Source organism: Cupressus sempervirens, chromosome 6, assembly GCF_028749045.1.
Source record: "Cupressus sempervirens isolate cs-2001-9-10 chromosome 6, ASM2874904v1, whole genome shotgun sequence".
NCBI lineage: Eukaryota > Viridiplantae > Streptophyta > Pinopsida > Cupressales > Cupressaceae > Cupressus > Cupressus sempervirens.
The window spans coordinates 585803594-585875682 of record NC_143123.1 but is presented as its reverse complement, the minus strand read 5'-3'; positions in this window follow the sequence as shown (position 1 = coordinate 585875682).

Below are 72089 nucleotides of genomic sequence, written 5' to 3'. Positions count from 1 at the left end.
TTACCAATTAAATTAATAAAGACACTCTTTTTTTTTTTTTGGACTATTGACTTTATAAGAAATTAATTTAATCAATTTCTCCTTATTTCTCCACTTAGCCTTTGGAGAATGTAAAGGCTAAGAACTCCACTGATATGCTAAAAAGATGAGGACATTACATGTTATTATCACTTTGATGTTTTACTGTTTAGAACATTCACATTCGAGCCAATTCTTCAAAAATAAATGAAACCAGAAAATCGTCTAAAACAGGATTTTCCATTTACAGTGGAAGTTCATCAAGATTAACATCACAAAACTTTATTAGTTGGAAGCTGTTAATAGATGGCTTAAAGCAAAGTTTTGTGGTGAGCTTGACCAGGTTGATTTTATGCCAAAAAATCTGTAGAAAAACTAGATTTTCTGATTTGCAATTCAAAACACCATCAAGGACATCTGTAATGTCCCCATTTTAGCAGTTGACCAAGTGTGTGTGCGTTAGCCTTGTTCTACATGGTCCCGAGGGCTAACGAAGGGTTTAATGGGATCTTGGAGTGTTTTGGCCTAGTCATTTCTAGTTTGGGCCAAAACGAAGTTGATTTACTCAGTTTCAGGCATACTTACTAGTTTTAATAAGTTGACAGGACACAGTGTAGGTCAATTTTGGTGATTGGATTCGATACTCCTCGGTGAGAGCTTTCCGATGAGCTATCACTCGCATTATTCGAAGTTCGATTGCTAATACATTTTAATGCCTGAAGTTTTATTAAAGTAACGTCTAATTTAATTGTAAAATATTAAAGTGTTACTTTAATATTTATTTTATGGTGATGTGTACCCAAGGGAGACATAAGGGGTATTTTAATATATGTTTTATATTACACATCTTTATCCCACATTGCCCATATGAGTTGAACGGACCCGTGGGAATAGAATAAAAGGAAGCATTTGTAGCTTCATTAGATAGGTTGAATATGAGAAGAAATTGGTATGTGAGTTGCAGCTCTGTTCTTGGCATTTGAGGACGTCTATCCTCTCTTGTAACATTCTAGACGTCATTCCCTTGGGGTTTGGCCTTTGGAATTCTTTCTTATTGGCTTCATTAATAGGCAGCTTAGTTGCATTTCCGGCTACAGGCAGATTTGATATTTTGCTCATATCTTCTTCACTACTTGTCCGACGCTTATGTCGCTTGGAGGGAATGGTATTATGAAGGTAGTGGACTGATTGGAGGACAAAGTATTGTAGCAGCAAGTTCGTAAGCATGGGCTGGAGTATTATGACAATATTGCTGAAGTAATTAGTGAGTTGATAAATCTGCCATGTATTTGGTTTTATGAATTCTGAAAATAACATTTTATTAGCAGCAGTTCATTTCCACTTTGCATATTATTGTAGTTTCTTTCTTGTTTATGTTGTATGATACCAATTCCATGCATGAAACACAACAAACAAATAAACATTTGATTTCCGGAGTTATAAGGGGTTTTAAGAAGTTGAATTCAAACTGTTTGACATAATTTCTTTCAGCAATTTGGTTTAGTTTTTTGGGACATCCAAGGGTTTCCATTACAATGGTATCAGAGCTTCCTTGCAAAGTCTTTCATAAAGTTATAACCGGTGGGTGCCCATTATAGTGGTATCAGAGCTATAAGTCCTGCCATCCTGTGGAGGTCTTATAGGGAATTTGGAACAGCCAGATAGAGGGAAAAAGTAAGTAAAAAACACAGGCTAAGCATTTATGTTTGAGCATGCAATAGGGGTCTTATAATTTCCGCGATACTAGAGCAAGACAAAATAGGATTTCAGACTTGCAAAGCAAACAGTCTAGTACATCCGTGCAGGGGGACATTGAATTCAACCATACAGACACAGAGGAGATATTCTGTGATCAAGACAATAATATGGGTGATCGAGATGACAGGAATACAGGATTAGGCGGAGGCAGAAATGCTAGTCCAGATCAGGGGGAGGTACTGTTCCGACAGTTACTGGATACATTAGAGCAGGGGCAGCGTATGCAGCAGGAGCAGAATAGGCGAATGGACATAATGTTGCAGCTCATGGCTAGACAGATGGGTGTCAATATTAATCCAAATGATGCCAACAATAGAAACAATAACAACAAGAGAAACAATAACAACGGGGGAAACAATAACCATGAAGGCCAAGGCAACAAAAATGGTCCTGAGAATAACATTAATGGTAATATGGACACGGCAACAATGGGAATGAGGCTGATAACTTTAGACATGTTGCACGCCCAGCACGGACTACGAGCTCAAGACCTCTTCTACCCACGTTTCCACCCAAAGATCCAGTTCAACCAGTAAACGAACCGCAGATTACTGAGTTACAGGATCAGTTCAGGAGGGACTGGGAGGCTAGTGGACCAGAGTTTTAGGCGGATATTTCTCTTAGAGATTATATGGACTTGAGGATGAGACACATGCCTAAAGCAGGAGGGAGGAATCAAAACTTTGAGCTGAGGAAGAAAGTTGGAAAACTTTCTTTACCTTATTATGATGCTTCAGGGAAGATGACTGCACGAGCTTGGGTGCAGAAGGTAGATACATACTTGCAGCTAAATCCTATGCCTGAGGAGGAGGCTATCAAGTATGCGGCTATGCACTTGGATGGCGTTGCACATGAATGGTGGCATCATGGCATGGTGACTTTGGGGCATAATCAGATTACATCCTATGAGGAATTCACCGAAACATTGATTGGGAGATTTGACACTAAGGATCCCGAGTTACATTTCAAGGAGCTAACACAGTTAAAACAGTCAGGTTCTGTGGATGCTTACATTGCCGAGTTTCAACGCTTGTCTGTACTTGTTACTGATATCTCTCCTAGGAGATTGGTGGTGTTATTTTGTGATGGTCTTGCTGATCCATTACGAGGTTGGGTGAAGGGACATGATCCACTCACGTTAGCTGAAGCAACTAAAAAGGCACGAGATTTAGCCCCTTCAGTATACAAAGGAAAAAATCATTCAACAGATTCTTCCTACCGCAAGGACAAAGACAAGAAATCATTTCAGAAAGAGTATAGCAAACCCAAAGAAGGATCAAAAGGACTAGACAATGAAACCTTGAATGAACTTCAAAAGAAGAAGCTGTGCTTCCATTGTAGAGAGCCTTGGGACTTATCTCATAAATGTTCTCTCAAGGCTAAGGCAAATCAAATGGAGTATTTTTCAGCAAAAGAGTCAGAGTCAGAAGGGGAGGATCAGCACTCCGATTCAGATGAGGGTAACACTATAGAGGAGAGCAACATTCCAAAGGATGATAGATCGTTGGCATGCTTGATAGGGGCCCAAAAGGCAATCACATTTAAGGTCAGGGGTACTATCCAAGGGCAGAAAGTGATATCTCTTATTGACACTGGAGCTACACATAACTTCATAGATGCATAGTTGGTAGCCAGGAGAGGGTTACAGACAGAGGAGCATGATGGGTTTAGAGTCATGGTGGCTAACGGTGATAAGTTATTATGCACTCGGAAGATATCTAATCTTCGCATCAGGTTTGGAGATGGCTACGAGTTGGAGGATGAGTTCTATGTTGTGGACATGGGAGATTATGATGTCATCCTCAACATGACATGGATGGCTTCACTAGTTGAGTTCACACTCAATCTAGTGAAATTGGAGATGAGATTCCAGCATGAGGGCAGAACTGTGGTACTTAGAGGGCTTTCAGATGGAGGTTGCAGAGTAGTGTCCTTGAGGAGAATGCAGAGACTTTTTCGTCATGATGACATAGAGTGGGCGGCAGAGTGCCACATTATGCCAACTTCACCAGAGCCACAAGAAAAGAGTCATCCACTAGATGTCCATAAGATACTTGATAGACACGCTAAAGTATTTAGCGATATTCCTCATGGGGTTCCTCCTGACAGAGGGATGGAACATGTTATTGAGCTCGAGGAGGGAGGCAATTCAGTTATGATTACTCCCTATCGTCATCCTAAGAAACACGGATGAGATAGAGAAGGCGATTAAGGATTTGTTGGAGATGGGGCATATCAGGCCTAATAAGAGCCCTTTTGCTTCAGCAGTAGTATTGGTAAAGAAGAAGGATGGGACGATGCGCATGTGCATCGATTACAGGGCACTGAATAAGAAAATAATTAAAAACAGGTATCCCATTCCTAGGATTGATGAGTTGATTGATGAGTTGCATGGGGCATGCTTCTTCACCAAAATTGATTTGCGATCCGGATACCATCAGATCAGGATGAGAGCAAAGGACATTGAGAAAACAGCCTTCCGATGTCACTATGGCCACTTTGAGTTCATAGTTATGCCATTTGGTCTAACCAATGCACCTGCTACATTTCAAAGTTGTATGAACCAGGTATTCAGGAAGCTGCTGAGGAGATTTGTCTTGATCTTCTTTGATGACATCTTGGTCTTCAGTAAGACCTGGGAGGAGCACTTACATCATCTAGAGGAGGTGTTATCTATTCTGGAGAGAGAGTCATTGTATGCCAAGGAATCTAAATGTGAGTTTGGCATGACTGAGCTCCTTTACTTGGGGCATATCATTAGTGCAGATGGCGTTCGGGTTGATCCCGAAAAGATTAGAGCTATTGCAGAATGGCCTACTCCCACAAACCTTACACAACTTAAGGGATTCTTTGGTTTATGTGGTTTTTATAGGAGGTTTGTTAAGGGATTCTCATACATTGCTACACCCTTGATAGATCTTACCAGGAAAGGAGCCTTCGTGTGGACAGGGGCAGCACAGAGGTGTTTTGAGCATTTCAAGCAGGTAATGTCTTCATGTCCAGTTCTAGCTCTACCGGATTTCACGAAGCCTTTTGAGCTTCATTGTGATGCATCAGGTGATGGGATTGGAGCAGTATTGATGTAGGAGAAGCATCCCATTGCATTCGAGAGTAGGAAGCTCCTAGGAGTTGAGAAAAGTTATTCTGTCTATGACCAGGAGATGTTGGCCATAATGCATGCATTGGCCAAATTTCGATCATATTTGGTAGGTGGACGTTTTGTGATCAAGACTGATCACAACAGTATTAAATACTTCATGAGCCAGCGTGATCTTAATGACCGGCAACAAAAATGGGTGACTAAATTGCAGGCTTATGACTTTGACATAGAGTTTGTCAAAGGTAAGAAAAATGTGGTGGCTGATGCCTTATCTCGAAGACCTCACTTATGTTCTCTGGCAGAGATTTCAGGAGATTGGAGAGATCGGATTATAGAAGAGTATGTCGGAGATGCTTGGGCTTCTGGATTGATTTGAGGTACCATACAAGATGATCGCTATGAGGTGATAGATGGATTGATCAGAGTTCAGGACAGGGTTTATTTGATTCCGTCATCACATTTGAGAGAGGCGATACTGAAGGCATTTCATGATGCACCCACAGCTGGACATCCGGGGGTCTTCAAGACCTACAGGCAGATCCGAGAGCGATTTTCATGGAAAGGGCTCAAGGATGATGTTCAGAGGTATGTCAGGGAGTGTGTGGTTTGTCAACAGAATAAGGCAGAACACACATTTCCTGCAGGTTTATTACAGCCCTTGCCCATTCCTGATAGGAAATGGGAAAGTATTTCGATGGACTTCATCACTGGTTTACCATGAGTGCAAGGAAGGGATTGCATCTATGTGGTGGTGGACCGCTTGACGAAGTTTGCTCACTTCATTGCTATTCCATCCACTTACACAGTAGCACAGGTGGCAGATCTTTTCTTTAAAGAGATATTCAAGTTACATGGGTTGCCCAGATTTATTGTCAGCGACCGGGATAGTAAGTTTATGAGTGTTTTTTGGCAAGAGTTGTTTAGGTTGTGTGGTATAGATCTTACACCTAGCACTAGTTATCATCCGCAAACAAATGGGCAAATAGAGATTGTGAATAAATGGGTGGAAGGATATTTGAGGAACTATGTAACTACACAACAAAAGGCTTGGATCAAATGGTTGCATATGGGAGAGTATTGTTATAACACCACTAATCATATGTCCATCAAGATGACTCCTTTCATGGCACTCTATGGTTATGAAGCACCTAGCTTCATGGATTTAGTTTTGGGGGACAGTAGAGTGCCCAAAGCCAAAAACTTATTGCAGGATAGTCAGGACATCCTGAAAGTGCTCAAAGAGAATATACAACAGGCCCAAAATCAACAGAAATTGTATGCTGATCAGCACTGAATAGAGCGTAGTTTCGAGGTAGGGGATATGGTTTACTTGAGGCTACAACCATATAGACAGTCATCACTCAAGAAGAGTGGAGCTGAAAAGTTGAAACCTAGATTTTATGGTCCCTACAGGGTGATTCGCAAAGTGGGCAAAGTCGCCTATGAGCTTGAGCTTCCAGAGGGCAATCGAGTGCACAATGTGTTTCATGTGTCTAGGCTTAAGAAAGCCATTGGTCAGAGTGTAGTGCCTTTTGCAGTTTTACCCCCTTTGGATGAGGAGGGGAAGCTTGTGTTAGTACCTGAGGCTATTCTGGATACCAGAGAGAGGAAGCTTAGAAATAGGATAGTGAAGGAGTATTTGGTCAGATGGAAAGATCTGTCGGAGGAAGATTCTACATGGGAGAGTGAGCAGGTTATTCAGCAGGCTGGACTGAGATTGCTTGAGGACAAGCAATTTCAAGGGGGGCGGACTGTAATGTCCCCATTTTAGCAGTTGACCAAGTGTGTGTGCGTTAGCCTTGTTCTACATGGTCCCGAGGGCTAACGAAGGGTTTAATGGGATCTTGGAGTGTTTTGGCCTATTTATTTCCAGTTTGGGCCAAAATGAAGTTGATTTACTTAGTTTCAGGCATACTTACTATTTTTAGTAAGTCGGCAGGACACAGTGCAGGTCAATTTTGGTGATTGGATTCGATACTCCTCGGTGAGAGCTTTCCGATGAGCTATCACTCGCATTATTCGGAGTCTGATTGCTAATACATTTTAATGCCTGAAGTTTTATTAAAGTAACGTCTAATTTAATTGTAAAATATTAAAGTGTTACTTTAATATTTATTTTATGGTGATGTGTACCCAAGGGAGACATAAGGGGTATTTTAATATATGTTTTATATTACACATCTTTATCCCACATTGCCCATATGAGTTGAACAGACCCGTGGGAATAGAATAAAAGGAAGAATTTGTAGCTTCATTAGACAGGTTGAATATGAGAAGAAATTGGTATGTGAGTTGCAGCTCTGTTCTTGGCATTTGAGGACGTCTATCCTCTCTTGTAACATTCTAGATGTCATTCCCTTGGGGTTTGGCCTTTGGAATTCTTTCTTATTGGCTTCATTAATAGGCAGTTTAGTTGCATTTCCGGCTACAGGCAGATTTGATATTTTGCTCATATCTTCTTCACTACTTGTCCGACGCTTATGCCGCTTGGAGGGAATGGTATTATGAAGGTAGTGGACTGATTGGAGGACAAAGTATTGTAGCAGCAAGTTCGTAAGCATGGGCTGGAGTATTATGACAATATTGCTGAAGTAATTAGTGAGTTGATAAATCTGCCATGTATTTGGTTTTATGAATTCTGAAAATAACATTTTATTAGCAACAGTTCATTTCCACTTTGCATATTATTGTAGTTTCTTTCTTGTTTATTTTTTATGATACAATTCCATGCATGAAACACAACAAACAAATAAATGTTTGATTTCCGGAGTTATAAGGGGTTTTAAGAAGTTGAATGCAAGCTGTTTGACATAATTCCTTTCAGCAATTTGGTTTAGTTTTTTGGGACATCCAAGGGTGTCCATTACAACATCTATCTAAAGTTCAATTCCTCTCACTATAGACTTCAATGAACAGGTTGTTCTGTAACTCGTAGCTGAAACCCAATTGGAAAAATTGCTTATAATTGAATGAACTTGAGATAAATAATAAACCAAACAAATTGCTGAGGATTTAAAAATTTGAAGGAGCTGTCGCTACTAAACCAAGGCTGAAAATAGTGATGTGTGTGTTAATACTTATTGTTCAAGGTTTTTAATATTTTTTTGATTGATTGTAAGTTAGGCTTCTGCCAAAACCCCACAGAAATTAGAAAACTTTGCAGGCTTCTGTTAAAATTTGTCAGTTGATTCAAATAAATTGGAAAAGCTTACTTCTACTAGTTATGCTAAGGTCATTGTCTCTCAACTATTCATGGCAAAATGTTATTTTCTGCAACTTGCTGGACAATCTTAAAATACACCAGCTACTCAAAAAAGACTCGGTATTTATCAATGTTGTACTGACAAGACAATCAGTGCTCAAACCCTAATGCTACAACAGGCCGAAATACTTTCTAAAAATTTAAATTAAGATATCTCCAAGATAATGTCCCATTTATTTTGCATGGTTCCAATGATACATAGGTGAGACCTATCAAAATCCCTTTTCTTTACCTTCAATTTTGAGGTGGTGGTTAATGATACACTCTAAAAGGGTGATTATTGCATAGATAGATACAATTATTCCTATTTCAAATTTTTAACAAAATCCATGGTGATTAATAAGCCATGTTGAGTCTTTGTGATCTTAAGAAAGCGTCCAGCTTATCCCAAAACTCCATTGCAACAATTTTATCCTGGTGTCACTTGTATTTAGCAGTGTTACTAATGTTCCTTTTTTGGATTGCCCTAATTTTTGCCCTAGAATAAAAAATTTCTTTAAAATAAGAATTGCAACATGGTTGGAGGTATGACTTCACCAATTAAATTTTTCGAGTGTTCAATTGTCAAGAAATGTCTCCTATTCCCACATCCACTTCTGCTCTTGCCTACACTACTCTTGTCGCACTTCAATCTTCAATTTCTCTCGCCCATTCTTCTCTGGCAGTTAATGGGGATGATGTTCACTCTCCATCTGCGATAGTGGATGCTCTCTGTCCCTCTGCTGCAGTTAGGGTTGCCGTAGTTGCTGCTTCTGCGGCTCTTGCTATTGAGGCTCACCATTCCCTCGATGCTCAGTCTTGAGTTGTTGTGCAGAGATTTTCTATCTCTTATGTTGATGTGGCTGCCTTTGACGCAGGTATTGGGGGTCTTGCTGTGAAGTCAAGGCTCTTTTTGATTGTGCCTGTCTCTGTATGTAACTCGCTTGTGCTTCATCTAGATTCAAAAATTGTTGTTGAGATTTCCACATGTGAAGGACTACCCTTCTTCAGTTGCTATTTTTTCATTTTAGGGGATCTTGGCCCTCTTTGTCAGATCTGCATGCTTGGATTTCAAAATATTAGGAACCTATCATTTTAGATTTAGTTTAGATTTACCCTGTGGCAAGGGGCTTTCTTATTGTGAAATTTGCAAATGCTAAAGATAGAAATTCCATCATGTGTCATGGTTTCTCTTTGGAGGAGAGGTTCCCTTTGATGGCCAAACCTTGGTATAAAGATTTTGACCTGACGTCTAAGTCCTTTAATAAGATTCCTCTTTGGCTAAGATTGTCGAATCTTCCCCTTCACTTTTGGCTGGATTCAGTCCTGGAAGTTGTGGGGGAAGGCCCTTGGGGACTTCTTGTTGGTTGATTCAATGTCTTCCAATGTGTATAGGACAACGTATGCTCACATTCTAATGGACATTGATGTCTCCAAAGGGCTCCTTGAAATGATTAAGTTGGCCTCTCCAAGTGGTTCTTGGATTCAACTTCTTGATTATGAGGGTATTTCCTTCAGATGTAAGAAATGTCATAGGATCGACCATCTCGCTGCACAATGCTCCTTTGATAAGGTTAGATCAAAGAAATCACCTTCTTGGTAGATGGGGGTTTCAGATGATCACTACATGGTTTAGAAAGTATCCACTATTGTGGATGGGTTGGACAGCTCTGCTCAAAATGATCTTTCTTTGGTGGAGGATTCTGTTGCTATCTTTGATGATTCAAATGCTATCCCTATGGTGGTGACCAAGAATGTTGTAGTTGTCCCTTAATCTGCTATTGAAAATATTGATTCAAATGTTGTCCCTCTAGCGGCTCTATTTTAGAATGATGCTGTTGTCCCTTCTTTCATTGTTGTCCAGAGCATAGGTGTTGGTGTTGTTTCAGTTGTTTTATCTCCTGCAATGAGGGTGTTGGGGGTTGGTTGTGGGGTTGAATGCCCTGATTGGCAGAAGGCTACTAGGAAGGTGAAGGATGGATGGACATCAGTAAAAGGAAAAAAAGTCAAAGTCCTCCAATCCTTCGTTTGATATGTTCTTACATTCTCAAAAAATGGGACTGAAATGTAAATCTTGATGGTTGGTATTGTATAAGGTTTCGAGTCCTTTTGAAACCTGTTTCTCGCTTGCTCTTTTAGAGGTTGTCCCATTTTGTATGGCTCTCCTAGCCTTCTTTGGCCCATTATTTCTTTGTTTTTTGGTTTGGTTCAAGACTTAATGTTTATTTCTTTTGTAAACCAATGGGTTTTAGGAACTTGTTAAAAATTGTTTTACTTAATCAAAAACTCCACCGATTAAATTGTCATTTTACAAGATAATTTTTTATTTAGGGCCTACAACGCCAAAAAAGGAAATGAGCACATATAGAACAAATGTATTATTAACATGATATGATCTATCATACACACTTATAGCCTGATAATGAGAGTTCCAATCACCTAAAAATATTCATAAACAACAATGAGAAAAGTAGAATAACATTGCGCAAAAGATATAATTATCATGGGAAAACCCTTCCACTTAAAGGTAAAAACCCAGCCACACCCAAAAAAATCTCTTTTATTGATAATAAATGATCAAGTACAATGTTTTTAATGTAATACAATTGTGTCTGCACACAAAGCAATCTCATGTATTATATAGAATTGAGAGACTCTTCATATCACAATTGAAGGTCCCTACAATTGTCAAACACATCTCTTCACATGACACATCTCTCGTCGCATGACACTCGTCTATTAATATTATCTCAAATATTCAAGTGTACAATGCCCATGGCTTGAAATGATATATATAGCATAAAAAGAGACTCTTCATAATGCACATACTAACAAAAGGTCTCTACAATGTCCAAAACACAACTCTCTTTTTCAAAGACAACTTTTCATATTTCCATGCCTCAACACATGTCATTATATTTAGTATTGCAATTTATCATAAATGTCCTTTTCAGCTGAAGATGACCATAATGATAATAACATCCACATTTCTAGAGATAAAGATCTCTATCACAACTATAATCTCCAACACTCCCTCTTAGTGAAAGAAATCTTTAGTTGAGCAATCACACACAAGGCTGCAACCAAAATGTTAGTGATAACATCTTATCATATAGATCCTTATAAAGTTCATGGAATTACTCAACATGATAGACCTATAACAATTACTCATAATAATGGAATCACTCAACATGAAAACCTCTAACAATTAGTCATATCAATGGAGTCACTCATTATGAAAAACCTACTAAAATCACATTCAACTTTCATCATAGACTCACTCAACGTGATGTAGACATGAAATCTTTCAACATGACAAACCTACAAGAATTGCATTCAATTTTCATCATAGTCTCTCTCAACGCGATGTTGTCATGCAATCTTTCAACATGATAAATTAGTAAGGTTTACAACCAACATTTTATCAAGGAATCTCTCAACATGATACAATCATGGACTCTTTCAACATGACTTCCAATTCCCATCACAGAATCTCCCAATGCAATGTCGTCATGGATTCTCTCAACATGATGTTCACTTCTAGAATGAAAGAGTTTTCAAGTTAATTTTATAACTATCATAAATAAGAACTTATAATCAACAAGAAATGCAATCATATCTAAGACTCATTTCCTTCAAGAGTCTCAGGAACCAATTATAAATGAAAATCATAGTTGAAACTCTTTTCCAATATGAATCTCAAAATCTATAATACCAAAATATAAAAATAATGGGAATTTCATATAACCTCCCTATTTACAACAATAGCTTTGGTCACCATAGATAGATTACATAAGATCTCTCCCTCTGAGGCTAAACATCTCCCTCTATATCTCAAGCTCCCTCTGAAAGCAAATATGTAACATCAATTCAATTTAGTGAGAAACATCTTGTAGTCAAGAGGGATAACTATCAAGTAATAATTATGATCATAAGTACTTATCTTATAATTTTCAAAGCATAAACTAAATAAAAATTATAGTCTTCCTTCTGGTGATGACAAACAAATAGTTTACACCAATTCACTCCATGTTTGTTTAGAAGCCCTCATGCAAACTCCAACAAAACCTTGGATGTCATTTTCCTTCCTTGCAGGATTAGAAGAATCTGTGCATAAGATGATGAAAAATAAAATCCGATAGTCTTCTAAGCCTGTCTTCAATAGAGCTTTGAATATTTCAACAACTTGATTTGTCTATAATTTTAGATGTTTTCATCTTCAACAAATATTTTTCCAAACAATCATATTACTTGAGACAATATGTCAAAGTCACAGGACCATATTCTATATGACATCAAAGAATGTCGAATATGGAAATTTCCTCCCCTACAACAACGTGCAGTCTCGAGTGGAAAAGATGGTGATGGAGAAGATTATAGTCAACTCTGAATGGTCACCAATAAACAATATTGCCATCAAAGATTAAACACATGCATAATTCTTAATGGTAGCCAAGAAAGAATAACTTAGATGGATACCATATTGGAATAGGCCCAAAATAACATGATAAACAACAATAAGGAAAACATAAAACAAATAGAAAAATACACCAGAATATATCTTGGGAAAACCCTTCTAGAAAGAAGGGAAAAGCCCGACCACCAATAAAAGATCTATTTTATTGATAAATTATATATATATATATATATATATATATATATATATAAAACATAAAGAGAGACTCTTCACGTACCAACATAAGGTCTCTACAATTTCCAAAACATAACTCTTATTTTCAAATACAACTCTTCATATTTCCATGTCTCAATGGATGTTGTGAGACACATGTTATTATATATAATATTATAATTAATCACAAATGTCCTTTTCAACTAAAGGTGATCATAACGATAATAACACCCATATTTCTAGAGTTTAAGAGCTCTATTGCAGCTACAGTCTCCAACACTCCCTCTTAGAGAGAGAGAGAGATATATCTTTAGTTGAACAATCACACACAAGGTTGTAACCAAAATGTCAATGATAACATCTAATCACATAGATCCTTATAAAGTTCATGGAATCAATCACCATGATAGACTAGTAACAAGTACTCATAATCATGGATTCACTCAACATGACAAACCTACAAAAATCACATTCAACTTTCATCATGGACTCAGTCAACATGATACTATCATGGAATCTCTAAACATGAAAAACCTGCAAGAATCACAATCAATTTTCCTCATGGACTCTCTCAACGTGATGCTATCATGGAATTTCTCAACATGATAAATTAGTAAGGTTTACAAACAACATTTTATCATGGAATCTTTCAATGTGATGACATCATGGACTCTCTCAACATGATGCTCACTCCCAGAGTGAGAGTTATTAGAGTGACCTTATAACTATCATGAATATGAACTCATAATCAATAAGAAATCCAATCACTTCTAAGACTCATTTCCATTAGGAATCTAAAAATCTATAATACCAAAATTAAAATAAATAGGGATTTCATAAACACTTCCTCTTAACAACAATAGATTTGATCATCATATTAAGATAGATTACATAACCTCTCCCTCTGATGCTAAACATCTCCCTTTAAATCTCAAGTTCCCTTTGAATGCAAATATGTAACATCAATTCAATTTAGTGAGCTACATCTTGCAGTCAAGAGGGGTATTAATAAAATTAACTATCAATTAACATTCATGATCATAAATACTTCTCTTATAATTTTCAAAGCATAAACTAAATAAAAATTATAGTGTTCCTTTTGGTGATGACACAATTAGTTTACACCAATTCAAACTCTTCACTCAATGTTTATTTAGAAGTCATCATGCATACTCTAGTCAAACCTTGGATGTCGCTTTCCTTCCTTGCAGAATTAGAAGAATTCATGCATTAGCTAATGACAAAAAACATCCAATGGTCTCTCCTAAACCTGTCTTCAATAGAGCTTTGAATATTTCAACAAAAACTTCATTTGTCAATAATTTCAGATGTTTTGTTCTTCTACAAAGATTTTTCTAGACAATCGTATGCTTATAGACATTGGGTCAAAGTTCGATGAGCACATTCTCTATGACATCAAAGACTGTCAAATGTAAGGAATGCAACAGCGTGCACTCTCAGTGGAAAAGATGATTACAGAGAAGACTATTTTCAACTCTAAAAGGTAACCACCATAAACAATATTGCCATCAAAGATTAAACACATACATAATTCTTAATGGTAGCCAAGAAATAACATCTAAGATGGATGGTTTTCCTTCACTCAAGGGAAGCTAAGAACTCATCGAAGATGCAAGAAAATGGTTCTCCACATAGATATGATAAGTATCGAAGTGTAGATAACAAAAAAACTATTGCTTTAAGAAAATAACTCTTCACATAGATATTCTTTTGATCTCCTCTAGATGTTCAGAATTGGTAGCCCTGAGGGTATCATAATGCTCTTGGATTCACTCTTTGCATGGGCATATAGAGTTTTTGTTCATAGAACAACAAGGTTATTAGCTCCATTACTAAACACATCTTGACAAGCATATACACAAAATGATGCAAGTCATAATCCTTGTTCACAATGTGCACGACAATGAAGGTGAGAGGTAGCTGACAATCGTCAAACCAAATTTGACTATGCCAAAGTAAAGATATCCATGGTGCAACATCGCACAATTTATAAACACTTCAAAGTGCTCACTTTACACTAAAACACAGTTCTTTGCAACTTGCTAACTTTATATCAATGCAGACAAGAGTATACTCTCAAAAGATACTGGAAGACAATGGCGAATAAGTTGCCCAGCTATTCCACTATAGAGTCATGACAAAATATCCATGCATAGATGCCATAAGAAAATTATGCCTTCAATCTTAAATACACTACAATATTCAAATGTATAAGTAAAATAATTTTTTTATCTATCCATTGTGGCATTGAAGATAAGGACACGTCAGGAAAAATGAGGTTGGGTATGAGAAAAAGACAAAGTTGCAGAACAATATCAATCAACACATGCATACTCAACAATTATTTGTATATATTGTAACTCTCCATGAACACGACTAGATGACAAAAGCTATAGACTAATGTTGTGCAACTTCTTGATCATGGTTCAAACTCTAGGGTATGATCCAAACACCTATTTCCAATTCCACGTATAATTCATGCCAATTTTTGCCTACCAAGTCACCAGTTCAATCCACAATGGAGAACCAAATCCATGCCTGGACGCCATTATAAAATTATGCCTCCAATCTGACATACACTATAATATTCAAAAGTATATGTAAAATAAATTATTTTTATCTCTACATTGTGGCACTAAAGATAAGGACACAATAAGAAGAAACGAGATTGCGTATGAGAAAAAGACAAATCTGCAAAGCAATTATAATCAACACATGTATCCTTAATGGTTATTCGTATATATCATCACTCTTCATGAACATGACCATATGACGAAAGTTATAGATTCACACTATGCAACTTCTTGATCTTGCTTCAAACTCTAGGGTATGATCCAAACACCTATTTCCAAGTCCACATATAATTCACACCAATTTTTGCCTACCAGGTCACTAGTTCAATCCACAATGGAGAACCAAACTATAAATAAGTGTTCATGAAAATCACACAAGCGAAAAGTAATTCCATCACAAAGCTGTGACCTAAGCAATATAATAGAATTTCATTGTCTACACACAAATTCATCTCTCACAGTTGTCTTGACCATTACACCTTACTAAAAATGCCTAGCTGACCATTTATTCACCTTTGTAATCAACTAGGCTTTGATACAAAAAGTGTCTACAATTTCCAATACATAACTCTTATTTTCAAATACAACTCTTCTTATTTTCATGCCTCAACTCATGTTGCAAGACACATGTCATTATATTTAATATTACAATTTATCATAAATGTCCTTTTTAGCTAAAGGTGACCATAACTATAATAACATACATATTTCTAGAGATAAAGATCTCTAGCACAACTATAGTCTCCAACAATCTCAGCATGCCTCATTACTGAGGGTGGAATGCGGGCTTTCACCTCAGACTTCTCCCTAAGAGGAATGCATTTTCACCATGCCTCATCAAAAAGGGTGGAACAAGCATATTCACCTCATACTTTGCACTGAGAAGAATGAATTTTGACCACACCTCATTGCAGAGGGTGGAACGAGTGATTTCACTTCAATTTTTTTCACTGATAAAAAATCATTTGCTTATCATGCTGTAGTTAGTGAGACAGGGAGCTTGCATAGGAGTCAGGGGTTATAGAGGTATCATGGGACTTGTCAGTTGAAGGTGAGTAATAGTGACATTTCTTAAACTTTTGACCATTATGATGCTATCCGCCAAATGCTAGCTACATCTAGTTGGGGTGCTCCTGTGTTAGATGAGCACGATGATAGTAGTTTTTCCCTAATAGAGGTTCATGTGCCTCGAGAGGCTATAAGGAGATTGTAGCATAGTTACTCTCAGTTAATTATTAATAGGGATTACCTTATGGAGTAGGGTAGCACCTGTTATTAGATATTATTAGGGAAAGAGGAGGTAGTTGAGCTTACCCAGGAGCTTGAGGTGATTGTGGACTCTCTTTAGTATACTTAGTTGGCTCTTTAGGAGTCATAGTCACAGTTGGACGAGGTTTATATGGAGTTAGAGTGAGTATAGTTGACACCTACCCTAGACCTTGTTTAGTTACATATTGTGGTTGGTGGTGACTTTTCTTCCATGTTTGGGAATGAGGGGTGATGATGTGGTCGACACATCTAGTAAGAGTATTAGTGGAGTCAAACTCTCATGATAATTTTCTTCTTTCTGCTGGAAGTGAATCTATTTATTGATCTCATACAACAGAGAGCATTGGACAGTTGGCGGTGCCACATTTTTAGAGGGATCAGTTGTGCATTGTAGGTTGCTGCTTCCAAATATAATTTCTACTGCACAGAGTCTTTCATGTAGTATCTTTTGGAGAGTTCATATGTGTAGGAGGATTCATACAAAATATCTGAGGGTACTCTCATTCGAGGTTCTCATGATTTTCAGAGGTTGCTGGGAAATATTGTAGAGACTTTGTCTATTATGCTTCCTCATAGGGATTTCAAGGTGGGGTTTGTTGAGAGGATTGCCTAAGATCCTACCCAACTAGTAGTTCAGAGTCAAAGATTGGAGCCATATCCTAATTCCCAGTTTGATATCAATGAGCCCTTAATAGTGATTGGGAGTTTTTATTAGTATTACACTGTGAGGAGCACTCGTCACTTTTCTTTTGACCCACAGGTAGAGGATTTGGTTTCACATTGGTGTGGGTTGGCTCTAGATCCATACCATCTATTATGAGATGGGTTAGCACCATCTTTTGCAGATGGGATTGATAGCTACAAGTTTGATCCCTTCTAGTCTCTATACACCCAAGATAGTTTGGCAAAGGTTGGAGTTGGTGGTAGTCCTTCAGGTACCTATGGTTGTTACCACCTCCACTATGCAATTGGGTGTGAGTGTCAATTTGATAGGGACTCAGGTGTGGATAGAGTTGGTATTTCAATTGGGCTGAGTTCTAATGAGTTGTTTCCTTCATCAACACCTAGGGTTAGTTTTCAAATGATTCTGATGTTGATTTTTTTTATTTGGTTTTTGGTGTTACAGGAGTTGCTTGTACACAGCAGGGATAGTACACAATTCTACCTACAGGATCCAGGTGGCTTGTGATGTTAATTTTGTTCCAGGATTCTTAGGGAGGGAGGATTGTAATGTCCCCATTTTATGTAGTTGGACACATATGTTCACCATCATGACCCTCGTGAGCTAAAAATGGGATTTAAGGGTCTCAGTTGTGTGGTTATAGGCTTTCCAACAACCCTTGGTGTATTTGGCTTTGTTTGAGAGACTTACTATTTATAGTAAGTCAATTTGTTGGTTCTAATGAGCTCAGTTGAGTTAGAAGAGTTGGGTGATACTCTTAGTTTTCATTTCACGCTTCCATTTTGAGCTCAAAGAATCTTGGAGGGAGTGTCTATTAATAGCAAATCACTCTATCAGGTTCATTCATCATCTTTCATCATCAGGATCACTTTGGTGTTGTTAGATTTCAATTATGATGCCTCTTCAGTTGTTTTTGCAAGATAGGTGAACTATTATTATTATTCATCTAAATACGCTAAGGTTGCTATTTTTGTCAGTGTTCTTGGTTGGTCACCTCAGTATTATAGCTCGTTGGAGCTGGGGTGAAAATTTTTGAATCATGGGAGCACAAAACAGTGGCCTCACGTGTCAAAATATCAAGTTATGGTGTAAAAGGTCATTTTTGGAGCCAAAAGCAATTAATAAATTATATAAATGACACTTTATTATATTTTAATGTTGTATAAGTGGATTTCTTTTGGGAAATTGGTGTCATTGGAGATTATAAACATGAGGACATTTGATGAGAGAAGCATCCAATTATTTGATTATCTTATCTTTCTTTGTTGTCTTTGTGACACTTATGAAGTTCTAAAATTTTGTGCCCTTGTTGAAGTATAAGGGTTTGGCATCTACAATCGAAGTATTATAGATTCAATTCTAAGATTTCTTGAAAAATTGTGCCGAGGTATACAAATTGTCATTTCTCATACTGTATTAACTGTTGCTAAGGAGAAGTTTAATTTTTCTTGCTGTTGGAGGTTGTTCGCAAATTTGTGAAGGGAATCATTGGAATTGTTATACCAAATTGTGTGCTAATTAATTTGGAGTTGGTTTAGTGCCAATTTATATCTATTGCTAGGTGTTATTTTATATCTGCACTTTGGAAGTAGCGTTTTCCAAATCTGCAGTTGCATTTGTTTGTCAAAGAATTCTTTTGTTGTTGCCAGTCTTCATTTGAGAGGGTTTCAAGGCATGTCTTACCTATAAGTTCATGGATTGCAACTTCTAATTTTTCTAAGTATTGTTGATTTAGATAATAGGAGATATTTTATTAACTGAGTTGTTGGTATTTTGTGGAAATACTTAGTATCTAAGTTGATATTAAAATCTAGAATTTTCAGCTGTATATTTCCTATGTAATATCCAAATATTTGAGTTGAAATTATTATTGAAATATCTTCCATTTTGTTGCTATATTTTTGTTTCAAAAATTGCAAAACCTGAAAAAAGAAAAAAGAAATAAATTCTTACAATGGTATCCGAGCTTGATTGCAAAGTGTTTGATGAAATGTCAAACAATTTAATTATAAAAGAATTTGGTGCTTGTCAGAGTTATAACTAGTTAGGGGTTATTAAACAGTTGATTATATCAGACTATCTCACAAAGAAGATACAATCGTGACCATAGCTTGAACGACACATGGGAAATTAATAAAAAATAGCAACAACAACATAGCCATCTGTTGAAGGCCACAACTAAAGGAGTCATAGCCAAAAATTTCCATGAATGAGCAAAAGATCAATCTCGTAGATCTAATGACAAGCTCCTACCAAAATTTATACATTCTTCTTTATTTTTATTATCAGAACTTGGCTCTTATACCATGTTAAGGATTTTCCCAAAAATAATGATAAACAACAATAAGAGAACTACAATTGTTCAAAAGTCACAAGAGGCCTATCTTGGGAAAACCTTTCAACTCGAAGTGTAAAACTCAACCACACCAAAAAAAATCTCTTTTCTTGATAATAAATAATCAAGTAAAAGGATTTCTATTTAATACAATTTTGCCTACACATAAAGCAATCTCATGAATATATAGAATTGAGACTTCATATCACAACTGAAGATCCCTTCAATTTCCAAATGCACGTCTCTTTGCATGACACTTGTCTAGTAATGTTATCTCAAATATTATCATTATTATCTTATCTAATTGCAAACACAATACATAGGTATTATCTCAATTTCAATATATAGAAAAATTCTATCACAGCTACAATCTTCAACATATACAATATGTATGTAGTATTTTTATTTCCTAAAGATGGATGAAAAGTTTACAAAAGGGAGTCCTTGACCAACCCTAGGCCCAAGGGCATAATTGTGTCCCTGTTGGCCCCATGTTTTGTGGGGTTGGTGCACCTAGTGAGATTCACCATTCCCCTTTATTGTAACTTCCTCCACCAATGTGGATTCTCTCTTGCAAAATGATGTCTTTGTCTGATGTAAGCTTATGCCCATTCCATCATAGAAATTTCCTAGTGCCTTTGCATGATGTAGCTTTTGCCCATTCCAAGACAGGCCTTACCTAGTGCCTTTGTATTATGTAGCACAACCCATTTCACCACATGCTTTATCTTGTGAAGTAATAATCCTAATGCAATCAGGGTATAGATGCACATAGTCACTTATTTGTGTAACCTATTCTAATCTAGTCAATCATGGCAGACACTTACAAGAATATATCGCAATTGGGATCCCAAGAATCAACATTTATGTTTATCACCATGATATCTAAAACATTATTCTCTATCATTGGAATACCATGAAGTTCATATATATCATTTACAAAAACTTGTAATTAATATATTTCTCATGCACCCATATACACACACATTCTCACCATATAATTCCACATATTTTATACATACCTGTGCTAGTGTGTAACCTGTACAGGTGCTAATGGGGGTTGTATGAATTCTAGAGTACGTACCGGTGTGACTATGTTTAGCCTTTGTTTAATGATTACTCTGGGTGTGCTTATTCCCACTTCCTGGGAATTTATTTGTTTCCTCTCCTATCCGCTGATTTTCAAAATATATCTTCTTCGATGCTCTCTATTTCCTCTGTTTGCTACTGATTTTATTTATTGCTTCCCTAATGTCTTTCATCTCTCTTGCCCTCTTCATTTTATATCCTACCATCACTTTGAGGGAATGTGATTCTTGTGTAGAGTCACACTTCTTATTTCAATGTTAATTAACTAATTGTCTTCATTTCTTGATCTCACCTCATTAGTTTAATTAACATGATTCATTTCTGTTAGTTACCATTTCATTTTGTTAGTATGACCACTGACATAATTACTTATTTGTCATACTACATGATCAATGACATTGATTTTCTTGTCATGGATTTTTAATCCATGGTCAAAATCTTTTCATATTAAATCACTGTATTTTATTTTTCACTTCATTGTAATATTTTCATGTGCTTAATTTTGTATGCCACATTCTTTTATTCACTGATATGTCAATTGTATAATCCTCTATGTTTTGCAATTCATCTATAGCTTCTATTTTGTTCTAAGATTGTGGATACCTGCATCAAGGGCTTTTGAACATTTCTACAGCCTTAAATGTTTTTAATTTTATAATCATCTTTTTATCAATAAACAACCTAAGCCTTGTATATTATATTAATTAAAATAGAAAAAAACAATATATATCTCTATTTAAATGGACATTGGTAGGAAAGAACGGAGAAGAAAACCTCTAGTCTGGCTCGGGACCATAGTTCTTTATTATTACATGTTTAAAAGGGGCATACCCCAATCTCAAATTTTTTATCATTTTCTTTATTTTTATATACATTTTAATTGATAAGATTTCATATCTGAATGTTGCCAAAAATATAGATCTTTGTAAAAGACACCTTTGCATTTCAAAGGCTCGGGAGAAAATGTGAAACACGATTTGATCTTCATTTCCTTGTAACCACTATTGTACTACAATCCTAGATAATGAGATCAAACCTTCCTTTCTTGTTGATAGATAATGAAACTCAAATATAATGTTAGTTCCATAAAATAAAAACCTCAAATTAGTTTTGATTAAAGTAAAAAAAGGTTTTGAAAGAACCTGAAACCTTTTACAAAGGACAAGAAAGATATAACAATGAGGATCTTAAACCAACTATGGAAAACCACCCGACAAAATAGAGGGACACACTAGAGTTCCTAACAAAAGGGAAAACAACCCAAGAAGCCATAGTCCATCAAGATTTACATTTTGGTCTAGTCTTTTGTGAACTTAAAGACATGTCAAATGAAGGTTTGGAGGATTTTCCTTTTGTTTTTCCTTCAACCGATGTCCAACCATCCTCCACCTTTCCAACAACCTTCTACCAATCCCCACTAACCCCCTGTTAGTGAACATATTGTCCTCCAATAAAATATGTATAAAATAACTCTAAATGCCCAGGCAAGAAGACTAATCAGCACTAATAGTTGGGTCACTTCACTACTGACTGAGTGTAAGCGCCCTCTGAATTTATCCGAGTACAGCTCCTCATATATGATTTACAATGAATTTGAATATGGATGCTTTTAACCAGAAAGCACGAAAGGATTACAAACATCTACCTGTAAACATGGAGTAGATGCAAAAAAACTAAATGACTACAAGAAAATAAACAGAAAATGACACAAAGTCCATTTACCCTGACACATTACAAGGGACAAAATCAAGAAACATATTTTCCATCTTCTTAAGAAAGTGTAGAAAAAAAGCTATGAAGATATCTTGCAATCAAAATGTATACAAGAAACAGTGACGGTAAAAGCACATTTTAGACAAAATTAAAAGTGATGCAAAAATCACGATTAGTGGAAAGAGGACTACTCAAACTCTAGATTTTGATATACAGTCGACTTTCAAGTCTCCCTTCCCTAAAACATAAAAGATGCAAAGACCTTATTACACATCTGCAATTAAAGTCACCATTAAAGAAAGATGTAACTCCTTCTTTGTAATACATAAACAAATAAAAATTTGCTTGTTTCTCACACACAATTCAAAAGAGGAGAATGAACACTTGGCCTCACAAGAAAATGGAATAAATCTAGAAAATCTCTCCTCTTGCTATAGCCCACAGTCTATAATCTCAAAGAGAGAAGATGAAACCCCCCAGTGGTTTGAAAATACCTCCATAAATAGCCAATTGATGTGTATTTTTAGTTTGCATAACTGATTCTTGGATTCACGTAACTCTTATTTGACTACCCCCTTTGCTCTTCTTATGTTCTCTCATTTATACTTTGATAACCTTATAAAACATTGATGTAAACATTTTATAAGAATAACTTGACATATTAAATGAGACTTGGACAAGTGACACATTTAAACAGTTGTCACTTGCTAGTTGTAAAGTGTTGTCATTGTTTCATGACAGTCATATGCAATTTTGATAGCACTGCACTCATCTGAACATAACTTTTGAATTAGAATGAATCTCGCAATACCCTTCAGAGAGGATTTTTAAAACTAGCATTTATAACACATCCAAAATTCAGATCAATCCAATGGTTGGATTGTGAGATACATCCCTTGCAACATGATTGTTTTATTGTGCTACATTTTGTGACTATCCTGGGTAATTTTGATAGACCTGCACACATTTATCCATATCTCACAAAAAAGATTGAATTTTGAAATTTTCTCTAGTGAGAATTTAGATAACCAGGATATGGCCAACATATTTCAATTTTAGGGAGATCCAACAATGGAGCTAAGATTAATGACACCCGCACCAAGACTAATTTTTCTGTCATCTGCATGTGTGATTATCATTGTTGATCTGATAGTGGTGCAAACAATCATATGTATCTCACACAGTCATAAACATTTGGAAGATTTCTCAAGTCAGAAGTTAGAAAATTAGGATTACTCACACATATCCAAAATTGAGCTTGATCCAATAGTTGAATTGTGAGATACGACTCATGAAACATGACTATTTTTTTGTCATCAGAGAATCTATGCTTGCAAGTTGTATTAAATGTTATCCATATCAAGATGAAGACATGACTTTTCCAGATGAACACCCCTGCCTTAAATGTGTGTTTCATCAAGAATATCACTGACTATCTTGTATGGTGTATGTTCATTCCTTAAATACATGATCTAATGATAGTTGTGATCTATATTAAACTTTCTCCATGAAGTGCAGAATGTACTGGCTTTGTAGATAATGAAATGTAATATCTTTAAAAGTGTTCATGAAGTTTATGTATATCATTAGTTCATGTAGGTATCTCATTATTAAGATAACATTATCACATAAATTGCTTCTTCCCCCTAATCCTAGAGACCAAGCATTGATAGAAATGGAAATTCTGACTTTGGGGTGTTGCAGATTTTTAACTATTTAAAGTATCCAAAATAATGAACTCAACACACCAAATTTGATTATTTGGACCAATTTTGCATCACTGATCTTGTTGAGCCTTTGAAATGAATTCCAAATCTCTAAAACTCTCAACTTGAACCATTGAATTCTAAACTTTTCTAAATCAATGAATCTGCATTTTGAACCATGAATGCAAAATTTGCTTGAACTGAACCTACAAGATGCCCATTTGAACCATCAAACCACTTTGAACTACTTTGAACTATCAAACCACTTTGAACCAAGTTTGAAGTTGTTCAAAGAGGTTCAAAACCTAAAAATGAAAGTTTAAAATCTAGGTCCATATGTGTACTAACACCCCCAAAACCCTTGCAGCAAGAGAAGCACCAACAACAATGTTCTAGAAAGAGTCAATAACAAAAAAAGGTATAGCATCAACATTCTAACTCAAAGCTGCCAAAGAAACAACAATCGAATCAACATAAATAACAGTAGGCGATAGGTTAGAAACAACATCTGTTTCAAATCTATCTTAGGGACAACATTCAAACCATCAAAAACATCAACATAATCCTTAGCCACAGTGTTAGTATGAGAAGAGGTATCTAACCCATCCACATCCGTGGATACTTTATGAACCGTATAGTGATCATCCGAAACCCCCAACCACCAAGAAGGTGATTTCTTTGATCTAACCTTGTTAGAGGAGCATCACATAATGAGATGGTTGGTCTAATGGAATTTCCTACATTTGAAAGGAATACCCTCATAATCAAGAAGCTGAATCCAAGAACCATTTGGAGAAGCCAACTTCAACAATGATAGGAGCTCCTTGGAGACATCCATCTCCACAAGGATGCGAGCATACATTATCCTATAGACATTGGAAGAAACCACATCAACCAATATGAAATCCCCAATGACATCCCCCAAAGCCTCCAAGACAGATTTCTGCCAAAAGTAGAGGGGAAGATTCGACAACCACACCCAAAGAGACATCTTACTAAAGGTTTTAGTAATCGAATTAAATGTCAGGTACTAGGGTTTGGCCATTAGGGGAAACCTTTCCTCCCAAGAAAAACCATGACATGGATGGCATTTCTGTCATCAGCATTAGCAAATTTCACAATTAAAAAAACCCCTTTCCACAGGGTAAATCTGCACTGCATCCAAAATGATTAGTTCCCAATATTTGGAAATCCAAGCATGCAAATCTGAAAGAGGGCCAAAAACCCCTAAAAATAAAAAATAACAATTGTAAAAGAGTAATCCACCACATATGTATTGATCTCATCAACAATATCTTGTTCAAGATGAAGCACAAGCTGATTACTTACAGGAATAGGCTCAAGCGATCAATTAATAGAAGGCATAGCCAAATGGAGCCCCTTCCTTATAGGAGCAATAATATTTGGCTCATTTGTAGCCACATCTACATATGAGAGAGAAAACTAAATAGGAGAAGCAATAGGTGCAAGACCAACAATTTGAGCCACACTAGTTGCAACTAGAGGGCGGAAGCCTAAGTAGTGATGATAGGAGAAACTAGGGCATGAGCAAGCAATAGTCTAAACAAGAGGATTCTAAGCCAAAGTAGAAAACACTGAAGCTTGAGAAAAAGTCTTCATAGGAGGAGCGGGAGTCTTCATTTCAAATTAAAAAAACTCAAATTAGTTAACCCTAGTTTCCTAATTGGATTTCCTTATATCTAATAATGGTAGGTTTATGATATAGATTTTTGATAAATTATAAAGTTGTAAGTATTTAAAAACCTAATTAACATTTCTCATATGATCCACCAATACTTAATATTTTGTCTCCCAAACTATTTAGATTAATGTTTAACACACTATCTAATTTTTTTCATCCCTTATTAATCAGTGGAGATTAGAAAAAATATTCTTAAAACTAAATGGAATAATGCAAAGGACATCAAAACAAGACTGGGCTTGAAAAGAGAAGATAATTGCTACAATTGCCTCTGATCTTGAAATATATGACAAATTTATTTGTTAAAGCCTTTTCACATTTTACTTTGAATTTGTCTCCTTGCTTAAATTTTGTTTGATAGATTCAATACTTAACATTAGATGTTTATTTTGATACTTATACTTGATATAACCAAATCATAGTGATTGAATCTTACATGATTAATTCAGTTTATGATTCTCAAAACTATACAGGGGTTCATTAGATATATCTAAATTACCATTACCAATACAACTCATATATAAACAAAAACAAACCATGAATAGTAAAATTGAATCAACCAAAGAGTTTACTATATTGATATATAGGAAAAAATATACAATCCTTCATGGATTACAAATGACAAAAACTATATAGGGAGATTAATCAGCTAGGAAAACACAAAAATCTACCCAACCTACAACACATTCTACAATGGAAGGATCCTAACTACTACTTAACAGTTTCAACCTTGAAATAACTACAGAACCCTAGGCGACAAGACAAAAGGGAGGACAATAAAACAAGAAAGAAAAAACCCTATTGGTGTATATACATATTTACTATTTACACTTAAGTTTACTTAGGTTAATGCATTATTTTATTATTTTATTTTGTGAGACACTTAGGAGTTTGCGCACCTTTTTGAGTTGTCATGTTGACAACACAGAAGTATGCAACTCTATTTTAGCACATGGCATCTAAAATATTAGAGTTTGCATCATTCACTGAGTTGTCATGTAGAAAATACAGTTATTCACACTCCCTTTTTAGCACATGTTGTCTACAACACTGATTTGCGTGTTACTCCCTTGTAGGCTTATCCTCTCATCATCGCACTCACTTTCGTGCTTAATGGAGGATAACCCATATCTGTGGGACATGTGCTTGGTTTTATGACTTATCATGTAGCTGATTATGAGGCATTCTAGATGTATCTCAAAGGCATTTATATATAGGCACTCCTAGTGTACTTTTACATGGCATATTGAATGAATATATCATCATTCTGATCATACTTTCTCTTTTTGGTCTACAATTGTGCTTGTGTTTGAGTTTTGGGTTCTTGAGTGAATTTTTCCCTAAGAAAAATTCTTACATGGTATCAGAGCTTAGAGATTTTCTCATCACATAGCCATTCAAGACCATTGTTGATTTAACACCTCAACCTAAATCTAGAGTATTGCAGAAATTGGGAGCGTCTAGAGCTAGATCTGACCTCACCATTGATTCAGAATGTTGATTTAGTGAATATCGGCTATAAACTTGGCTCCCCTAGGACAAAATCGACCATGACGCAAAAAAATTTTGCAAGTCAACTCTCGAAGGCCCTGATTTGCAGTTCGGGTATGGTCATTTTTTGTAGATCTAATTGATCTATAATTTATTTTCTCTTTGCATTTTTTCATACATTTTTCCTAGCACAGAATTTTTTTTTTGCAAAACTCAATTGTCAGATCCCAACGCTACACAAAGGAATATTCCTCTATTATTTCAATGGGCTTCACACAGTGAACACTCCATATTTCCTGTGAATATTCTATTTCATTTTAGTGGCCACCGTTCACAAATTTTGTCAATCACAGAATTAAATCCGGGCCACATGGAAGGTTTCGGCACTGGACTGTAGATTTCGACACCCTGCATCCTTTTTTCTAGAAAATGTGTCGTTCAATGCGCTTTTTTCTCTCGGTGACTGCTCAGTGAACACGCCCTGTACCACGCAACATTCACCAAAAAAACTTACCCTTGGTCCAATTCATAGTTGACACATGGATCTCTACATGGCCACACATCCTGTCAAGCCACCCATCAGCCTGTTCTACGCTTGCAGACCCAATACACATGGAGGAAACTCATGCACCCAGACACGTGGACACCGAATAATAGGCCCCCACCACATAAGCAGTTGCTCTGTCTGCAGCCTATCATGTCCTACCATGTGTACACCAGTAGAGCCTGCACATGTGCAACCACATTTTTTCCACCCAAGCAACTAGCTATACACACTGTACCTGACACATCAGTAGGAATCCTTGTCAATGACACGTCACCACCTACACAATGCCACATCAGTGGATAACTACCTGCCATGTGTCCTCTTGGCATGTAGACAAATTTTCCAACTCAACGCCTATGTCAGTGCCATGTGTCATCTATATGCACTGTACCTTGTTGCCATGTCATCAACTGTACATCCTAGTCAGCCTGACATGTCATCCCAAGTAGACTTTTTTCGTTGACATTAGCTGATCACTTGGTTAAATTTGATGATCGTCTGACCATGAAAACTAGGACATTTTCAATTGCTGAAATAATTGTTTGACCGTCAAATTTAAGATAGTAGCTTTCCTGCAAAACCCCTCTGTAGATTGCTTTTTGATTTGGTAGCCTGACTTTGCGAGCTCATAACTTGGTCATCCAGACTCTGATTCAGGTGCAATTTTTTTGAAATTGGGTAGAATTTCCTGAACTTTCTAGTGGTGGTGCTCTTTTTTGGTTTTGGTACAAATATTTTTCAAAAATTGCATTTTTTGGTGATTGTACCTACATAATCCTGCATTTTGTAACTTCAAACGCTCCATACAAGCTCATCTGGTCACCTTTTTAGAATTGTTGTACATTTGAGCTATAGTGCTTAGTGACAGATTTTGGCCTCAAAAGGAAGTTGTAAAAGAAAAATTAGAAAGTCCACTTTGTTCATTTTGACAAGTGGCCCCATTGTACACACACTACTTATAAAGTGCCAAAAGCATCTTTTTTGGGGGGGGTCTTTTGATTGAGTGAAAAGGGGGGGGGTGTGTATTGTGTTCTTGTGTCTCTCTTTTGTGCTCTTTTCATTTTTGCATCATGGGCTCATTTAAATGTCCACCTCTAACATCACACAATTATTCTACCCTAAAAGATATTGCATAGAGTAGATTAATGGAAAAAGGTTATAGTCTTTATGTTGATGGTACAATTACCAAACCTACTGATGCTAAAGAACTCATTGAATGGAAAAATCAAGATCAACAAGCTTTAGGAATTATGAAGAGTTTTGTACATAGAGATCTCTTCTTTCACATTGCTAGTTGTATAGAATCCAAACCAGCTTGGGATAAACTTGAATCATTGTATGGTAAGGTGGATGAAGGAAAGAGATTGAGGATTGAGGATGATCTACTTCTCTTGGATCCAAAGAACTTTGACACAATTCAATATTACATCAACAAAGCCAATGAGTATAGGACACTTCTTAAAGATTGTGGAAATCCCATGAAGGATGAAAAGTTGATTCATCACATCCTGAAGAGGCTACCTTCAGAGTATACTTCCTTTGTTCCGAGTTTTAATACTCATAGGTTGACCATGGGAAGTGCTTACCAGAAGCCTACATTTGATGCATTTGTAGATATGTTGATTGTTGACAATCTCACTTGATGGATTTGGGACTTCTCAAGTCATCAAAGACCAAAGCGTTGGTGGCCAGTGATGAGCACCAATCAAAGCAAGGAGGGAAAAGTTCTAGCAACAAGAAGATGAAGCAATGGAAGCAGAAATCACAACAATCCTCCTCATGTAGCAAGGCAATTCTTCTTCCAAAAAGAAAGGAAGTAGTGAAAAGAAGGACAAACTTTTTTGTACATACTGCAAAAAGCCAAATCATGATGAGCATCATTGCAAGACTAAAAGAATTGATGAGTTGGAAAATCTACTCTGGAAGAACAAGATTCAAGTGCCAGGTACTTCCAAGGATTGAACTCCAACCTCTTCAAAGGGAAAAGGGAAAGCACTTATGGAAAACATAAGTTCTTCTTCGGAATGGATACTTGACTCAGGTGCCTCCTACCGTATGGGTTCTTCAAAGGAAGACTTTTCTTCATTGAAGTAGTCAAAGGTATTGCACATCTTCTTTGGTGATGATACTAAAATGGAAGTTGAAGGAAAAGGACATGTGGAAATGGACAATGGGGAATTCAAAGATGTTCTCTACGTTCCAAACCTTAGCTCCAATCTCCTATTAGTTTACCAAATCACTCACCTTGGAGATGGTCATAAAGTTGAGTTCCTTCTAGATTTAGTAATGGTGCATAGTCTCAGAGATGATTCATTGCTTGTAGTGGGGAAGTCAATGATGAAAAAAGGCTTTATTCCTTCTCCCACTTTGTGCCTAAGTCTCCTTCTCAAGCCTTGTTGACTCACTCTAATTCACAAACAACATTATAGCATGAGTGGTTTGGTCATCTTGACTCCTGCTCTCTTTAGCAACTTTGCTCAAAACACATGGTCAAAGGTCTACCTAACATCAAATTTTCTAAGGGTGAGTGTTCATCATGTTTAGTGGATATGCATCTCGAGGAGAAGTATGATAAAGGGAAGTCTTCATGAGCACCAGTTGTTCTCTAGTTGGTTCACATGGTTTTAGCAAGACCCTTTGTAGTGACTTCAGTTAGCCAAGGCCGCTACATCCTTACTTTTGTTGATGACTTCTCAAGATTCACATGGGTCTACTTCCTTCATCATAGGAGTGAACTGGGTCATAAGCTTCAAGCCTTCAAGACTCATGTTGAACACAAGTCAAGGAAATACATCAAGGTTCTATGGGTGGACAATGAGAACAAATATGTGAACATAAGACTTAGGGACTTTTGCAAACATGAGGGGATTGATCTTTAGAATCCACTAGCATTCAATCCACACAAGACAGATGTTGTAACACTGAGGATTAGGACTCTCAAATCCATGGCAAGTTGCATGATAAAAGCAAAGTCTCTTGATCCTACATTAGAAGTTGAAACCATTAGCAGTGCTACTCACATACATAACAGGTCTCCTCATAATGCCCTAGATTGGAAGACACCTTTTGAGGCATGGTTGTGAGTCACCTCAGAGTCTTCAGTTGTCCAGCATGGGCAAACCTATCTTCCAAGGGATGCAAGGCACCAACACCTAGGTCTTGTACTTTCATAGGATATGAAGACAATGTTAAGGCTTACGGACTTATGGATTCACAGGCATGAGATTTTTGTGGAGAAGGATGCTCACTTTGAGGAAAAATCACCCAACTTTTCCTCTACTCCTCTCTACACTTCATACACATGGGAAACTGATAGTGCTTCAACAAATTCAGACACGTGGGTTCTATCGACAGTTGTAGTGAGAGGTCACAACATCAGTCCAGTCCACATGCTTACATTGTCACAGTGAAAGGTCTAGGACAACATGGTACATTTTTTCTTCCAACTCTAGCTTCAGTTGATGACTGCGTGGCAGAAATTATAAGTTTGTTCATGGAGTCACACACCGTAGACTTGGGAGACAACCTTAAGGACTTACATCTTTTCATTGATGAAGATGATCCTTCTACAGTTGTTGTGAGGGCTCACGTTGAACCTCATGTCCATTCTCTACATGATCAATCTTTATAGGTTGGAGTGATTGTGGATCCTTATGAACAATAGTTGTTGGAGGTCTCTTTGTCATTTGAGGAGATAGATGGTTCATTGTAACATGTTCAATAGACATCCTTGCCAAATCTGCATTCATTCTTTTCAGCACAGTTGGAACGGGTGACCATCAACATCAACACATGGATACTTGAGTAGGTTTCAGGACTAGTATACATCTTTAGGATTCTACCTTTGCCATTATTTCCTCCAAAGGGGAGGAAAATCATTCTGCACTCTTCGACTAGCCTCTCCCTTGGATCAGCTTTCACTAACAGACATTTTTCATTTTGGGGGGGGGGGGGGGGTGTGGACTTTTTCCTCTTATGAGGTCTTGTTCTTCTCATTGTTCACTTATGTATATACTAGATGTATGTCATAATGGGGGGGTCTTGAGTACTCCATCCATCCATGCATCCCTTTTATCTCTCTTTTTGGGGGAGGGTTTTTTCCATGAGGTTTTGCCTCTTTCTCCACTTTATGAGAGATTGCATTTTCATTATGTACATGGGTACCTAACATGGCCTAGTAGCTGGGATCCATTCTGCATTTCATCTTAGTTTTCGTAAGCTTAAGGGCATTCCCCTAAGTTGTACTTAAGGGGGGGTGTTGGTGTAAATATGTATTTACTATTTACACTTACTTAAGTTTACTTAGGTTAATGCATTATTTTATTATTTTATTTCGTGAGACACATAGGAGTTTGTGCACCTTTTTAAGTTTTCATGTTGACAACATAGAAGTACGCAAATCTATTTCAACATATGGTGTCTACAACACTAGAGTTTACATCATTCACTGAGTTTTCATGTAGACAACATAGTTATTCACACTCCCTTTTTAGCACATGTTATCTACAACACTGATTTGCATGTTACACCCTTGTAGGCTTATCCTCTCATCATCGCACTCACTTTCGTGCTTAATGGAGGATAACCCATATCTAGTGGACATGTGCCTAGTTGTATAACTTATCATGTAGCTATTTCTGTAATGTAGGAGCATCCTGGGTTGCCTTGTTATCCTGCTCATTTTTTCTCATTTTTCAGTTGGTGCCGAGTTACTGTAGCACTCTTCAGGTGCCGAGCTCCTATCGCACTCTTCAGGTGCCAAGTTACTAAAGCCCTCTTCAAGTGTCAAGTTCCTGTCACACTCTTTAGGTGCCGAGCTACTCTTCAGGTGCCAAGCTCCTGTCACACTCTTTAGGTGCCGAGTTACTGAAGTCCTCTTTAGGTGCCGAGTTCCTGGCACACTCTTTAGGTGCTGAGTTACTCTTTAGGTGCCAAGCTCTTGTCACACTCTTTAGGTGTCGAGTTACTGTAGCCCTCTTTAGGTGCCAAGTTACTCTTCAGGTGCCGAGTTACTGTAGCACTCTTCAGGTGCTAAGTTACTCTAGCATTCCTTCAGGTGCCGAGTCACCCAGTGTATGCCGAGTGCCAGTATTTGGATGTGATTTTTGCGAGCCGACTTGTGGAAATTATTTCATTTGCAATATTTAATTGAAGATATTTTCTTGGGATGAGTCCAGACCATTGTTGGGTTGGCCCTCCTCTTATGTAATGTTCTAGAATATTCTGTAAGCCATTTTGGAAAGTATAAATAGAGAGTTTAGGCTTAGAGCTAGGAAATTTTTAGTAGAGAAGAAGTTTTAGAAGAAGAAATTTTTTGAGGGAGCAGAACTAAAAGTGTGAATTTGCTATTGGATCTTTGAATGTGAATGCATTGTAATTGGTTGTAACCTAGAAGGCCTCACAACTAGGCATGTATGAAGATATTTTGATGAATCAATAGAAGTATTTCCCTCTTCTCCTCCTTTGATTGTTGTCCACTTGTGTTTGCTTCCATTGTGTTAACTCTTGTAGTGTGGTTTGGATAGCTGGGTGAGCCTTTGGCCCTAGTTATTCAGCTTTGCCTGCGTCAGACGGAGCAGAACTTAAAGTGTGAATTTGCTGTTGGATCTTTGAATGTGAATGCATTGTAATTGGCTATAACCCAAAAGGCCTCACAGCTGGGCATGTATGAAGATATTTTGATGAATCAATAGAAGTATTTCTCTCTTCTCCTCCTTTGATTGTTGTCCACTTGTGTTTGCTTCCATTGTGTTAACTCTTGCAGGGTGGTTTGGATAGCTGGGTAAGCCTTTGGCCCTAGTTATTCAGCTTTCCCTATGTCAGATGGTATCAGAGCGTGAAGATCATCCTTGTGAAGATTGGATCATGTAGAACCCTGATTTGGATTTGGTTGTAGGGTGGCAGATCTGTGGATTTGACCTATAACTTGCAGAGGGTTACGATCTTGCAGGAACCTGATTTGTAAAGATGGTTCATGGTAGAGGAAATAATGTTGATAATGCTATATTGGATTAGTTGAGACAAATTGCGGCCAGATTAGATGCTATGGAGACAGCCTAGGGGAGAGGAGCACATCTTGATGATGTAAGTGATGATGAAGCAGTAGCACCAAACCATAATCTTGAACCTGAAGAAGACCAAGATGAAGCAAGATTGTTGAGAGTATTGTCTAGAGCGAATTCAAAGCCTGCTATAGAAGTTGTTCCTTATGATGGAAAATTGGACACCAATGCTGTACTAGATTGGATCTCTGATATGGAGAAGTTCTTTGAGTATAAAAACACTCTTGAAAATAGAAAGGTGAAGATTGCAGTCGCTAGGTTGAAAGGTCATGCATCATTATGGTGGGAACACTTGCAAATTGATAGACAAAGGAGAGGAAAGGAGAAGATTAGAACTTGGCCAAAGATGGTCAACAAGGTAAAGAACAAATTCCTTCTTGTTGATTACCAAGTTAGCTTGTTGAGAAAGATGCAAAATTTGAAACAAAGGGACATGACTGTGAAAGAATATACCGAGGAATTCTATAGATTGGACATTAGATCTGGACATGTGGATGATAATGTTGAGAAAATTTCAAGGTACATTAATGAATTGAGATATGGAATACAAGATGAAATAAGTTTTGTGAAGCTAGAAAGTGTAGAAGAAGCATATCAATATGCCTTGAAGGCTGAGGAGATCTTGACAAAGAAGCATGAACAAAGACAGAGAGGTAGAGGTGGTAGATTCCAGAGAGGCAGAGGTAGATCTTATGGAGAAAGTGGCAAATCTGACAGTTCTATGCAAGATAAAGGAAAATCTGAATGGAAGAATGATGACAAAGGAAAGACTAAATGGAAAAGTGGTAATTCTTATCGAGGAGGCACTAATTCTTACCGAGGAAGAGGTAATTCTTATTCTAGAGGTGGATTTCATGGTAATTGTTTTAGATGTGGCAAAGAAGGGCATAGATCCTTTGAATGTAGATCTTCTGAAGGTGGGCAGAATAATAGAAATGTTCTGATTCAAGAAGAGGATGAGGGTTCACCAAGTGGACCTGAGGCTAGAGAAAATTTGATGGTGAGAAGAACCTTATGCAATAAGAGAAGTGATGAGGAACCTATTTTAAGGAGAATTCTTTTCAAGACAAGATGTAAGATGGCTGAAAAATGTTGTAAAGTGATCATTGACAGTGGAAGTTCTACAAATCTGGCATCAGAAGAGCTGGTTACAAAGTTGCAGTTGCAGAGGCTGAAACATCCCAAACTTTATCATGTTTCATGGATCAAAGATGAGCATAAGATATTGGTAAGTGAGCAATGCCTTGTGAAGTTCAAAATTGGACATTACTTTGATGAAGTTTTGTGTGATATTATGCCCATGGATTGTTGTCATATTTTGTTGGGTAGACCTTGGTAATATGATAGATATGCTGTACATGATGGAAGATTGAATCAATATACTCTTTGGGTAAATGGGAAGAAACAAACATTGTTGCCTTTGATTGAAGTTCTAGATAAGGTTAATTGTACTGCTATAAAAATTTGGATGGTTAATGGGAAACAATTTGAAAAAGAAGTGAAAAAGAATCAAGTTTGTTTTGCTATAATTCCAAGAAAACCGAGTTTTGTCAATGGAGACCAAGTGCCAGTTAGTGGTGACAGAGTGACAAATGGTAGTATTGACCAAGTGCCAGGAGAAATTACAGAGTTGCTGAATGAGTATAAAGACATTATTGCTGAAGATATTCCTGATGGTTTACCTCTAGTAAGAAGTATTAGTCATTGTATGGACCTGATCCCTGGAGCTAGTTTTCCAAACAAAGCACCATATAGATTGACACCTGCAGAGAATGAAGAACTTAATAGACAAGTGCATGAACTATTGCAGAAAGGTTTGATCAGAGAAAGCTTGAGTCTATGTGTTGTACCTACTGTATTAGCACCTAAAAAGAATGGAGAATGGAGAATGTGTACAGATTCTAGAGCCATTAACAAGATAACAGTGAAATATAGGTTTCCTATGCCAAGAATGGATGACATAATGGATTGTTTGAGTGGAGCAAAGTATTTTACCAAGATTGATTTGAAGAGTGGCTATCATCAAATTAGAATCAGAGAAGGTGATGAATGGAAGACTACTTTCAAGACAAAAGATGGTTTGTATGAATGGTTGGTTATGCCTTTTGGTCTGACTAATGCACCTAGTACTTTCATGAGGTTGATGAATGAAGTTCTGAAAAGATTCTTGGGTAAGTTTGTGATTTTTTATTTGGATGATATTTTGATATCCAGCAAGACTAAGGAAGAACATCTTGAGCACATTAGGCAAGTATTGCAGAGGTTGAAAGAGGAAAAGCTATTGATTAATCTGAAAAAGCATTCTTTTATGCAAGAAGAGATTGTGTATTTGGGGTTTGTAATTTCAACTGATGGTTTGAAGATGGATCCTGAAAAGGTTGAAGCAATTTTGGAATGGCCTACACCTGAGAATGTAAGTGAGTAAGATCATTTCATGGTTTGGCTAGTTTTTGCAGAAAGTTTATAAAGAATTTTAGTGTTGTTTGTAATGCTATGACTAAAACAATGAGGGGAGATAAAAAGGAATTCAAGTGGATGCATGGAGCCGATAAGAGTTTTGAGACTTTGAAACAAAAGGTTGCTGAATTACCTATATTGGCTTTACCTAATTTCAACAAAGTATTTCAAGTTGAATGTGATGCAAGTGGTAATGCAATAGGAGCTGTATTAAGTCAAGAAGGTAAGCCTGTTGCTTTCTTTAGTGAAAAGTTGAATGATGCTAAAAGGAACTATTCTGTGTATGATCAAGAATTCTATTCCATTGTTCAAGCATTGAAGAAATGGAAACATTATTTAATGCCTAAGGAGTTAGAGTTGTATACTGATCATAAAGCTTTACAATACTTGGGAAGTCAACATAAATTGAATCAAAGACATATGAAGTGGGTTGAGTATTTGTAGAGTTTTACATTTGTGATCAAGCATAAGAGTGGAGTTACTAACAAAGTTTCTGATGCATTGAGTAGAAGACGTTCTTTGTTGAATGAAATGAAGGTTGAAGTTCTTGGTTTTGATGAGATGAAAGAGTTATATGATGCTGATCCTAATTTTTCTGAGGCGTGGAGAGAGTGCAAAGCACCAAATCTGATAGATCACATAAGTAAGTATGATGAGTATTTCATTCAAGAAGGTATGTTATTCAAAGGTATTTAGTTATGTATTCCTAGAATCCCTATGAGGTTGAATTTGATTAAGGAAAAGCATAGTGGTGGATTAGCTGGACATTTTGGAATTGATAAAACATTGAGTTTGCTGAAAGAGAAATATTGTTGGCCACAAATGTATAAGGATGTTCAAAAATTTTTAAAGAGCTGTGGAGTTTGTCAAGTTACAAAGGGAGTGAGTCAAAATACTAGTTTGTATACACCTATTACTATTCCTAAGAAACCTTGGACTGATATCAGTATGGATTTTGTTCTTGGATTGCCTAAAACAGTGAAAGGGTATGATTCCATATTTGTTGTAGTGGATAGATTTTCTAAGATGGCTCATTTCATACCATGTAAGAAGACATCAGATGTAGAGCATGTTGCTGAACTTTTCTTTAAAAAGATTGTGAGATTGCATGGATTACCAAGAAGCATTATTTCAGATAGAGACAGTAAGTTCGTTGGTTATTTTTGGAAGATTTTGTGGAATAAGATGGGTACTGAATTGAAGTTTAGTTCTACATTCCATCCACAAAAAGATGGAGAGACAGAGGTTGTGAATAGAAGCTTGGGTAATTTGTTGAGGTGTTTAGTTGGGAATAAGCCGAGTAATTGAGAGATGGTATTAGCACAAGCTGAATTTGCATATAATAATTCTGTGAATAGGAGTATAGGGAAAACACCTTTTGAGATTGTTACTGGAATGCATCCTAGAGGTATATTAGATTTGAGAGATGTTGTTGGTGAAGAAAAGAAAAGCGTTGCAGGGGAAGAATTTACTAACTTTATGGAATCCTTGCATAAAGAAGTGAAGTTGAGGTGGGAACAAAGCAATCAGAAGTATAAGGAGAATGCTGATCAGTCTAGAAGACACCATGATTTTCAGGTTGGTGATGAGGTGATGGTTCATCTAAAGAAAGGAAGATTCCCAGTTGGAACATATAGCAATTTGAAGATGAAAAAATTTGGACCTTGTAAGATCTTGAAGAAGTTTGATAGTGGTAATGCTTATGAAGTTGAGTTACCTGATGACATGGATATATCTCCTATATTTAACATTGCTGATTTGTATGAGTATCATGAGTTAGAGGATGAAGTTTTTATACCAGATGATTATCCTAAGAAACAGATTGAGGAATTTGAACAGATATTGGATCAGAGAGTTGGCAAGAGTACAAGAGGAAAAGATTACTATGAATATTTGGTGAAGTGGAAGAATAGACCTATTGAAGATGCTTCATGGATCTCTCAATTTGAGTTGGATTCAGCTTAGGTTGGGACATCTCAATGATTCAGGAGAATCATTTCTTCCAACCTTGGTTGTCTGATGCAGGAGCATCCTGGGTTGCCTTGTTATCCTGCTCATTTTTGCTCATTTTGTAGTTGGTGCTGAGTTACTGTAGCACTCTTCAGGTGTCGAGCTCCTGTCGCACTCTTTAAGTGCCGAGTTACTCTTCAAGTGCTGAGCTCCTGTCGCACTCTTTAGGTGCCAAGTTACTAAAGCCCTCTTCAGGTGTTGAGTTCCTGTCGCACTCTTTAGGTGCCGAGTTACTCTTCAGGTGCCGAGCTCCTGTCACACTCTTCAGGTGCTAAGTTACTGAAGTCCTCTTTAGGTGCTGAGTTTATGTCGCACTCTTTAGGTGCTGAATTACTCTTTAGGTGTCGAGCTCCTATCGCACTCTTCAGGTGCCAAGTTACTATAGCCCTCTTTAGGTTCCGAGTTACTCTTCAAGTGCCGAGTTACTGTAGCACTCTTCTGGTGCTGAGTTACTGTAGCATTCCTTCAGGTGCCGAGTCACCCAGTGTATGTCGAGTGCCAGTATTTGGATGTGATTTCTACGAGCTGACTTGTGAGAATTATTTCATTTGCAACATTTAATTTAAGATCTTTTCTTGGGATGAGTTCAGACTGTTGTTGGGTAGCCCTCCTCTTATCTAATGTTCTAGAATGTTCTGTAAGCCATTTTGGAAAGTATAAATAAAGAGTTTAGGCTTAGAGCTAGGTAAGTTTTAGTAGAGAAGAAGTTTTAGAAGAAGAAAAGTTTTGAGGGAAGCAAAACTGAAAGTGCAAATTTGTTGTTGGATCTTTGAATGTGAATGCATTGTAATTGGCTGTAACCCATAAGGCCTCACAGTTGGGCATGTATGAAGATATTTTGATGAATCAATAGAAGTATTTCCCTCTTCTCCTCCTTTGATTGTTGTCCACTTGGGTTTGCGTTTGTTGTGTTAACTCTTGCAAGGTGGTTTGGATAGCTGGGTGAGCCTTTGGCCCTAGTTATTCAGCTTTTCTTACGTCATTCTGAGGCATTCTAGATGTATCTCAAAGGCCTTTATATACAAGCACTCCTAGTATACTTTTACATGGCATATTGAATGAATATATCATCATTTTGATCATACTGTCTCTTTCTGGTCTATAGTTGTGCTTGTGTTTGAGTTCTTAGTTCTTGAGTGAATTTTTCCCTAAGGAAAATTCTTACAAACCCCTTATGCCTAGGGAGCTATTAAAAAACCTGCAGGCTACTTAACCAAAAAGATCCTTCTATGCTACACGCAATTTCCTAATGATCCTAGAAAAATTAAAGGGGGATCAGTCAAAATAAGATCTACTCCTCCCAGCACAATTTAAAACTAGAAAACATAGAAGTCACGATCTGTATAAAACCTACTGCCAAAATAACACTAATCCTCATTCTCCTTCTTCAGACATACGATAATGATTTTTGAAGCTTCCTTTAAATTGGTAACCTAGTTGCCTGGAGGAAAAATATATGTGGTCCATTCTTTGCTTGACTTGAAAAGATTTGGAAGGATGGACTCTACATTATCCAAACCCACCCCAGGTTCAATGTATACCAAGTACAATTTAGATAATTCTAAAGCCATTCTAAATTCTATTCCTCCACGATCCCTCTCCAACGTAGAAGGAAGAAGATGTTGGTTTCCATCTTTGGCCATGCCTAAAAAAAAAAAACATTATCCCTAATAAACTAGATATGACTTAAAAACATTTGCTAACCCTAAACTTCTTGGAGCATGATTCACGTAGACCTCAGGAAGGGGAATCCTCAACTAATGGCTTATGCTGAAAATTTTTTCCAAACCCTTCAACCATGTAGAGTCAAAAATGCTACGACAAGGATTGATAATATTAGTATGATCAATATTTACCCTCACCAAATATGCAATGAAGGACCCAATGACCCAACTATTAGTACGCTGGATGAAGTCATAATTGAAGATATGCTCACCTAAAACACTACTAACCACTACCCTAGACAAATCATCCATAGGATTAAGGATCCTATTCCACCTTTCAGGTTTAACATTATCCCTAAATGCCATGTTTCGGGTTTCTAGGGCATGAAAAACAAGTACAATTGTCTCCATTTGACATAGAGAGAAAGCACGACCAATAGGGGATGTAAGTAGCAGAATGAGAACAATTGAAAAATAAAAAAAAGCAACAAATTGCAAGCTAAAGACTAAAAATAAAAGCATGAGTATACCTCTTTTATAGATCCCCTTCTTCTAACCATGTCTCTCTTGATTTTTGATTCCAGAAAATCTCTATTTTTGCCAATATTTCCTCCTGCTTTGTTAGTAGTTCTTTTTCTTTTAAATATTTTTCAGTATACATTTCTTCCTTTATAACATCATTGTTTAATGTTTTTAGGTTTTCTTCATTATCTAAATTTTCTTTGAATATATTATTGAGATATGTTTTATTCCACTTTAGAAATTTTTTTTTTTTGATCATTTTCATCTTAGAGATGAAACAATACATTTTTTATCCTTAAAAGTTTCCCTCTATCCACCATTGTTTTATGTTTTCCATGAAATTAGTATCTAAAAACCACATTTTTTCATATTTAAAGAGATTTCTAGATGGCCTAATAGGTTCAAATATTTTGATTCTTACTAGATAGTGATCTGACCCTGCTATGGGCAAGATAGTTAACTAGAGTACCATATCTATGTTTCTTAATTCTCCTTTGAATAAGAATCTATCCAATTTTTCTGCAATGTAGGTGAAGTCTTTCCTTCTATTGTTCCAAGTATAAGTTCCATTATTGTTTGGAATATCTAGAAGCTTATTTTTCTCTATCCACCTTTTAAAGTCTATTGTTGCATGTGTGATGTGTTGCATTCCCCCACTTTTTTCATTCAAATTTAAAATAACATTAAAATCCCCACCTATAAGTATATTTTCCTTGCGATAGTCTCGCATGAACATACTAATTTATCCCCATAAATGATTCTTATCTGTTGTCTATGTTGGCCCATATACATTGATTAGGATAATTTGGAGATGGTTCTCGATACTCTTTATTTTACAACCCATCTAGTTTTGATTTGAGATTATCATATCTAAGATTATTCTCCTCAGATTCCATATCATTCCTATCCAATTTGATGCTCCTCTTGATTCTTGTAAGACTATTTCTCAACTTCCAAGTTTCTTTCCTAATTTGATTCCTTCTTTGTTAAGTTTAGTTTCTTTGTATTAATATAATTTTATATTTGAAAAGAGATATATTTCACTTTAATAAGAATTTTTTGCTAGAGGGATTAAGGCCTCTAGCATTCCATGTTGTAATCCTCATATTGACATGGGAAGGCTCTTCCCCTTTGCAAATTTTAGAATTTGGACAAGTTTTTTCTATTTTTAGCTTGACCATCTACCTCTCATAGTTCTTTGAGTGATTTCCTCCCTCGTTTTGACTTTTGTATGCTACATTTTAGTGTCTTGATGCCTTCTTGATTAACTGCAATACTCAAGATTTTCATATTCCGTTGAGCATTGTTGATGCTTACTATATTTGTTTCTTCTTCTTCATTTTCCTTTTTTCCTTCTAGTTCTACTAAGTCCATTTGATTCTCGTCTTGTTTTGTATTTTCCTTAATCTGTATTCCCCCTTCTTTAGATTCTTCTTTTTCAATGTTTTTTTCTAAATCCATCATAATTCCATATTCTTCCTAATTCTGCTAAAATCCTTTCTTACTATATTCTTCTTGATCATATCTAGTGCTTTGCTTTTGGATGTTTGGAGTTTTTAAGAATGCTTCTCCTTCAGTTGGAGATGAAATTTTAGGTTCTTCATCCTTCTACATTTCCTCTCTGGCTCTTACTTCAAAAGGATCTATTACATTGGTAGGAGTTTCCCAGAATTTGTAGCTTCATTTTCTAGCTCTTTTTCTAATAGTAATATTACACCATTGAGTTGTTGATGCTAGTGGAATTGTGTCTACTATTTCCTTTTCTACTTTCTTTGTGCTTGGAGAGTTCCTTTTTTTAAAAAACCATTCACTTTCAACATCTTCAATAGCTTTGGTACTTTCCTCATTCTAAAGAAGGAAATCTGCATTCTTGTTCTAAAAAATTGGGTTGTCCTTCTCCATGTGCTGATTCTTTTCGAACTGCTATTTTTTGTCTTCTTTGTTTTCCTTTTGAAGTTCTTTGATTTTTGACTTTGACTTTTCATTTATATTTTCCTATTCCTTTCCTTGTTGAAGGATATCTATTTGATCTATGGTGTCATTAATTTTGAGTGTGACTTCTTCATTGAGTTCTTTAATACTCTAAATATTTTTCTCAATTTCTAGCAATTCTATTTTTGAATGTAATGTTTCTTCTTTTAGGCTTGCCACTTTTGTACTTAGTGCATTTAGTAGGTTGACTCCTTCCTTATATTTTTGCTTTGTAATCAAATTGATGTCTACTCCCTCTTTTTTTTCTAGATTTCTTTTCAATACTTATGAGTACACTTTGAAGGACCTCTAGTTCTATTATCTCACCTTCTTCAATCTCACTATTTGTGTGTATAAGAAAGCTATATGTTATTTTTGTTGTCTGATCGCTCCTCTATTTTGATAAGTATGTTGTTCTTTTGCATCCAACTCTAGGTGTTGTTCCTCTATACTGGTATCCACACAAAAAATCTAAATTGTTTGTTGCCACCCTTGTCCTATCTTTGAGATATTTCATGTGTATGATCTTCCCTTGATAGATAGAAAAGTTAATCTTATACATTGATCTATTTGTGATAATTTTGATGAATTCTTGGTTGTAGAGTTCTATTTTTAGAGTAACTAAGAGTTTTACTTACGTAGATTTTATATGGTGAGGTTCATACCCCTTAATCCCTTCTAATAACTCTCCAATTTGAGTGAAAATCCAAATGTCACATAGTTGAATTCGGATGTTATGTAATGTTATCCAAACTAGAAGATTTAGGGAGCTCACTGGGATATCATTAAAATTGGGTTTCCATTTTAGAATGTTTAAACTATATCCATTAATGAAATAGAGAGAATGTTTAAGCAAAGATGTCCTAATACATAAATCTTTGCAATGCAAAAAGACTAAAGATTATTAGAGAAAAGTTATACTTAACTATTTGGGGTCCATTAAATTGAACCATTTAATCATTTTTTACCTTTTTTCATTTGGCCCAGTCCATACTACATATAGACCCCTTTCGTCATAGTCAAACCATCTCTCTTCACTAATCTTGTTGTTGATGATGAAGGTAGAGACTACCTCTACGTTTGTTTCCTGGTAGATTTGTGACTATATATTTATATGCCAGGATTATAAGAGGTGAATTGACCAAATTGAAACAAGGGTTTATTTTAATGGAGTCTTAGAGTCTGCAATAGATAGGTTATGTATTTGGTTGGTCAGTTAATATTTATATGATATTTTAATCTTATTTTATTAATTGTACGAGTATTATGATTTGTTAATAAATAGTATATATTAAATAACTTTAATTTATTAAGTCAAACTTATTTAATTGTAAATCTTGTGAATTGTCTTATATGTAATATTTAATTATTATTTATTCATTTATTCTCAAGTGAATTATTGTTGTTATTTAGTTATTAATATTACAAGTTGTTTATTAAATCTTCTTTCAGTGACAGGGCCCATTATAGTTCACCCTTCTCAAAATTGGTTGCCCTCGAGAAATGAATAATTCTAGTTGTAGTCCACTCTCTATAGCTAGGATGTATCTTTCTTTAATTTATATGTTAGATTTCTTTATGGCAATATCTAAATTTAAATTAAAGCCAAACAAGGAGTATACACTTGGAACACAAACTATACACATGAATGCACAAAGACATAGAACATATATTAATTATAACCTAAATTTATGAAGACACAAAGCATGCACCCAATACAAACTTTATTAGTTTCCTTGATTAAACCTTACAAGTTATTATTTGCAATAAGAAATGTTAGGGAAATGTTTTACAAAATCTTCTTCAATGTATTCTCCTGTATATCCCTTTCAGTGTTTAATATTTCTCTACATGCTTTGTCATGAGAAAACCTATATTTTTTCATTTATCTAGTTCTATTATATTATAATTTATTAATATTATTATAATATTATTATTATTAAAATTTCTTCTTTAGAGCCAAGAAGAATTTGAGGCTAAGATGAATTAATTGAAGATGAGAATGGAGGAAACAATACTAGGATGGAATTTTTTTTGCTTCAAATCACTATCACATCATCTTGATGGTGATAGAAACCAACACTCAAAGTATTGTGGTATTGTGATGGACTACATTATGGAGCATCATTCAAAGTTTGAGCCTTTCTTTTCTCAAGAAGATGAAATGACTATAAGAATACTATGAAAAAATATTAGAAGACAAAACATCGACAGACCATTGTGAGTTGTATGCAACCTCAATGGAAACTCACAACGACATTCATGTACACCACTTGAAGGACCCAGTAGCCTAGATATACAATTTTTCTAACAAAGATACTCTTAGACTTTATCAATTTGTGCTCAGAATTACTCTTGATTGAACCAATTCTTTGCCTTTCAACATGATTGATATGAGGCATGTCATTTGGATTTTGCAGTTTACAAATCCAAATGGTAAATCAAGGATAATAACAAGAGATTAGAAAGGCGATGAGAGCAATACTTTTCATCTCTAGCATCTTGAAGAATTCAATAAAATCATAGTTTATCAAAGATACATGTAGGTTTATCCAAATGTGGTGATGATGGGCATGTTTCAAGCTAATGACAAGGTGTGTCTACTTTTGGACGATGGGGGTTTATTGTGTTTCTCACTAGTTGAAAGTTGTAGCATCAAACTCAACCAAAATCCTATCCAACTAGAAGCAGTCTCTCAGCTTGAGCCAATTTGGAATGTTTGAAATAGAGCATGGAGAGCCATCAAACAATAATTAAAAATGATCTTTCATTAGATGTGTCCATTACAAATTCCTTCAAAGATTTTGTCTTCTAAAAATGGAAAAATATATAAGGCATAAAAGTTGTTTGACAATTTGATTCATTGAGACAATGTCTTGTGGAATACATTAATCAGTGGACAAGCACAAAATGGGACTTGCTAAAATGACCCTAGAAATGGAAGACCAATACATCCTACTCATTCTAGACTATTCTTCACCTTAATAAAGAAGTGTTGATGTTTATTGTAATGTGTAATACCTTCATATGTAAACTTTGATTCTAGAGTAGTTGTAAAAGAAGTGGAACCACTATTAACTTGTAAGAAACCCTAGCTCTAACATTACAATATGTATTCACCGAGGATACTTCATAATATCAAAGTAATTAGTGTTTTCTAATATAATGGTAAAAACCATTCAAGAATAAAACAAACATGAAACAACATTCTTGAGTGGTGTCTAATATAGTTCATGAGTTTCAAATTTGCCTATCACAAGTGTTGCAAATGAAGGTCCCTTACATCCTGCAAACAACCCAAACATGTAACATTAGTGAGCATGAGATAAATGGTGACCAAAGGAAGTGCACGATGAAGAGGAAGCAAACATGCATAAGCACTTTTCAAACACCACTAAAGACTGTGGATCATAAATGACCTTGTGATCCCATCATGACAACAAGGAGACCCATATATAGTTTTCCATAGAGGTGCATCTAAACTATGTGACAAGAATGTTTGTAGGGGTTAGCTCGATGGATACTGTGGCATCTCTCCTAATGATGGCAAATAGTTTCATTGTCAAAAACACCACCTTCGTCTTGAAACAATCCAAACCCACTTTGCAAATGATGTTAGAAAATTAGGTTCATTATAATGTTCATCTTACTATATCATTATAACTCTTTACCTCTTCCTATCTATCTTCCATTGTTAATGTTCATCTCTCTCTCCACCCCCAACCAACCAATTCCTCTAAAGAACCCAATTCATGTTACACTTGTGCATGTCTAGATGTAGCTAAGTTTGTTTTTATCTAGTTATTTTCTCTCTCTCTCTCTCTCTCTATATATATATATATATATATATATATATATATATATATATATATATATATATATATGTATATATATATATATGTATATATATATATATATGTATATATATATATATATGTATACATATATATATATATGTATGTATATATATATATGTATGTATATGTATGTATATGTATGTATATATATATGTATGTATATGTATATAGATATATATATGTAGATATATATATATGTATATATATACATATGTATATATATACATATGTATATATATATATATGTATATATATATATGTATATATATATGTATATATATATGTAGATATATACATATGTATATATATACATATATATATCTACATATATATATGTATATATATATGTATGTATATGTATATAGATATATATATGTAGATATATATATGTATATGTATACATATGTATATATATATGTATATAGATATATATATGTAGATATATATATGTATATATATACATATGTATATATATATGTATATATATGTATATATATATATATATATATATATATATATACATATATATACATATATATATATATAATATAACATAACATTGATATTAAAATTTATATTGGTATTAACATTGATTTAATTCATATACATAATTTGATGCTATATATATATATATAAACATATTATTTCTAACTCTAAATAGTTTAATAATTATTTTGATTTTTAATTGAATTGTAAATTATCAAAATTAAGATTAAAATCATAAAACATATAATTTAATAAAAATATTGATTAAATTAATCAATTAATTAATTTAAGATTACAATAAAACTAATACGGATCTCTACATGAATTAAAAATATTGAATAATACTTCCTAAATCTACAATATTATATAAAGTTCTAGTTTAGCAATTCCACATAAGATAAGTTTTTTAAAGGACTTGTGAGCGTATAAAAATCTTTAAGAAACTTTTCCTTCACTTCATTGTATTCTTGTTAACTTTTTAAAGACCCCTTAGGGTTTGTTTGGTTGCTGGAATATAATTTAAGAATTAGCATCCAGAATGTTGAATTTGGGATTTTGGAACTTGAAATCCTGATTATAGTTTTGGGATATGATTTGGGACCATTTGGTTCACCAAGAATTCATTATAAGAGTACACATTTCGTCCGTTTGGTTACACATTTGTGGAATTGGAATACCATCTAGAATAAACATTATTTATTTATTTATTTTATTATTTAACATGAATGAAAAGTTTTTATTAGATTGGACTACTATGGAAGCTTATATGAATTTTTTTTGTAAATTTGAAACCAATATTTTTATGGAAGCTTTGATCTTTGTTTATCGAAGACTATAATTTGTACAATAGTGTCAAATTCATAAATTAGAAAATTCCATAAACATCCATGTATGTCTATTACAATACTGAAAACAAATATTATTGGGAAAATCTGCATCCACTGGCATCATCCACATTCAAATTCTTCCAAAATTACAAATTTGAGATTCTTAGTGCTTTTACCATGTTGAAGAGTAAGTTATTATTTGCACACCCTTTCAACAATGTCCTCGAGAATTTGTAAGCCATTGAAGAGAGTCGGCATATTCTCAATTATGGTCAAAACAGATTGATTAACAATGCACATTTCTGCCTCGTCAGTTATGATTATGCATTCGCTGATGGCTTGATTTGCAATTAAATGGGAAAATTTGGAGTAAGGGAACACATTATTTAGAGCCTTATATGCAAGCACAGATTCCTCATATTCTCTACTTGAATCGTGTTGGGGCTTTTGCTCACTTTTGAATTGTGTGTATGTGAATTATTTTATTTTATTTTTTCAATAATGTGGAATGCCCAATTTTGAAAAAATGGAATTAAAACAAATATTTGGACAATTCCACCTATTTAGATGGAAGACCAAATCTTGATTTTGGGGGGAAAATGAGGATATTCGATTCTACTTTTTTCTAATTCCCATTCTCATTTGACGAACCCAAACAGTGGATTTGTAAATTTTGAGAATTCCATATCCCAATTCTTGCTTTAATCCACGATCCAAATGGGCCCTTAACGATCTTTGCAAATACATAAGCATATATATATGTGCCATGAATTCACTTTGTCTTTACATATTGAATATTTTTTCTATTTCATTGGTTGTCATCTCTGTTGCTAGAGTTAAGATAGTCTTCATGAGCCCATCTCCCATGAGAATCCTTCTCTTCCCAACCATCTATGTAAAAACACCCGCTTTGGTAAACAATTCTTTTTCCAACACACCTTCACCATCCATTCCTATTCAAATCCCCCTGTTGCAAGCCCCAAGAAGTTTGGAAAAAACATTGAGGGCTTCCATTAACTAGAATGGATACCCAATAATCTCCCTTCATTCCTTTAATCCATCCAATCCATCTTTCATCAAATCCAAGCCTTCAAAGGGATCAAAGCAAGAAGGGCTTGAAGCAAGAAGGGATTGTAAGCTTTGCGGATATCTAGTTTCAAGATCATCTTTCTTTGTCTACTCATTTTTATCGAATGAATCACTTTATGAGAAAGTAAAAATTCCATCCACAATTTGACCTATTAGGGGTAAAACCACTTTGTACTAGCAAGATAATTTTCTCCAAAAACTTTTTTAGTCTATTTTCTACCACCTTTTTAATAATCTTGTAGCTTGTATTACAAAGGGAAATTGGCTTGTAATTTTCAAAGGATGCATTCTTCTCCTTCATTGGAATAAGGGTGATGATAGTATTATTGAAATCACTAAGGACAAACCCTTTTGATCTAGATTCTATAGCCACCTCTACTAATTCCTCTTTGACGATCTTCCAAAATTTCTAATAAAAAAGGGCTTTGAATCCATTTGGTCATGGAGCCTTATCTCCATTTATTCCAAAATCTACCACTCTCAACTCTTTCACAATAATAGTTTTAGTTAACATCCTATCATCCTCCTCTGAGATCAGATTTGGGATATCATCTAGAACATCCTAAAAAATGTCCTCATTTGTCATCCTCTGAATTCCAAAGCTAAGAAAAAAGGTCATTGCCTCCATACAAATACTTTTGATTTGATTCGACATTTTCCCATTGCAACCTTCAATAGAAGTGATTTTATTAATGCATCTACAGGGTGTAATTGAACTATGGGAGTGTTTTTTTTTTTTGTCTCCTTGAAGACAATCCTCATGGAATATTTTTCTCTAGTAGATTTCTTCCCTCTAGAGGATTTCTTCATAGTGATTCATGAGACCCAACTAATCTAGAAATAGATCTTTCTAGTCTCAACAAAAATCTGGTTAAGTCTTCTTCCTTTCCTTGGAACACCCTTTTGTTACATTCCTTCCAAATATTCCACAAAATTGTTTATGGGACTAGATGAAACTAGAAATCTCCCTTGGAATGGGTAGCCATTCCTTAACTATCTAAGGAAGTGGACCTTGTCACCTAGTTGATTTAATAGGAATCTCCAACAAGAATGTGAAAATTCATAATTGAGGAGTAGATTATCTAATGTCTCCTCAATCTTGTTGCACAATTTTTTTTTGAAAGGCCCAACACACCCAAATTTTTAAGCCTTTCTCTAGTTAGAATTCTTTCCCATCCTATCAACCATGCGAAGATCATCTTTCAATAGACAATATTATTCCAACAAACTCTCCCTTCTCATTCTTTCCTTCTTACTTCATTTTCTAACAAAAAATAACCCACCTCGACCGAGTATTCCCCACTCTTTGATCCACACTATGCTATCTCATTTGAATGATCTATTAAAGTGACTAATCGGTGTGAAAAAAAATCTCTTTGCATTTGTTCAAATTTTCCCCTTTCAATTGCAACATTTCCATCTTCTTCCATTTGCAATCCTACCCAATTCTCTATTTTCTACATCCACAAAATCACAAAAGTTGCTACCCCATATTTGTCCTAGAGTTTGAATCATATTTGGTGGTAGGTTATCTTGCTGAATGATCTTCTTTCCATCCCATGAGTCTATCCACAAATTTTCCTAGTATCCTTGCCTAATCTTCCTTGTTACATGATCAATGATTATCTTCTAGCAACATATGATGAAGTTCCATAAAATAGAACCTTGTGGTGGATCATCAATGGTTAAAATTAGGGCCTTGTCTATGCTATCAAAGTATATCACATGCAAGATATGGACCCATCTCTTATTAGGAATTTTGTATATTTATTACACTAACTGACACCCATGGCTTCTAGTTTCCAACACCTCCACAACTTTTTGGTTTGCATACCTAATCCCGTGTTAGGAGGGGGAGCTTGATCCCTATTTCTATTCCAAAAAAAATTCCTCATGTGTTGTAGTATGCAATGCAAAGATGACAATCTTCAACATCAATTTTGGCCAACCAATGTTAACGACTTGCTCTTCCAACTTTCCATCCTCCCCAAATAACCATCTATCAAGTCCTTCCAAAGATGGGATTGTCTAACCCCTTCAAATAACAGAGCACCTAAGAAGTTACATTGGATCTTGCCAATCCTCACCCAAATACTCTAGCTATATCTCTTTGACCATTCTCTTTTGTGTTTAAAAAGAAGTTTTCTAACTTTTTCCAATTCATGCATTGACCTGAAGCCTAGCTATACAAGTCTAGAACTTTTTTTTATTAATTGATCCTCCTACATATTCACATATCCCATCAAGAACATATCATTTGCGAATTTAATTCATGAGGCAAAATCAATCCTTCTAGCAATCTCCACTCCTCTACACTACCCCTAAGCTCTCTTCCTAGAAATCATCCTACCAAAAACTTTAGCCAATAAAATGAAAAGAAAAGGAGAGATTGGATCATCTTGGCATAGTCCCCTTGGAGTATGAAGAAAGCATTTTGGACTCCCACTAACTAGAATTGAAGCTCTATAATCCATAGTCATTCCTTTGATCTGATTAGTCCACCCCTGTACAAAACCAAACTTCATCAAAACTTTGTATAAGAAACCTCTGTCTTCTCTATCATATGCTTTCCTAATATCTAGTTTCAAAAACATCTTCAATCTCCTAGATTTTGTAGTATGAACCACCTCATGTACTATTATAATTCCTTCCACCATACTTCTATTATGTGTGAATCCACTCTATTCAAGAGAGATAAGCTTATCCAAAACCTTTTTAACCCTTTTGGCTGCTACTTTCGTAATAATTTTGTACACCACATTGCATAAGGAAATGGGTTTTAATTACATAAAATGAATCAACCTCCTCCACCATTGGTATTAATGAAACCATAGCATTGTTCAATCCTTCAATACAAAGCCACAAGATTTACATTCCTCAACAACTCCAAGAAGCTCATCCTTCAAAGCATTCCATAAATTTTATTAAAAGAAAAATTGGAAGTTGTCTAGACTGGAAGCCTTGACCAATTTAAGTACTTTCATTTAAATTTGTTCTAAAAGCATTCGATTGTCATCATCTGAGACAATAGAAATAATAATGTCTAGAACAACATCAAAATTCTTCTCAACATTATTCCCATTTTTCTTACATATGTTTGTGAAAAAACTAACCACTTTTGTTGATGACTTCCATATTCGAAAATGTAGAACCATCACCCAATTTTATTGATAAAACATGAGATTGACTGATCTTTGTGCCTTGACAGAGCTATGAAAAAAATTGGTTTTCTTATCACCCTATTTAAGCTATCCTTTTCTAGATTTCTATTCCTAGTAGACCTCTTCTCTGAGGAGGATTTTCCTGAATTGAGATTTCAAATCCTTCTCTATTACATAATCCAAATCATTGATACCTTCCCTAATTAGTTTTTTGTTCAAGGCCTCTATTTGTCCTTCAAGAATTCTTTTCTTAACAAAATATCATTGAAGTGCTCCTTATTCCACTTTTTTGGATTTTACTTGATGAATTGTAAAATTTTGAAAAACTAAAAAACTTTTGTCACCTTCCACTCTTGGCACATTCTACCACCACATGAATACCATTTCACAAAAGCTAACTTCCCATAACCATATTTTCTCTACCTTAAAAGGACATCTTACTGGAGTAGTATCTTTGTGAAAATCCATTACCATGGGGAAGTGATCCGACCCAATAATTGTGAAGATGTTAGGTTTAAAAATCACAGGTAAAGTCCTCCATTCGATGACCAAGAAAAACCTATTGCAGCACTCCAAAATATTTGAAAACCCTAGTTATCAGTTAGTCCATGTGAAAACACCATTTTTTGTTTTAACTTCCCACAAATTGTTTCTGGCTAAAAAATTTTGGAGATCAACTTGTATCCTTCTCATCATTGCTCTCCCACCCCAATTTTTGGACATCCCTAATGTACCATTAAAATCCCCATCTAGAATAGCAGTCACCAAATCCAATCCACTCAAAATATTTATAAGCTTGTTCAATACCTCTCTCTTCTCCTTCGTTTTGATGAATTGCAATCTTTTGAAAATTTGAAAACTTTTGTTACCTTCCACTCGTGGCGCATTCTACAACCACATGAATACCATTTCACAAAAGCCAACTTCCTAGAACCATATTTTATCTACCTTAAAAGGATATCTTATTGGAGTAGTATCTTTGTGCAAATCCATTACCACTAGGAAGTGATCTAACCCAATAATTGTGAAGATGTTAGTTTTATAATTATAGGTAAAGTCCTCCATTTGTAGACTAAGAAAAATATGTTGAAGCATTCTAAAATATTTGAAAAGCCTACCTATTAGTTAGTCTATGTGAAAACACCATTTTTTCTTATAACTTTTCAAATTTTGTTTTTGGCTACAAAATATTAAATATCGATGTGTATCCTTCTCATTATTGCTCTCCCACCCTACTTTTTCAACATCTCTAATGTAGCATTGAAATCCCCATCTATAATAACAGTCACCAAATACAATCCACTCAAAATATTTATAATCCTATTCAATATCTCTCTCTTCTCCTTCATTTTGATGAATTGAAATCTTTTGAAAAATGAAAACTTTTATTACCTTCCACTCTTGGTGTATTCTACCACCACGCAAATACTATTTCACAAAAGCCAATTTCCCAGAAGGACATCTTACTGGAGTAGTATCTTTGTGCAAATCCATTACCACTAGGAAGTGATCTGACCCAATATTTGTGAAGATGGCAATTTGAAAAATCATAGATAAAGTCCTCCATTCATTGACCATGAAAAATATGTTGAAGCACTCCACAATATTTGAAAACCCTAGTTGTTGGTTAGTCCATGTGAAAACACCATTTTTTTTTTTAACTTCCCACAAATTATTTCTGGCTACAAAATTTTGGAGATCAACTTGTATCCTTCTCATCATTGTTCTCCCACCCCACTTTTTAAACATCCCTAATGTAGCATTATAATACCAATCTATAATAGAATTCACCAAATCCAATCCACTCAAAATCTTTATAAGTCTATTCAATACCTCTCTTATCCTTCATTTTGGTAGGGCCATAGACATTTAGCACAAAAAGATCTATCCTTGTCTGAAGAAACTTTGACAAGTTGCCAGTGTGGAGCCTATGAAATCCCCTCAACCTTGATAGCTCCTAATATAATTTGGTAAATCCATCAATGAGATTTGAGGTTGAATACCTATGGAATTAGGTATTTGCATCAATCAAAAACCACTTTAACTTTCTTTTATTAGATAACAAATCTTTTGTACTTAACTTCATTTCCATATGACATTTTCAATTAAATTGTCTCTTTGCTTTCCTACCAGTTTATCCCTTGAACCTCTTAGAGGTGTAACTACTAGTTTAGTAAATATTCTTTTAGAGATGGGGGACATAACACTTACTCTTTGTTTTGAGGATAGGTCGATGGAATTTGGAGATGATTGTTTTTACCACACCTTTTAGATGACATTAAAATTAATCTAAGTTGTCCATTCAGGCCTCTCAAATTTTTTCCATTGTTTATAGGTATGGGTTGTGTATATCTAGGTTAATCTATACACACACACATAGATATTATAGATTTATATATACATGTTCAAAGTTAAACATCGTTTTTATAAATAAAAAACAAAAAGAGTGATAGTCATATCCATAATTTCCAAGAAAAGTATACACACATAGATATTATAAATTCTATATACATGTTCAAACATTGAAGTTATAAGTATAAAAAGAAGAGTGATAGTAATAAATCAATACTTGCCAAGAAAGGTATATAATATATATAAAGTACCTAATATATATCATATTCATAATTGACAAAAATAAAATAAAAAAATACTCAAGTCCTAATATGCCATTAGACAATAAAAATTCAAATTCAAAATTACATTTAATTCATATTTCTTCCTGAAGCATTATGCACAGTTTTGAGTACTTCATAGTTTCTAAATACCTTTGGATACCACAAGTATTGTAACCCTTTTCCAATTTAAGTTATTTCAAATAGATAATGAATATTAGGGAACCAAGGGCTTTTGATGTGTCTAAGAAGAGTAAAACTCATTGGACAGAGTCTAAAGGTACTGACACTATTTTCAAGACTCATTGAACAAAGTATAAAGATACCAATGCTATTTTTTTTGGAAAATGTGGAAATGCCTTTGGAAGATCTATTTGAGAGATGTAATGCAATGTGGTAACAATGTCAGAGTTTTTTTTACATCTATGTGCAGACAAAATATTAAACTGATAAAATCCACGATTAAACATAAATCTTTGTAAAAAAATTTATGTTTTCTAGTCTTTGCAATTATTGATTTGTGATTAAGTTAATTGGATGTTTGGTAAGAGTGCATACTGCAAATGATGATGGCAAAAATAAGAGTAAATAATGACAGGGGATGTACAACATCAGGCAATGGCCACAAAATGGAGCTATTTTGGTTGCATGGCATCAGCTGATGCAATTGTTCAAAAAAATGGATTTCCCATCCACAAGGTCTATACCCCATTGCAAATGGGTTGTAGTGCTTAGAAATTTGAAACAATCCATATTCCCATTATTCCATGCAACTAAGTTCTAAGATAGAGAGATCCTCAATAAGAATAATGTGAATATGCATATTAGTCTCAAGAAGATTATAGTTGCTAATCCTTGAAATAATAACTATGGCTAAGATTTATCATTAATATTTATAGATTTTTTCAGCATTTAAACCTGATAGAACTAAGTGTCTTTTGCTCACAATAAATATTTGAAGGCTCACTACAAAGATTTTTTTGCTATATTCAGAAAAATATTTGATGAGAACTTAAAAGTTAAAAGTAATGCATACTTTTTTTCATATGCATGCACATATTTTGGTATATTTTCTTAGATACCATCCTTGGTTATTTCTAGGATGCTCAAGTTTGATGTATGTCCCAAGCACCCAAGAAGAACCAATACCTTTATCATAATAGTCCTACGACCCTAGCCTAAATAGAAGAACATGGTAACTTATGAACTAATATATTGTACAATAAGAAATGGGGATCAATCCCATCGCCTATTTCACATTAGGAAGGAGGATGAACTACTAGGCTTGAATGGGATCAAACACTTGATGTGTATCTCTAATCCTCTACTGGTATGAAAGGATGATTGAATGATACAAGATAGATGACAAAATAGACAAATGTCAAATTGATGAATATATTGTCTCACAAAAAAAAAAGAACTTGATACAATTATTCATAAACAAGATGAAACTACTGACTTGTGATTTCAAAGTGATGTTGTTTTACAAGGAAGAGGGTGCCTTGGGCATCCTATTCTTAGTGCTTTTGACTGAACTTAGTTGCAAGTTGTTTATTAGGTTTTGTACTTTCTACATTTGAGATGGTACAGATGCCACCTATTCCTATACACATAATATGAGACATGTTATGTAGAAAGAGGTTTGCCTCAATCAACCCCCAGTTGAGGATTCAACCTTTGAAATGAAATGAATTGTGTTTTAAAGGAAAACATGATGATATGAAATAGATCTTAATCATAAATTACCTTATAATTTGATGACACAATGCTCCTTTGGATATAATCACAAGTGTTAATGCAATAGCTTGAACTCCACAAAAACCTAAAAAGAAATCATGAAAGATGTCTTGCACAATGATTGCTTTGGTTTTCCAAATTGCTTGATGGTGATGAAGAAGAATGCTCTGAATTCTTGAAGACTTGGATGCTTAATATGATCTTCTTTAGTGTTGATTGTTGTTTTGTGATTGTCATTGTGTTGAATGAATGGAAATTGAGGCTTTTATATAGAGATCTCAAATTAAGATCACCTTTAGGCTGACTTTAAATTGTTATTTTTTGTACGAGACAAACTTTGGGGAGTGTAAAACCACCAAATCCCTTTCCCAAAATTATGGGCAAAAATGCTAGGATGAGGGTGGCTTGGGTGTCCTCGTCTCATCAAAAGAGGGTGACATTTTAATTGTAATAAGAGCATGATAATAGGTGCTAATTTGGGATTATTAGATATGGAAAATATGCCTCAAGCTTTAAAATGAGGTAAGAGCCATCTTAAAGTGAGGAGAGGAAATAATCATAAAGACAAATTTATAATAAATGACCTAAAATAAGATTTTGGTGAGAATCAATTAAGAGAGGACTCAATATAGATATTAATTTCAATTTATAGAGGTCCAATGAGTGCCAAACAAGGTTGCATGAGGATAGGGTCACTTAGGTACTTCGGGTAGAAGTACAAGTACATTATTTTTTCAAAATAGGGAATGAAGGTGCTTGGTTGTGTAATTTTTTTAAATATAATTTTTTTAAGAAAATTTGAAACTTTGCAATATGTTTAAATCATATAACAATGATATACTGCAAACGATAAACTTATAACTTGAACAATGACAAAGTTTTATGTAATATGTATTTTATCAAAGTTTCAAATGGATCACATATTGAGTTAAGTGTGATAAACACCAAGCTGACATCCACATAGAAAACTTAAATAAAAATTAGAAATCTTAAATGAGATCCTTAGATATGATGCTTTCCACTAAGTATCTAGTACTTATGCACATGTGCTAGAATGGGTATGCATCCTAGGGGTATGAGTATGAGTACTCATGCAACATAGGTGCTAGAAGAGTATGAAATTGAGCTTAGATTCTAGGATCAATGTGGGAACCCATACATGCCACAATGAGGCTAAATTGAGCATATAATTAAAATGTGTTTACAATTAAGAATGGTCCATATATAAAAACAAGAGCTTTGGAGAGCTTGAGTCCCTACCTTGTGCAAGGGTTAGAAGGTGAAAACATGCACTGATTGGATGTTATGTAGTGACTATTTTATTTTAAAAATATATTTATTGGTCATATTTTCTAACATGATAGATACGAAGTTAGTGGGATGGTTTTTATTCACAATGCTAATAAAGTATGTTTCTATCTATGTGTCTATTTTTCTTGCTCCTTGCCTCCTCTCTTCCTGAGATGTTATCTTTCTAATAGAAATTTAGTTAAGTATTAGAACTCTTATAAATACATTTAATATAGTTCATCTAGTTTCTTATCCTAAATATTAAATAAAGAAGTATGATGAAATAGTCAATATATAATTGTTTGTTAGTTCTTATTTCATGGTTTTTATTTAATCTACAATTTAACTCATTTTAAGAAATATAATGAATTATAAAAATAATATAATAATGACAAAAAAATCACATTTTTACTAAGACATTCTAAAATAACAATTTCTTAATACTTTAAAATTAAAATCACAATATAAAAATTATAATATACTATATATTTAATTAAATTTAAATATTTACAAGCTCATTTATAAATGACTTTTCATAATATAAACTTCATTTTAAATAATAAAAATTAAAAAGATTAATATAAAAACATAATATTTATATATATTAATACCTCAAGTTTTTCTTATAAACCAATCCTAATAAAATTTAAATCTTTATATATTGTCTCTCTCCTACCGAGCGTTTTGTCAAACTTGACAGTGGAAAAAGATAAGTGTTAAAAGTATTAGATATATCTGACATGTATTAGATACATGCTTAATCCTGTTTTAGTTTTTGCTTTTCTAATTTAGATTAATGTGGTTAATGCCAATGGCCCTCAACCAATCAAAAATTTAGAATATATATACTATAATACATTTTAAAAATCAAACTTTAGAAAGTCTCGAATAAACCTTTGTTTATTAGTTCCCTGCCTTATTAAGGGCAGGAACTAATAAATGTTTGAAGCATGAATTAAAAATAAATAAAATAAAAGTATTTATCATTTACATAATCATATGAGTAAAAAAAGTTGAAATTTGTACAAAGCTATACTACTGCACAAATCTTTGTATTAGAGACAAAATTTTAGTGTCTTTGCTCGTGTTCTGTATGTTGATGAAAATTATACCATTAATCAAGGCATTTCATATTGACACATCTCAGATGTCCTTTGCCTAAATCGTTTGGACCCACCCACAATTGAGTAGCCATATTTCCACTATTGCAGGTTTTTTTTCTTGTACTATCAGTCTCGAATTTTGCCATGCAGTTGCTTGCCTTGATATTATAGAGTGAATCTTGTCAGCCTTTGAATTATCAAAATTTTATCATTTTAGGATTGGTTATATCCATTATTGACCCAAGCTTGGGGGAATACAAGTAAATACCAAAGATTTTGGTGGATATTTTGACAGTGATTTCACTGTTGATTCAATGAATCATTGATGACAAAAAAGGATATCATTATACAGTTATATGTACATATTTGTTGTATTTCACAAAAGTATTGATTCAAATACATTCATAATCGATATATCAATTCATTGAGAAAATTGTTTAGAGATACAAGTTTGTAGGTTACATTGTAGTCATATTATACACTGATTATTGTAACGTTTGATTGTTTCTACTTATGTGGTACATTCCAGATATCATTAATAGCATTCTTTGTCTAGTTATGAGAATTGTTCCTTTTGGTTTCTCATGATGGTAGATATGCTATTAATCACACAAGACTTTGGTAATGTGTTTATCCAACATCCAAGATATCGAATAGGTCCCAAAACCTATTTTGGTCAAATCTCATTTCTTAATCAAAACTCAACTTTTTTCCAAAAACAAAGAATACCTTTTTATAGATCTTAGATTCAATCTCATCATCATATAAATTTCATTGAGTTTTGATTAGTTATAATATGTTATAATTTTAAAATATTATAAGTAGAGATTTTAATATTTGAGAAGATGCTACTACAGAAAGAGTGGAGTAGGATGGTGTGAGTGTGTTAATGTTAACATATATCTTATTAAATTAAATTTGAAAGTCATTTATACGAAATTTTTTTATTATTTATAATAAATGAAATATACTTCTAAAATTAATTTAATAAACACCACATAAAATATTTTTAAAAATTATAACCTTTTGAGATATAAATAATCATTTTTTTTAGGAATTAAAATTAAAAATTGAAGTACAAAAAAAATAAATAGAGATACAAGAAAATTAAATTATTATTTTTTATAATAGATATCTATCAACATTTCTTTACATAGATTTATTTAAGATATATATACTAGTATTTAGCACTAGAGGAGAGATTCAACTTCAAGAATATGCAATATTTTTTTTCCAAAAGACCTAGATTTGATAGGGAAGTTTTGACCGGAGAAAAAAATCCTTGATTTCTAATAAGGTCATCTTTGAGTACTTATAACAAAGAAAATATACACAAAAAAATAACATTTTCTTTTCCACTAGCTATACATGTCATCTATAACATATTTTAAAATCAAAACAAATAAATATTATTTGCATATACTTGTTTGAAGAGTTAAAGAAAAAGTTAAGTGAGGTTATTCTAATTATACAAGTTCAGCCTATTTATGAACTAATAAAAGTTCAACCTAATGTATAATTTAGATAGTGATGAATTGTTCTCTAGTTCAATGTATGAACTAAAGTATAATTCCAATCTCCCACCATTTGATAGGAAATAAAAACAATATAATTCCTCAATGTCCATCCTTATGTTTGAACTTGTAAATAAATGAAATTGGTGATGGTAGCTATTGTTAGGAATAAGGTGTCTCAACCTTGTATAATTCCTATTCTTATTATTTGTTTTGTAAAATGTATTTCTTGCAAATAATGTTGATGTGTCGACATCTTGAAATTGTGTGTAAGGAGATCATGACTAAAATGGTTATGATGGATTCCTATGACACGTAAGAGCTATGTTAGGAAGATTCAATGACAGGTGAAGACATGTGGCAACTAAGATATTTGAGTACTGTAAGATATTTGGGGTTCCTATTTTCTCAGAGAATGGTAAAACCCTAATACAGTTTACCTTTGGGAGTAGCCCTAAAGTGAAGTGCATGTTATAAGCATTTTTAGGGTTGTGAAGAGATGCAATGCGTGAGAGTGTATTGTTGGTACTATGAGTTGCTATTGGAGTCTTCTGTTGTTGATGTTGAACTTGCAGTGCAAGTGTATTGTAACCTTTTGTTGAAGATAATACATTGTGCAGGTTCTGAAGGGGTGGGGTTGTTTTACCGAAAGGTTTTTCCCCACCAAAAAATCCTTGTGTTATGTGTTCCTTTCTCTGTCTATTTTCTATATGCATGGTTGGCTGCAATATTGTTGTTTACATGATATTGAATCTGTAAGTGTAGAAGATTTTAATAGGATTTGCATCATAATTTTCCTTATGAGATTAGTGTAGGAAGCTATTTCCACACCTAAGTTTCCTTACAAGTGGTATCAGAGCTTGATCAACTTTTGATCCTAGTTGTTGGGTAGGGTTTTTTGAGCTAATCTCAAGTTGAGTGGGAATCTTGTGTAGAGTATCTTAAATCTTATTTGCAAATTGAGATGGCGAGTTCATCATATGGAAGAATGGAGGTGGAAAAATTTAATGGCACTAATTTTGAGTTGTGGAAACTCAAGATGGAAGACATGTTGGAAGATCGTGACCTATGGGAAGTGACTACAAGTGCTACAAGACTAGCAACTATAGCTCAAGCAGATTGGGATATCAAAGACCATAAAGCTAAGGGTCTCATAAGACTCTGTTTAACTAATGTAGTCCTTCTGAATGTTCTAGATGAGAAAACCGCATATAGTTTGTGGGAGAGACTTGGGGCCGTGTATCAGGCCAAATCCTTGGTAAACAAGTTGTTCCTGAGGAAGAAGTTGTATTCTCTATGAATGGAGGAAGGTGGATCCTTAACGGATCATTTAAATGCATTTAATATGTTGGCTATACAGTTGACATCAGCTGGTGTCAAGTTAGAGGAGGAGGATCGTTGCTACACACTTCTATGTTCTTTACCAGATTCTTAGGACCATCTTGTGATGGCTCTCAGAAGCACGTTAGCCACTACTTGCTATCTGGTTAATAGATCTCCTACATCAACCCTTATTGGTAAGACACCCATGGAGATGTGGTCTGGTAAGAAGCCTTCAATTAAACATCTTCGCATTTTTGGTTGTGAAGCTTATGCACATGTTCCAATGGAGAAAAGATCTAAGTTGGAAAACAAAAATGTTAAATGTATTTTCATCGGGTACAGTGCTAGTGTGAAAGGATACAAGCTTTGGGATACTGTGACTAGTAAGGTGTTGTATAGTAGAAATGTTATTTTTAGAGAGCTAACATCTTCTCCTATTGTGCTACAACCAGATGAAAAAGAAAAGGAAAAAGATGTTGTTCAGTTGCCTCCTACCCCTGAGAACACTGAATAGAGAGACCATGTTGGGTCTAATGATGAGGAGAGCTCTTGCAGCTCTGATAGTTTAGAAGAAGAGGAAGAACAACCTCAACCACAGCCCTTGAGGAGATCCACGAGAGAAAGAAAGCAACCAAAAAGGTTTGGTTAGTCTATGTTAGATTCCAGTTGTGCTTTTGCTTTTATTACTAACACTGATGAGCCTAGATCTGTGAAAGAGGCTTTGGGCATGGAAGATGCAAGTTCCTAGATTGAGGCTATGGATGATGAGATGGCTTCATTAGAGAAAAACAAAACATGGGACCTTGTACCTTTTCCTAAAGGGAAAAAATCTATTGGTTGTAAATGGGTGTTCAAGAAGAAATTATGTGTAGATGGCAGTGTTGAAAGGTACAAAGCTAGATTGGTTGCAAAGGGGTATTCACAGGTAGAGGGAATAGATTATGGTGAAATATTCTCTCCTGTTGCAAAGTTGACATCCATTAGATTTCTATTATCTCTTGCTGCATCATATGATTTAGAGATAGAATAGATGGATGTGAAGACAGCTTTCCTTCATGGTGATTTGGAGGAAGAGATTTATATGTCACAGCCTGAGCACTACATTGTTAAAGGTAAAGAATCCTTTTTTTGCAAATTAAAGAAATCTCTATATGGTTTGAAGCAATCTCCTAAGATGTGGTACCTTAATTTTGATGCCTTTGTGTTGTTAATTGGATTTGCAAGATCTAAATTAGATCATTGTGTTTATTTCATAATTGAAAATGATCGCCTTCTTATTGTTGCATTATATGTTGATGATATGTTGTTTGGGAAGGGTAAGGGTATGATTTATGATTTTAAATCTCAGTTGTCAGCATAGTTTGAGATGAAAGATCTTGGGGCAGCTAGGTACATCTTGGGTATGGAAATCAGTAGAGACAGGTCTAACAAAAAACTTTGGTTGAGTTAGAGTAAATATGTAAAGTCTTTGTTGGACAGGTTCAGCATGGCAGATTGTAGACCACTATGTGTTCCTATTTCTGTGGGAACAAAGTTATCTGTAGATGATTGTCCAAAATCTCCTAGTGAGGTGGAGGACATGAGTAGAGTACCTTATGCTAGTGCAGTTGGAAGTCTTATATATGCTATGGTCTGTACTAGACCAGACATTGCCCAAGCAGTGGGAGTCCTGAGTCGATTTATGGCTAATCCTGGACAGATACATTGGGATGTAGTTAAGCGAGTATTCAGATATTTGAGGGGTACATTAGATTACTCCATATGTTATCATGGTAACTCTTCTAGATCTCTGCATTCATTTTGTATTCATGGGTTTGTGGATTCAGATTGGACAGGTGATATTGACCGTAGGAGATCCACTAGTGCTTATGTGTTCACTATGTTTGGTGGTGCCATCAGTTGGATGAGTAAGCGACAACTTGTGGTTTCTTTGTCCACTACAGAAGCTAAGTACATGGCTACTACTCATGCTTTTAAGGAAGCCATTTGTCTTAAGAGATTGTGTTCTGATGTTGGTGTTGATGCAAAACAGATTACTATTTGGTGTGACAGTCAGAGTGCTATTTGCCTTGTGAAGAATCCAACTTTCCATGCCAGAACGAAGCACATTGATGTGCAGTATCACTTTGTGAGAGATATGGTGGAAGATGGAGAGGTAAATTTGGAAAAGGTAGATACTGTGAAGAATTTTGTAGATGCATTAACAAAACTAGTGGGCACTGAGAAGTTTAGATGGTGTTCAGAGTCTATGGGCCTTTCGACCTATAGCGGTTAGTTCCTGTTATGTTCCTGTTGCTCTTGCAAGGTGTTCGAAAAGTGGGAGAATGTTAGGAATAAGGTGTCTCAACCTTGTATAATTCCTATTCTTATTATTTGTTTTGTAAAATGTATTTCTTGCAAATAATGTTGATGTGTCGACATCTTGAAATTGTGTGTAAGGAGATCATGACTAAAACGGTTATGACAGATTCCTATGACACGTAAGAGCTATGTTAGGAAGATTCAATGACAGGTGAAGACATGTGGCAACTAAGATATTTGAGTACTGTAAGATATTTGGGGTTCCTATTTTCTTGGAGAATGGTAAAACCCTAATATGGTTTACCTTTGGGAGTAGCCCTAAAGTGAAGTGCATGCTATAAACATTTTTAGGGTTGCGAAGAGATGCGATGCGTGAGAGTGTACTGTTGGTACTGTGAGTTGCTATTGGAGTCTTCTGTTGTTGATGTTGAACTTGCAGTGCAAGTGTATTGTAACCTTTTGTTGAAGATAATACATTGTGCAGGTTCTGAAGGGGTGGGGTTGTTTTACCGAAGGGTTTTTCCCCACTGGCAAATCCTTGTGTTATGTGTTCCTTTCTTTGTTTATTTTTTGTATGCATGGTTGGATGCAATATTATTGTTTACATGATATTGAATCTATAAGTGTTGAAGATTTCAATAGGATTTGCATCATACTTTTCCTTATGAGATTAGTGTAGGAAGCTATTTTCGCACCTGAGTTTCCTTATAGCTATCATGAATGATAAGATTCTATTAGTTGGAGAAGAAGACTTCCACCATCAACCACTATGCTTTGCTTGATGTCCATACCCTATTCCCAAGCTCCCATTTTAGTGCAAGTGAGAAACACACTAAAAAGGTTTTCAAATGCTTCTTGATAGCTACCATTACTAATTCTGTTTGTCTACAAATTTGAACAACCTATACCATTTACTGCATATCCCACAATCATGGATTTCCATGAGATGACACCCCTTTACAACATTCTATGAAAGAATAACCCAACACTAATTTAACCGCCAAATGAATCATTAATATCCAATATTGTAGCATGCTTTTAGAGTGATCATTAAGAAGTTATATTACACTTGTTTCCTATCAAATGGTGGAAGTCTTCCTCTCCAACACAATTTGTGGCACCAATCTTTTCAGGATGACTTCCTAATAACACTAACTTGCAACACAAATGCAACCCCTTGGCCCATCTGTATAGCATGCCCATTCCATGGGAGGAAGGGTATGTCTTTGGGATATGCAATAAATTGATATATTAAATATAGGTTGTTCAAACTTGTAAACAAATGGAACTGTGCATGGTGGAAATCTTCCTCTCCAACTAAAAATTCCTATCAAATATAGAATTATGCATCTAGAAATGTACAAATCCATTTGTTTACAAGTTTGAACAACCTATATTTAATATATCTATTTACAAAATGTCCTACAATCACGGATTTCCATGAAATGACATCTCTTTAAAGAATTATGTGCAACAATAATGTGCCTTGTTTATTCTTCTGTATTTCTGTATTTGTATATACCAATGCATTTCAAACTTCTTCTTCTTTTTAAATAACAATAATAGTCCTTTCATTATGAATTGATGGATGTGCATTACCTACTCTAATAAGATAAATCTTAAATCTTAAATCTCTCTAAAATATTTCAAACAATACAAAGTACATCTAGACAATTAAATCTTAAATCTCTTTAAAATATTTCAAATTCACACCACAATCTAAATTCAAACTCTATCTTTAAAAAGAAAAATGTCAAAGTTTGAAGAGAGTGATGATTGCAGACATGGATTGCAGTCAGAATAACCATAAAACTACTGCTTTGTAGAATTTTGATTGTAATGTTAAGCTTACTTCAAGAATAGAGTGTATGAAATAGATGATTTGTACCAATACTTAGACCTATTGATTTGGAAAATGGGTCAAAAAAGACTATATATATATTATCCAAACCTTATCCCTATTAAGAGAAACTTGAAGAAGAAAGTTTCCTCTACTTAAATATAATAGAGTCCATACACTCAAATACATGCACTTGACTTAAGGTTTTATTAAAACAAGTTAAAGGCTCGATTTTTGGTGCTTCTCTCTTCCTTTGTTCTCTATATCACTCTTCTTCTTTAGAAGAGATTAGTTTTCTCAGAGCTTCAAGAAAGTGTAGATAGAAGGCATGACATAGTAGTTTTTTATATTTATTTTTGTTGATGTATAGTCCAAATAGTTGGCCTGAAATATTAGCTATCAATATATAATCATTGACTAATACAATGAGTAAAGTTTAATTATTAATTGTATTACTTAAGAAAAATCAAGTTACCCATAGCATACACATTTGTCAAAGGAAAAGTGCTAATGTTGCTCTATTCCATGTGTAGAATATTATAGATTATAAGATCATGTAACTCCAATTAAAGACCCTTCTTGCCAGTAAATTTTAATAATATACCTCACCACCATGTACAAAGTAAAATGTTTCACAAAGTAAACTTGTTTCACCAGTTAACCTCGCAAGAAGTAAAATGTTTCACCAAGTAAACATATTTATCTTTTAATGGCGCTTCTAGATTGGATCATGTCTTAGTTTCATTATTAACATTTTTATCACTTTCTGTGATCTACCATCATAATGTAGAAATCTATCTTAGTTTTTAATCAATGTTTCATCTATCATTTTGATAATAGATCACAGTTAGTTGTTAGAATTCTTTAGAATAACTGACAGGGGGGGTGAATCATTTATTCAAGGTCCAAATGCCCTATTAATACCTTTTTGCTACTTTTAATGAATCCACACAATTTTCATCCATCAAAACTTAAATCAATCATATAAGCAAGTTACAGTAAATCAACATGCAAAGATAAAACATGCAAGATCAACACATGACACAATGATTTACGTGGAAACCCAATTTGGGAAAAACCACCGGTAACATGCTACTTGATTCTCACTCTTCTGAAGTGATGCCCTGTTAAAGGCCTGCCCTATTAAAGGCTTACAACACACTATTAAATGTGACCCTATTAGAGGATTTCACCAAACTGTTAGGAATGGGCCTAGTTAAAGGTCTTTAGAGCATTCACTTGGAATGTCACCCTGTTAAAGGATTTATCTTATGGCTATTAAACCAACCTAAGTCCATAGGATTTAAACTTACTGTTACAATTGCTAGAAAGTAACGATAATGGTCCTTTGATCTGATATAACTTACAACATACTTTGCAGATTTCAGATCACACTTTCAGTTGAATCCTTATGCTTGGCTTCAATCACTTCAACTTTGACTGCTTGTCTTCCTCTCAAGCTTCATCTCCTTGAGTCTTCTTACTCATTCTACCAATGCAATCATCCTTGTGGTCGTCTATCCAAATAGAGTTCCTGTGCTTTCTTCTCCTTAGCACCTTCTTCAGTACTTCATGCTTTTATGCTTGACCACCTCTCTTTTCTTTTTCATTAACTTATGTCTTCTTAAATAGAAATTTGATTTGCCTTTGCTGCTCAATTCTCCCTCTCCAAATTTAGGGTTTCAAGGTGGATTAGGTAGGATACAATGTATCTACCCCATATCTTGTTCTCTTCTAGAAACTTCGCCAATTGTATCCTTAAAAATGTTCTACATGGTTTTTTATACCACTAGCTCATCATTCTTATCTTCCTTTTAATTCACAAATTTCTAGATAACAACCTTGTTGGCTTAGATCTAGCAAATCTTTGATTTCCAAAATAATGCAGCAACTCGGCATTATTGAGTTACTGGTGCTCATCACCTCTGTGTTACTCGACACCTATACCTACTCGGCACTTGGTTCTGCTCGACACTTGATTCTGCTCAGCACTTGATAAACTCTGTGTCACTTGGTATCTAAAGTTTAATCAGCATCTAAAGTTTACTTGGCATCAACTAAGAATTTTCTTGGCTCTTACCAGCTTGCTTGGCTCCTTCTCTTAGTTGAGCTTTACAAAAGACTTAGCTAAAACCTTGAATCTTTGATATGTTTCAGTGTGCCCATTCTTTGTATCTTATAGTATGTCATCAAATACACTTTTTCATCAATGGCTTAACTAATCCTTGTACTTCATTACAACATCATAACTTCATCCTTTCTCTAGGTGTTCTAGTTACAACTAATTGATAGTATTTGGATCACTAAAGCAATTGTCATTCTTGCAAGTAGCAAGTTTGACATCAATGACAAAACAATGATTGAGGACATTCTTTACCAGTTCCATATATTATTCCAACAACTTTACTTATGATCATTTCAATCATTTCCAACATTAGTATGATTTGAAACTTGTATTAAAGAATTAAGACACAATCTAATCTAGAAATGACATCAAATTTATTTATATTTTGAATTAAGAAATATCATATCATTAACATTATATTTTTATTAATTTAATCTTGGTCATAAAACCAACCCGATGGGAAGGAAAAATAAGAATGAATTTAGGAAGGAGGAAGCAAGAAGAAACATCATGGATGGAACGCAGCGCACCATCCAGGAAGCCTACTCATCAATTAAAGCATGAAGATCCTCTCATGGAATATTCGTAGACTCAATAGAATCCACAAGCAAGAAGTTGTAAGGAATATGATAAGGGATCATAGGCCTGATATATTTCTTATTCAAGAAACGAAGATGAAGAAAGAAAATCTGGAAAATATTAGATTCAATAGCAACATGAATGGAATTGCCTCAAACTCAGAAGGAGCATCTGGAGGGCTGCTGCTATTATTCAATCATAGACATTTCAATATTGTGCTTGAGTTTGATGAGGATAACATCCTCTTATGTAGAGTTCATCATTTGCAAACTAATGATTGCTAGTTTTTAGTGAACATTTATGCTCCCAACAACAAGAGAGATAGAAAAAATTACTAGGTCGAAGTTGGTGAAAGCCAGTGACATTAAGAAAGGCATAATCCTAGGAGACTTCAACTCTCTGCTAGAGGACAAGGAGAAGATGGGAGGTTTTCCCCTGATTGGGAAAGTAAGAAATATCTTTCCAATTTCATCAATGACCTGGCCCTAATGGATTTGGAGCTCTCGAGGGGTACCTTTACCTAGTCTAACAAGAGAGCTGATCAGGACTGCATTCAAGTCAGACTGCACAAAGCTTTAATCTCCCCAGATTGGTTGCACTCTTTTAGCTATAGATTATCTCTGCTTCCTAGAGTTGGTTCTGACCACTCCCCCATTTCTCTTTCGGTGTCCCCTCTTGAGCCCAGGAGAAATTGCCCTTTTAGGTTCGAGAAAATGTGGACTACTCACCCTGACCTATTGGAAAATGTCAAAAGATGGTGGGGGATTGGTGTTGATGGCTTAGCCATGTTCAGAGTCACCAGAAAGCTCAGCAATGTGAAGAGGATGGTAAAAATTTGGAACAAGTCTAATTTTGGCCATATTTTCCATGACAAGGAGGAGTTGTCAGACAATCTATCTGTTATCCAAGATAGTATTCAGAAGGAAGGATATGATGAGAGTAACTGGGAGGCTAAGATGTTGATCCTGTTAGATCTTCATAACATCATCACTAGGGAGGAAAATTTCTGGAGGAAAAAATCTCAAATCACATGGCTTAAGGATGGAAATCAAAACAAAAAGTTCTTTCATCTCTCCACCCTAAAACATAGGGCTAACAACAAGATCTTTGGAATCAGGAAAGGGTAGGTGTTGTTGTCTGAAGATCTAGATATCTCAGCTGAAGCGGTCTCCTTCTTCTCTTCTCTTCTCTCCGAGGACCCCCTGCTTTCCAAGGTGGACCAAGAGGATATCATCTCTTGTATGCCTTAGATTATTCAACCCCACCAAAATAAACTTCTCTATGTTATTCCTAATGCTTTGGAAGTTAGAGAGGCCCTTTTCTCCCTACCTGGTGACAAATCACCTAGTCCAGACAGGTTTCCCACCTTTTTCTTCCAAATGTACTGGCCAATGGTCATGGGGGATGTGGTTAAGGTAGTTCAGGAGTTATTCAGAGCTAGAAGTATTCTTAAGGAGATAAATTCTACCTTCTTGGTTCTTATCCCTAAATCCCTAGGGGCTAACTCTTTCGACGAGTTTAGGCCTATCAGTTTGTGCAACTCCTTATACAAGATCATCTCTAAAGTTCTCACTTCCAGAATGCTTAAAATCCTGCATCTGATCATATCGTAGCAACAATCTGGCTTTGTTCCTGGGAGACAAATCTTGGACTCGGTGTTGATGGTTCATGAGGTTATTCATTCTTTAGAAGCTTCCAAGCGGGAAGGTATGTTGCTCAAACTGGATCTTTGTAAAGCCTATGATCGGGTGGACTAGTCATTTCTAGGGAAGGTGCTTCAGGCCTTTGGTTTTGACTATAAAGTGTGTAAACTCATTTCTCAATTGGTTTCTACCTCCTCTCTTGTTATTCTGATTAATGGAGCCCCCTCTGATTTCTTTAAACCTTCTAGAGGTCTCAAGCAGGGAGACCCCCTCTCTCCTATCCTCTTCATTATTTTAGCTGAATCCATTGGGATGCTTATTGAACATAAAAAGTCTGAAGGAAGTCTTAAAGGGATTAAGCCTTCTTCAAGAAATGTCCCCTTCACTCACCAGCAATTTGTGGATGACACTATAATGGGGGGGGAAGCTTCTGTGAAAGAAGCTAAGACTTTGAAAGAGGTTCTTGATACTTACTCTAGAGGGACTGGACAGCTAATTAACTGGAACAAAAGTTTGACCTTCTTTGTTAACACCCCTAAAGTCAGACAAAGGAAAATTGCTAGAATCCTTGGTTGTGGGGTGGGCTCTCTCCTTTCATCCTATCTTGGGCTCCCCTTCGGCTCCTCTCCCCTTGACTCTTTCTGGAATGGTATTCTGGACAAATTCAACAAGAAGATGGTTGGATGGAAAGGTGCCTCTCTCAGCCAGGCTGGGAAATGTTTACTAGTCAAATCCACTCTTCAGAACCTTCCCATTTATGCTCTGAGCCTATTTGGAATTCCTATGAAATTTGCAGAGAAAATGGAGAAAATCCAAAGAGACTTTCTATGGACCAGACTTGAAGGAAAGAAAAGGTACCCTCTTGTTGCCTGGGAGAAGGTCTACCTCCCCAAGAGGTATGGTGGTCTAGGCATCAAAAATCTTACCCATCTCAATAAGGCACTTCTTGGAAAACAAATCTAGCGAATCTTCAATAACACTGGTGAATGGAGAGACATTCTAGAAAATAAATACCTCAGAAGACCCTCTCTTCATTTTATTTTATTCAATGAGAACATCCCTAAAGGGTCAACTATTTGGAATGGTATCATGAAGGCCAGGGACCTAGCTAAGGCAAGGGTCTCTTGGAAACTAGGCAATGGGGAGGATTTTTAGTTTTGGTCTGACAAGTGGTTATGTCAAGGCCCACTTTCTAACAACCTAGTTTTTGAGAGATGGGTGCAAGAATGCACGGAGCTATATGGGTTTAAAGTAAGCAATTATAGGGTTGGTCAGGAATGGAGAGACCTTTCCCTCATTTTCGAGGATTTGAAACCAATAATGACTATGCTTAATTCTTTGATCCCTAGTAATAATAAGGATGAGCTAACCTAGAGGGATAATCCCGATGGATGTTATTCTGTTGCTTCTGGCTACAACTCTCTCTGGGGTCTAAAGGAGAAACCCCCTTGGGTGGATGTCTGGCTCATGGAACTCACTCCAAAGATTAACATATTTTATTGGTTGGCCCTTCAGAACAAAATCCTAACGCAAGATAATCTCATGAAGAGAGGCCATGTTATGCCTAGTAGATGCCTGCTCTGTAAAAACCAGTCTGAGTCAAGAAATCATATCTTCATTCAATGTGACTTTGCTAGGGAGGTGTGGAGTTCTTTTAATCAGGAAATGGAGATTCTCTGGTGCTGTTTGGATAACCTTATCGAATTTTTCAGTCATTGGAAAAGCTTTTGTAAAATTACAGGCTGACAGGATAATTATGCTTGGATTTTGCCTCACTTCTGCTGGAGCATCTGGAAGGAAAGGAACAATAGAATTTTCAAGGACAGAGAGGAGCCGACAATAATTTTGGGAAGGAAGATATTGAATAACATAAAAGAAAACCTTCAAGTGATGAAGGAGGGGAAAGTTGATATAGGGGACAGGAAGACGGTTAAAGAAAAAGACAGGATGCTAGATGGATTCTACCCCCGGAAGATGGTCAAAAGCCAACTTTTATGGCACTTCTAAGGGTAACCCTAGCCCCTTTGGAAATGGTGGAATT